Raw genomic sequence first — 72,089 nt, forward strand, 5'->3', positions numbered from 1 at the left:
GACAGATGCTGGCAAGGATGCGGAGAAAGGGGAACCCTCCTACACTGTTGGTGGGAATGCAAGCTGGTGCAGCCACTCTGGAAAACAGCATGGAGGTTCCTCAAAATGTTGAAAATAGAACTGCCCTATGACCCAGCAATTGCACTACTGGGTATTTACCCTCAAGATACAAACGTAGTGATCCGAAGGGTCACGTGCACCCGAATGTTTATAGCAGCAATGTCCACAATAGCTAAACTATGAAAAGAACCTAGATATCCATCAATAGATGAATGCATAAAGAAGATGTGGTATATATACACAATGGAATACTATGCAGCCATCAAAAGAAATGAAATCCTGCCATTTGCAACAACGTGGATGGAACTAGAGCGTATCATGCTTAGCGAAATAAGTCAATTGGAGAAAGACAACTATCATATGATCTCCCTGATATGAGGAAGTGGTGATGCAACATGGGGGCTTAAGTGGGTAGGAGAAGAATCAATGAAACAAGATGGGATTATGAGGGAGACAAACCATAAGTGACTCTTAATCTCACAAAACAAACTGAGGGTTGCTGGGGGGAGGGAAGTTGGGAGAAGGGGGTGGGGCTGTGGACATTGGGGAGGGTATGTGCTTTGGTGAGTGCTATGAAGTGTGTAAACCTGGCGATTCACAGACCTGTACCCCTGGGGATAAAAAGATATGTTTATAAAAAATAAAAATTAAAAAAAAAAGAAAATCTAGGAATCCGTATATAAAACATGGCCTGTATTTAATGCTGCTTGTCCTTAAAATTGTATTGACTTTGTCAAGATGCCCTAAATATCTGTGTTCAACTTTCTTCTTTTTTTTTTCACTAAATTATAAAAATATAAAAATAAAACTCTGATGAAACTTACCAGGAGAAAAGAAAATGCAAATTGGTAATTTCAGGAATGAAGGAAGAGATAGCACTACAGGATCAGTCTTACATTAAAGAGATAATAAGGATATACTATAAATAACTATATGGCGATAGATGTGGCCATCTGGTTGAAAAGGACAAACTTTTTCAAAGATGTAAATTACAAAAGCTAACTCAATAAATAATAGATCATCTGAATAGCCTTTTATCTTTTAAGGAAATTGAGTTTGCAGCTAAAAGAAATCCTTTTCCACAGTAAAATCTCCATACTCAGAATTTACTACTGAAGTCTACCAAATATTAAATGAAAAAATAATACTAATTCTACACCTATACTCCAAAATATAGAAAAGAGACATATCCCAACTCATCTTATGAGGTCAATATTTCTATGATCAAAAAACCAAAGACATTAGGGGTGCCTGGGTGGCTCAGTGGGTTAAGCCTCTGCCTTTGGCTTAGGTCATGATCCCAGGTTCCTGGGACTGGGCCCCGCATTGGGCTCTCTGCTCGGCAGGGAGCCTGCTTCTCCTTCTCCCTTTGCCTGCCTCTCTGCTTGTGATCTCTTTCTGTCAAATAAATAAATAAAATCTTAAAAAAAAAATCAAAGACATTAAAAAACAAAACAAAACTATAGGCCCATATCCTCCTATTATATATGTAAAAACCCTTAACAAAAATTATGAAAATTACATCTAGAAATATAGATATATAAAGCGTAAAATATTATGACCTATCTGGGTTTATCTAAGGAATGCAAAGTTGGTTTTACATCCCAAACTCAATGTAACTTATTATATTAGTATACTAAAACAAGACAAATCATATAGTCTTCTCAATATGTGCTTAGAAAGCATTTGAAAAAAAAATCAACAACCATTCACTATAAAAACTCACAGCAAAGCAGGTATAGAAAAGAGATTCCTCAAACTGACAAAGGTATTTATAAAAAAAACAAAAACAAAAAACCAACAACCTATTGCCAATCAACAAATTTAATGGTGAAAACCTGAAATATTTCCTAAGACTGAGAACAAGGCAAATGTTTATTTTTACCATCTCTATTAATCATTATCTTGGAAGTCCTAGACATGCAATAAAGAAAAATAAATAAATAAATGGCCTAGAGAGAGATAGGAAACAATACACATGTCTTTATGTGCATGTGACATGGCCATCTAAGCAGGAAATCCTAAAGATTCTACAAAAAAGCAAGTAGACTAATACGTGGATGAAGAATAACAATAATAAAGAATGTATTAGAGTTCTCCAGAGGAACATAAATAATAAAATATATAGAGAGATTTGTAGAAGTTACATAGATAAAGGTTAATGTATAAAAATCACCTCTTTCTATCTGCTAGCACAAACAACTAAAAATTAAAGTATAAATAAGAATATCATTTAAAGACAGCAAATACTCAGGGACAAATTTAACAAAGGATGTGCAAAAATTATACTGAAAACTACAAATTGGGGCTCTTGGGTGGCTCAGTGGATTAAAGCCTCTGCCTTCTGCTTGGGTCATGATCCCAGGCTCCTGGGATAGAGCCCCATATCAAGCTCTCTGCTCAGCAGGGAGCCTGCTTCCTCCTCTCTCTCTCTGCCTACCTCTCTACCTACTTGTGATCTCTGTCTGTCAAATAAATAAATACAATCTTAAAAAAAAAAAACCCACAAATCATTGCTGTGAAAAATTAAAGAATGGCTGAATAAATGTGCAAAAGTTGCAAATTCATGGATTGGAGAATTCTATGTTGTCAAAATATTCAAATTTACATTGTGAATACACAAAATCTAAATCAAAGTCCCAGCAGACTTTTGGAATAGAGGTTCATAAAGTGATTCTAATATTTGTTAAATCATGAAGTTTAGACTACTGAAGAAGCATTTTTGAAGAACAAAGTTTGATGACTTATACTACCTGACTCTAAGATTTATAATAAAGCTATTCTAATAAAGATAAGGAGGTGTTGGCAAAAGGAGAAGCATATGGATCAATGAAGTAGAATAAAGTCTAGACTTGGACCCATACATAACAAAATGACTTTTTACAATGTGCCAAGGTAATCCAAAGAGGATTAAATAATCATTTAAGTAGTGTTAGAACAATTTCATATGTACTCAGGAAAAAGTTAACCTTGACTCTTATTTAACATAAAATCTAGAAGTTAACTACAACAGATTATAAATCAAAATGAAAAAAAAAGGAAAAAATCTCTGTAACTTTGGAATAAAATCACAAAAACTCAAATAATTAAAATTGATGAATTTTCCCAAATTAAAAAATGTTTGCTCTTCAAATAAATATTAAAAAAATAAAAGGCAAGCCATAGACTGGAAGAAAATATTTGAAAACATATATCTGATAAGAAACTTGCAACCAGAATACAAAAAATATCTGAGAATATATATAAGGAATATTTGCAGACACGGATCAGTTGTTGAAGATGAGCAAAACAGTCGAGCAGATACTTCACTAAAAATGGTATATGAATAGCAAATAAGGACATAGCAAATATATGTAACATTCTTAGTAATTAGAGAAGTGCAAATTCAAGCCCATAATGAGATACTGCTGCATACTCATTATAACAGCTAAAATTTAAGATTGACAATACCAAGTATTGGAAAGGATGAGGAATATATCAGAGTTCTCCAGAGAAAAATAAAGAAGTTACATGTAGATACATAGGAAGAGACATTATTTGTCTTTGGTCCTCTAAATTATGCAGGATAAATTCCACAATCTGCTATCTGCAAGCTGGAGGCCCAGCAAAGCTGTGGTGTAGTTCTGGTCCAACTCTGAAGGCCTAAGAACCAAGAGCACTGATACATGAGGGCAGAAGAAAGTGGGTGTCCCAACTCAAATAGAGAGTAAATTTGCTCTTTCCTTCCTTTCTCTATTCAGGTCCTCAATGGATAATATTTATCAGCCTTGATGAGGGTGATTTTCTTTACTTAGTCTACTGATTCAAATGTTAATCTCTTCCAGAAACACTCTCATAGACTTATATGAATAATAGTTTACCAGCTATCTGGACATCCCTTAGCCCGGTCAAGTTAAGACATAAAATTAAATATCACATGGAACAACTAAAAGTCTCATATGTTGCTGGTGGAAATAAAAAATGCTATAGCTTCTTTAGAAATATGTTTGGCAATTTTTTAGAGTTAAACCTACACTTAGCATTTAACTCAGAAACTCCACTGCTAGAAATTTAAAGAAGAAAAATGAAAACATATGTCCACAAAAGGACTTGACAGTTGTCCATTACCTAGTGAATGCACTTGCAATTCTGGTAAATCCATACGATGGATTAGTCCCCAGCTATATAAATAATAAACAAAAAAGGAATTAGTGTTACATGTAACAATATAGATATTGGAAGCTTTATTACAAGTGGAAAATTCACACACAATAGACTACCAATTTTATGATACAACTCATACCATTCTGTAACAGTCACACTTGTCCCCCGAGCACCTTTCCAGTCTTCACTAGGAAATGCACCAGTTTTCCTCTTAACTTTCCAAATTCTGCTCCTTATTCATTGTACAAGCCCCCAACAGTGTATCAATCATTCATTTCTCAGGCAACTTTTTGAAGCTTCAGTTACAGGAATTACTTTGTTTCAGAGTGTTGTGTTCCTCTGTTCTCCCTAGTAAATGGGCATTCTTCAAGGACAAAGTCCCTACCGCCTTTGTATACTCAATATTTGACAATGACTGATACATGATAAGACCTCAGTACATGTTGAACAATACTTTCAGTTTTCTGTATCCCAGATATCCTTTTAGCTAGCATTTCTATCATGAAAAATAATTTAACTATAATGAACTTATTTCTATTTTAATTTATTGGTATTGTCTAATTATATAGAGTAATCAAAAGAACCAGAGAATATCTTGGTTTAAGATGTACACAGCCTTGTCTTCCTGTCTTTCCTTCTTTCCTTCCTTTTTTTTTTTTTTTAAACTTTGTCAGTGTTTCTAGCTAAGGAAATAAAATTAAATCACATTTAAATAGAGATGGAAGAGATATAGAAATTCACTTAGTGGACACTGAGAAGATTCCACTATGTGATGAGGCTGTTGATAATTACATTTTCACAGACACATTGCCACTGATATTTAAGCAAAATACACTGAGAGGCAATGCATATAGAAACATGGCATTTCATTCCCATTTTCAAGCAAATTCCAAATTCCAAAAACCTCTAGAATAAAACAATATGTACTCTCATTAATTTTTTATGTTTGATTGCTCCTGAGAAAACAGTTAAGGGTTGTTTTTTTTTTTTTTTTTTTAAGATACAAACATGTGTCTACCTATACAGACATAATTAAGAGAAGTGTGCATAATTAAAATGACTTTTATAGCTTAATAAAAGATACCTTTATTTAAGGGCCTTAAGGTAGGCGTACAATAAAATATAGAGCTAATGACAACATTTAAAATAACCAAGAGCAACAACAACAAAAAAGGAAAGAAAGACAAAGAAGATCAAATGAATATGCAAGCAATAAACACACACACACACACACACACACAAATTCACACACTTTCAGGGGCATCTATTTTAAAGGGGAATTTTAATACTAAATAGCAGACATTTAACAAAATAACATTTTCATGGTGGAAATAAGGAAGGAGATCCTAAAATATGGGCTCTCCATAAGGTTTGCCTTGCTTAAACTAGTCTCCAGGCAATCCATTGCAGAGAGTCTAGAGCGTCGATCTCCCAGGAAGAATGGCAAGAGGAAGAGAGACGGAGAATCCACCAACTCAAGTTCTTCAGTTCAGCATTGTTATCCTTCTGCCTGGACTCTCTCTGTTCTCAAGGACCTGCTTCAGATCACTCCCTTCTTCTTGCCCTATACATATCTAAAATATCTTGAATCTTCCATCTCTGCTCTGCAATGAGCTAGTTTTATGCATTTTTGTATAACTTAGCTCAAAATCTTGGAATGCTGGTGTGAGACAACCTTGAAGGGAAGGAAAGTCAGACAGAAAGCCTGTGATACTTGACTCAACATCAATCCAATGTATTTTGCTTAAATCAGTGGCAATGTGTCTGTGAAAATGTAATTATCAACAGCCTCATCATATAGTGGAATCTTCTCAGTGTCCACTAAGTGAATTTCTATATCTCTTCCATCTCTATTTAAATGTGATTTCATTTCATTTCCTTAGCTAGAATTTACAATCCTCTATGAAGTAGAAAGAACACATGCCCTACTTTATTCACCCAGCTTCCTCAGGGAAGAATCCTAAGAAACACCAAAAATCAACACATTGGTGTTCTATAAGAAGACTGAGGAGAGCAAAATAAATACTAAACATAACTGATAGAAAAAATCCAAAGAAGGTATAAATAGTGGCAGGGATAATCACAGATATCCCTGCATGTCTTAGAACATTCTGTTCCTCTTTACCAAAAAAAAAAAAAAAAAAAAAATTGTAGATGTGAAGAAATTTCAAAGTGGCCCAATTGGCCCTTGAGATGTTTGTGTTTTTGAAAGATTTGAACTCCCAAGGCTTATAGAAGGAATTTCTACTCCTGAGGTCTCTAAGTCTCCTGAGACCATTGTGTCAAGGGGAGGGGAGGTTTTTCTAAGTTTCAATGAATATAGTCCATACCCAAAAAGGAAAAGCTGGGACTAACTACTTAAGGAATACTTGATGAAAGGTACGGAAGATGTTTGAATTCCCTTTTTATGCTGTTCTCCTTATCAGGAAACAGAATTTCAAGGCAAATATCATGTCTATAAATTTAAATTAAGAAGATGATTTGGGGAGGAGTATTAACCACATTCTTCTAAAATTTAAATGAGATAATATAGTGCCTGGCACATAAAGGATGCTAAATAAATGGTTTTTGTTCTTCTATTAATGTCTACTCTCCATCATCCTGACTTCTCCTTACATGCAGCCTTAAGGCCCCACCCCTCAAATTCCTGTTACCATTGCAAGCCCATGTCAGAATGACCCAACACTGGGTCTTTAGAGATAGTGGTTTCTACATTGCCCTTAATGTTGTGGATGTGGGATGTAGATCAGCTGCAGTTACATTTTAATAGAAATGGAGATTCAGAACACAAATTTAATAGCAAGTCAAGGAATGTCTATAAGAGTAGCTCACTAATTACATGTACCAAACACTATAATAACATAGCATCTATCCATCCGGGAAACGTTTCTTTACTTGCTGTTTGAAAGCAATGATTTCCATAGTTAACTTGTGTACAATTATTCCTTCAGTGACTTGAATGTCTGCTTAAAGTAGTTCAAGAGCTCAAAAGATTTTCTCTGATGTGACTATAAGGCAGGCGTAATACTTAGAATATTCTAAAATTGCCTCCAGAATTAAGGTTAGCAAACATTTAGCAAGTGTCCTATACTGTAACAGGTACCTGGGTGCTAAGAAAGTAAAGACAAAAAAGACTCAACCCTGTGAGCTCAGTGAGACAGACAGATAGGCAGATGACTTCAGTACCATGAGAAATCAAGTGTTATGATAGAGAAAGTTTACCTGCTCCAGCCATCCTGGGAGCAAAAGGCTAGAGCAATGACTACCTGTAGGAGGTATCATATGAGGAGAGACTTAGACAGTGAGGACCGCAAGCCAAGTAGAACAGTCTGGAGTGGAATGCTGGGAATGAGAGTGGGGCAGAGAGTGGAAAGCAACAGGGTCAGGGAGTGAGCATCAGGGCATGGAGAACCTCGTTTTGAACTCACACCAGAATAGGCAGAGAGCTGCTGCTGAGAAGCTCATTCAGAGGAATGTCATAGTTTAAGTTGTCTTTTTGATAAATGACTGGTAATCAATCTAAACAAATTTGGCACTACAGTTAGGAAGTTACTGCAGTGGCCCACACAAAGGATAATGAAGACCAAATCTAGGATAGCAGCTGTAGGCTTGGAGGAGAAAAGTTGGGTTAAAAACATACAGGAAGTAAAATCTACAATACTGGGTTCTACATTATACCTGGAAGGTAAGGTAGAGAATGAATCAGGTTCTTCGCTTGAGTGAATAAGGACACCAACATACCTGATGGGAGTAGAAGATAATTCTCTTAACCAATAGCAGCCACATAGTGCTGAGGGGCCCTTCAGCACGTTGATGAGTAGCATGAGCTTTTGAGCTCTATTTCCATTTTTAAGAATTTAGATTAACTTGAGAAAGTGTCTGAATCTTTCTAGTTTTCTCACATATAGAAAAAGATGATAATGATAGTACCAATGTCATAAGAGTATTATGAGGATGATGTAAGTGATTATATTTAATTGCTTAGAATAGTTTCTGGGTTATGGCAAGAGATAACTATATACGTGTGTGCGTGTGTATATATATATATATATATATATATATATATATATATATATGTATGTATATGTGTACACAGAAACACACACACACATATATACTTATGGTGTATATACATAAAATGATGAGTAGTACAGAACACAAATGACAGGAACACTGACACTCAAGAAATAGAGCATAAGTGAAGCATGAGGGAGATCAAGAAGGAGAAAAGAAAGAGATATAGTGTGGCATCAGAAAGCCCAAACAAGGTGCACCTGGGTGGCTCAGTCAGTTGAGCATCTGCCTTTGGCTCAAGTCATGATCCCAGGGTCCTGGGATTAAGTCCCACACTGGGCTTCCTGCTCAGCGGAGAGCCTGCTTCTCTCTCTTCCTCTGCCTGCCTCTCCCCTCCTTGTGTGCACTCTCTCTCTCTCTCTCTGTCAAATAAATAAATTTTTAAAAAATCTTTAGAAAAATAGAAAGTCCAAACAAGAAGTGAGCAAGTATTAGATACAGTTGAGAGATTAAGCAAAATAAAGACAATAAAGAATTTTTAAGGTAGCATGTAGGTGTACAGTGAAATATCATTTCTCATACTCTTCTTCAGATGAAGCTTTACTGTGTTTGGAAGTGAGAATGAGGACTACTTCTCTCTCAGATGTTGTCAGTTCCATTTTGCCGAATCAATAAAAGGCATAAGAGCAAACACAATTCAACCAGATCCCTACATCACTCCTCAGATCAGAATAAATCCAGATGTGTCAAAGATAGATATGTAAAATATGAGGCCAAAATATACAAGAAACAAATTCATAAACATTATGTAATCTAGGGGTTAAAAAAAGTACTATATTTAGACATAACAAAATATTCAGAACTATAGAGAAAATAATTTACAACTTCTCTATAGCAAAAAAAAAAAAAATTTAAAAACTAAAAAACAAAACAAAAACAAACTAAGTATTTGTCAAGATTTGTTGGAGCAATTCAGGGCCCCTAGGTGGCTCAGTCAGTTAAGCAGCTGCCTTCTGCTCAGGTCATGACCCCAGCGTCCTAAGATCAATGGAATCCCCACATCCGGCTCCTTGCTTAGTGGAGAGTCTGCTTCTCCCTTTCCCTTTGCTGCATCTCTTTCTCTCTGTCAAAAACTAACTAGCTAAATAAATAAATCTTTTAAAAAATTTTTAGAAAAGATTTATTGCAACAATCATAGGGCCAAGATCTGTGCTATGTGAAAAATTCAACAAATTTATCAGAAAAGTCCAACATCTTAGTAGAAAAATGGACCACGGACATGAGCGATCAACTCCGAGAAATGAGAAACAAATAAAAAGTCTCCAAAAGTATTCTCCGTACACAAATCAGTTAAATCCATGAAACAATTCCATTTATCCTCAGCCAGGTAGACAAAGTTTAACAAGCACTAATGTCAAGGTTATTAGAAAAAATACTCACTAACATTCACTAGTATTATAGACTATTAAAACATTCTTTTTCTTTTTTTTTAAGACTTTATTTATTTATTTGACAGAAAGAGAGAGATCACAAGTAGGCAGAGAGGCAGGCAGAGAGAGGAAGGGAAGCAAGTTCTCTGCTGAGCAGGGAGCCTGATGCAAGGCTCGATCCCAGGATCCTGGGATCATGACCTGAACCGAAGGCAGAAGCTTAACCCACTGAGCCATCCAGGCGCCTCCTAGCCCCCTATTAAAACATTCTGGAAGTTAATCGGCAATAGCTATTAAATTTTAAGTGCTAATATCAATCAATCCGTCCTACAAAATACCTGTCCAGTACTCTTCAGAACTGCCAGGGTGATGGGAAACAAGTGAGGAGTGAAAATATTCACAGCCCTGAAGAAAGAAGAAACATGCTGACTGAGTGCGATTACTCTGGATTAGATTCTGGAACAATCCAATGAAATGCATTAGTGAAAATATCCTACTGAAATATGGAGTCCAGTGAATAGTAATGTACCAATATTGGTTTCTCAGTTTTCATACCTAAACACAGTTTATGATGTTATCATGATAATATAAGATATTAATTTTAGAGGAAACCGGGTGAGGGATATATTAACTTTTCAACTTGTCTGTAACTCTAAAATAACTTCAAAATAAAGGGTTTGTTTAAAAAATTCATTTATCCTGCTGGTTAATTCCATTTTTGAGAAATGTATCCTACAGAAATAGCTTAACAAGTGCAGGAAACAATGTTTATAAGTATATTCAGCACATATTAATTGTAATTAGAAAAAACAAAAATGCTGCACAAAAGGAGATTTAATAATTAAGTCAGGCTATAAGTACAAGCTGGAATGCCATCCGTCCATCAGAAAGGATGGATACTAGACTTATAAGTACTGTCCAGAAAGTTGTCTATAGCATATCATTTAAAAAAAAAAAAAAAGTCAAGTTGCTATACAAGGGTATAGATAGAGAGATAAGAATAATATATGTAGGAGAAATTGGGAAAAATATAAATGGTTTTTGAGAGATAGGAAAATGGAGGACTTTTGCTTTCCACAAAAATCAATGTCTATTTTTAAAAACTTCCCTTCAAATATTATTATCTTAGTTATATAGTTATATCTAAGTTAGTAGATATGTTTCTTTTTAAATATCACATTGTAATGAAAAGAATCATGGACAATTAACAATCAGAAAATAGAGGAAAGTTTAAGTTTTGCCATTGACTAGCTCTATGAGATTGTGCATATGGCTTAACTTATTTGACCTCTGTCTTTTCCCAGATAAACAGCAGAAAGTAGGATTTAATCACCTCCTAACATCTTTCCCTTTAGAACCTAAAATTCTAATAGTCTATGGTCTTGAAGATTGGGTAATCCTTCAAGACTAAGCTCTGTAGAAATGTGGGTATTTGGTCTCCCACCATCTCTTTTAGGAGGTAATACATATTATCTTTAAGCTGATGGAGGAGGACCTATGGGATTGAAAAAAAAAAGGGGGGGATATATTAACTAATTTACTCAAGGGAGTTAATGAAAGCAACGTGGAACTCTTGTGTTCAACTCACAATGAACACAGCTAGTTTGTTGGAAATACATTAGACTATTTGGTACATTCATCTTTTAGAAACTAGTTTTGACCAAAGTACTGGACAACATCAGCCGGAGAGACTATATATGCTCTCAGAGGTTAATGGACATTTCAAAGGCCCCATGGTTTCAAACTTTCTTTAAACTCTTTTATTCACTTTAATGAGTTGCTGCTAGTCAACCCTGGGCACACTCATTACTAGGAGAATTCAAACACAGTCTTTCCATTCCTTACAATTATATATTTTTCTAAAATCTATTCAGTTATTGTAGGCAGTGTAGGTTTATCAATTACCTCTCCAAGCTGTCCATTATCTATTTTGAGAGTATAATTTGTTTCCCGCATAGAGTATGTGTTAACAGCATGATGCGTTTTACATTTGTAATTAATTTTGAACTGACAAAGAAGGTAGGAAAAATTCTCCCACAAATAAAAGTAATGAATGCAAGTATTTAAACAAAACGTCCTAGTAATTTCCAGCAACTTAAAAAAAAAAAAGAAAGAAAGAAAGAAAAGAAAAGAAAAGCAATTTGCTATATCTTTTAAACTAAAATACCAAGATATCTTGTGTTCCTACTTCATGATACTCTAGAGATTTTGAAATTCTAATACTAAAAAAGATAATAAATAACAGGTAGGCACACTGCATTGAAACTGGGCCTGAGAAATAGTTTACTTCCCAATAGCATTAATAGCATCAGTTTTACCATACATGACTAATTGGCTAGTCCACACAAAGTTTTATCAAAAAATCGGTGTTGTAGACATAAATTCCTACCCATGATGAAACTAAATGTTTTGCTACTCATAGCACTTTTAAAATGATAGAGAGCTTGAAATTAAATTACACTAAATGCCTTTATATTTATTCGGCATTAAACCTTATTTTCCTTACTGTCATCCTGCCAGCGTGATATCATCGGAGTTGAAGAGGGATGCTAATGCTATTTATATTACACTGCACTGTCCTCTAATTGACCTTGTTTGTGCGATGGAATGGCTGCTTTTCTCAAGCTGCCAGCCCTTTATTGCAGCATTTTGACCATGCACTAGTGGCTCTTTGTGCTGCTGCTGAGTTCAAGAATCAATACTGCATTCCCCACAGCCAATAAAGGCAGCTGACAGCATGAATTAACTGAGTGTGGCCAGTTGCATGGAGGGCCATTGTCTTTAAGGAAAATCTGGATGTGATTACCAGCCTCCATCTCTGAGTGAAGGTTTTAATGCAAAGTGCGAGGTTGCTGTAATTTAATTTTGGCCTGCTGCTCTGACACACTCCCCTTTGCCACTGCTTCATGGAATCTAAGCTATTAATGGCCGCAAACCAAAACACATACGGAGACAAAGGCAAATACTCACAGTCATACGATAGCGGTTTCACCTGACTTGGCCCTTCTTTTCTGATAGTACTTGTACAACGGGTTTTATTTCTTTGAGCTGGGCCTTCTGCCATTGTCATAAGTCAAGTCAAAGTTAAAAATAAAACTTGTTAGGATCACTGTACCTAAATGAAGTTTTCATATGTGGCAGGGTTAAAATTCTTGCTTAAGGAATTCACTGCCTTTGCTTCAGCTGTCAAAATTATGAAAAATTTGTCTATGCTCCTCACCTTCTACCCAGTGCCAAGGTGATTTTCATCTTCCTACCCCCCAACCTCCCCGCTTGCACGAACCTATTTTCTCTCACAAAGAAATCAAATAGATTCCATTCCATCTTCATCTTCCCCATAGAATTTACTATCAACTACTTCCTCCTTCATAAAACATCCTCATCTCTGGGGTTCTGTTCTCCTTGATCCCGTCTTCTCAGTGCACTGTTCCTCTCATTTTATCCTGGGCCACCTTCTCGTCTCACTTTAATAGGGACCCTCCATGAAAGTCCTCACCTTCTTTATGCCCACAAATACTTGAGGTTTCCAAGTGCTTGATTCTATTCTATTCTATTATCTGCACCCCAAACATCTTAATAAATTTAGTTGTCTGTATTTTGAGGTCCACATTATCTCAACCTAAATGTGTCATCTCCTGTTAGGTTTTCCCAATAAATGACTATCTGTTACATATGCAAGAACATGTACCTTATCTTTGAATCTTATCCTTTCCTTCCCCCAATCAGTTAGCAAGTTCTACTCCAGTCCTTAATTTCTCAACCTGGCTACCCCTGCCCCCCACTTCTGACATTTCTCTTACTCCTTCTCCAGTCAGGCTCTCCAAGGTTTTCCTCGCCACTTCTCCAGACCCTAAGCTGGTCCCCACCCCTCCAGCTGAAATCTCTATTCTGCAACTAATCTTATCTTCCCCCAAATCACATCTGTTCACATCACTTCTCCACTTAAGACACGTCAAAGACTTCCCACTAAGACTTTATCTCTTCAGCTTCAAGTTTCACAGTGTTTTGTCTTTTGCTTCTCCCCAATGGTGGCTACTAAGTCGGTGATTTAAATACAAGACATGGACCACGGCAGAGACTTAGTTTGAAACCAGAACAAAGGAAAACATCTATTAGGCACTTGACTGCAATCATTATGCTCCATGGCTGTAGGTATTGCCTAAGCTTCTACAAGTGTGTTAGACAAAGAGAAAATCCACAGAATAACAAAGTGGGATTTATGTAAGCCTTTAAAAGAGGAAATGACTTGTCATTTCTTGCTTTATCAAAAGACCTATATTTCTGAGAGAATTTTGGTATTGAAAACATCAGTTCTGTTTATAACAGGCAATGTTCTTGGTTGAAATTAATTCAAGCAGAGTTATTCAAGGGACAGTGTATTATATACAAACCATTTAACTTGAGCTTTAAAACAATTTTTCATGTCTGAGAATTATCAAGAAGATACCAGTTTGGATCAACACTTTCCATAAACTCGAATAAAACCTGTGGTTTCAAAGGCTTTTATTTTCAATGCAAACATTTGTGAGACTCTTAAAGGCACAGTATCTGATCTATTCCTACTCGAAACTTTTGTTGTTATCATTAATTTTTTCAAGAAAGTTTTATTCTACCTGCATTGTCCCCAAACCTCCTAACTAAAAAAACACATACACATTAAAGTATATAATTCTCACCTTCCAGAAAGCCTGAAATGAAGAAGCCAATGTCATGGTCCTCCCTGAACAGGCAGCCATAAAGCAAGAAATAGGCATCTTGAGGGAAACCTGGGTGGCTCAGTTGGTTAAATGTTTGACTTGATTTCGGTTGGGATCATGATCTCAGGCTTGTGGGATCGAGCCTCATAGAGAGCTCCACACTGAGCGCAGAGTCTACTTGAGATTCTCTCTCCCTCTGCCCCTCTAAACAAACAAACAAACAAACAAACAAGAAATAGGTGTGCTGAACTTCAGATCAGCATGTGATGATCTGCCCAGGATAGCTGAAGGAAAGATGTTCCTTGTTTCCCTACCCTTCTTCTTATCAGCTTTCATCTTTCATATTACACACTTCCCTGGCCAGGGAATGGCCAAAGTTTTGTGGGTTGGCAGCTCAACACCATTTGATCATATGTGAGAGAACAAGAGGCAGATAATAGGAAAGCATAAAACACACTCTGCCCGAATCCTTGTCTCTCAAGGCTATAGCGTGGAAGGAGACACAGGTATCTCTGCAGAGATAAGGTTGCCGCTCTCTGTAATATATGATGAGCTCTTGGGCAGGAGTGGGAGGGATGTTTTGTGATACAAAGATACATTCACTTTGCCTTTAGGAGAAGAGGAAACTTGGTCCAAGGAGCCCAACGAGGAATGGACAAGTATACATCTCTCGCTCATCCTCCCTTATTATGTCAGGAGCTGCCTGGCACACAAGCATAGATACTAGCTTCCTTGAAAAGAAAGTGGACACGAAGAAGGACAGAATGTCTCGCGCCCTCTATACTCGGGAAGGTACACTGGTATAGCTACTCCCACGACTTCAAAGTGACTAATTAAACCCATTAAATATCTGTGCTCTTGATTTATTTTACCTAAAATGATTTTTCTGAGTAGCAAGATGATTTTTACCAAGTTTCCTTAATCAAAGGCATCATTCTCCAGATTAGATCTGTCTAAAAATATATTTCATCGGATTTAGCATACTTTACACCTTCCTGAAATAACCCTACATTTTTAATGATGCTTGTGGTTGCCTGGCCTCTCGACCTGAGAGAAGAACGATCGCAGCCCAGTTCTTCAACAGCGTGCAAGGGAGTGGGGGAGTGGAGTGCTATCCATCAAATCCCTCGCTATGGGCATGTCCACACAAATGGCTGTGTGGATGTCAAAGCCTGAAATATATAGGCTTTTGCTCTCTCTTTGGTAATGTTCAAGAGCTCTGTTTACTTGTTATGCTCTTTTCTATTCCTCATCCTCAACCAAAAAGTGATGTTTCCATGAATAAGAAAATGTGGCTGCTTTTTGTTTTTCCTTTCCCATCTCTGAGTGAATTATCTGGCCAAAGCAAAAGGCCAGGGGGCCTTCTGGATGCTCTTGATGATATATAGGAAGGCTATATGGCATCAGCTGGGAAAACCACAGCCAACATTGGAATAATCAAAAGTGACCTACATGCAATAATAACCCGTGTGACAGTCAAGAGGGGACACCGGGAGGCAGGTGGTCTATATGACAGAGGATCGATACTCCCGTAGCAGGGATAAAATAGATTCCAAATGGAAAATAAACTCGCGGAGCATACGTACAGGAAGACGAGAGAAGGGGAGGGAAAATAAGCCAAACCTGCAGGAAACAACACAACAAAGCGAAAGTGAGGGTGAGTGCGGGGGCCCACAGCTGATGTGATGATGAAAACTAAATGAAAAAGGGGGGAAGACAGTCAATATGAATTTGCTTCCACAGCAAAGAAGAAAGGACGCAATGCGAGCCCTCAGAAGCTCGAGCTATCCAAATTAGCCAGGATCTTCTCCATTCTAATTTAACATGCTTACAAAAAATGTCATCATTTGTAAGAAGTGTTGACAGCCTCAAAAACTTGGTTTTGTTTAGTGAGGCCTAGTTTTTACTAAGAAAACAAGGACAACCCGTATTTCATTTCTTTGAAAATATATTCCAATGAAAAGGGAGATGGATAGAGGTAAACCTAATTTGCATTATTTAGTTCAAAAGAAATGTTGCTTTGATGCCACTGTGTATATTTGCCGTGCTTCCTTGCTCTCTTGGGAGCTGGTGTGTATTAACATTCCATTCCTCTTTTTCATTACTGCTATCACATATATTAAAACATGCGCGCGCACACATACACATGCAGTATTAGCTGATAAAGCCGTAACGGCAACCTCCAATATGAGAACTTTCTCCAGAATTCAATCCCAAACATCAATAAAACTAAAGACTCTGACAAATGTTAATAAAATTTCATTACATTTAAAAAAAAAAAAAACAAACAAATAAAAAACCACACACTGGAATTTCACGACTGTGTTCCCATCGTGGGTTGTGTGAATCTGAGCTTTTAGGGAGTCACACTACTCTGTAGTTAGGCCCGAGGAATATTTCAAATCTCATTCAAATGGTAGAACATCGCATTATCTACGGCATCATCTTGATTTCTTCCTTTTATTTTTTATAACCCAAACTCGCAATGCATTATTGCTCCTATGCCGGGGAGGAGTGGGGCATCTCATTTCCTGGCTGCTTGCTGACGCATTGGGAGGATTTTGCTGCCAGCACTGCAAGCCTATGTGGAAATCAGAAGTCAAGGACTGTGATCTTCCTAAAGAAACAGCTTTAAAAAAATCTCAAGCTCTTCCTGCAATGCGGCAGATGTGCCCGTTGTAGCCAAGCTCCAGCCAGCTCTCAGAAATGCAGACAGCAAGCCTGGGACTCTGCAAGAGACCAAAATGATGTTTACACAGTGCTGTGAGGGTCTGTGAGACACCCTCCTTGGAGGACCCTTCAAGTATAGCTTCAAGTATAGCACCCCAGTGGGGCTTCCACTGGTCGTGCCCTCCCTGTGCCTCTGCTTACTCAGCTAGGGTTGGAAGCTCCATGAGGGGAGCTCAGTGTGGGCTCTCACCTCCATCACACAGTCTGGCCCAGCGCAGGCAGGGGCTTGACATTTCCATGCTGGGTGTGGACATACACATAGAGAATAACCTCGAAGGAGCCTTCTAAAAGCTGAGTCACTTCCTGAATCTGGCAGGTAGCTCTCATTCCTAAAGGAAACCATATCATGGAGGACAGCTGACTCCCTTCTACCTGGAAGGGAAGAAAAGCCCAGTGTGCCCCTGAGGTAGATAGCATGCCTCTTCCTTCCCCTTTTCTATGAAGTGGTTTCTCAGCTCAGCCCTCAGTGAGAGGCTGCCCTGTTGCTGGTCTTTGTTTCCGGGCTAGAATTCCTTTGCTCCTAAGGATGACTCTCAGTTCTGGTCTGAGTCACTTCCCTGCGTCTCAGCCAATCGGTGAGGGAGATGCTGCTTCCCAAGTCAAAATCAGGGTTGTGCTTTTTTCTCTCAACCCTAGTATTTGCATTTGGGGTGAGTAAGAAGAAGTAGAGACACCTGGATTAGGACAATTCCCCCTCAGCTCCAGCCCCAACGCCAAGCTCATTGTAGAACTAACCTCCATGCCTGACTTAAGGGGGGGAAAAAAGGAGGGGAAAAAAAAAAAAAAAGGCCTGGAGAGACTGGAAGGATGGTGAGCCTCTCCAGCTACTGCCTTCTTCCTGAGAGCCCACCCTGCTGGCCAGCCGGCGCGCTGCAATGACAGTGCATGATTCATGGCTGTCTGCTTCGAGAGAGCAGGGCCTTCGCTGGAGTCTGCACATCTGCTGGATCCTAAGAAGAGCCCACGTTTTATCAAGTCTTTCCCTTAGGAAGATCACAAACCACTTCACGCACAATCATCTCTTCATCCAGCCCTGTCTCTTGGGAAGTGAAGACTACAGGGAGCCGTAAGATAAAGAGGCTATAATAACTCTAACTAAAATTTGGCTGGGATGTTGAGGGTTACTCTGTCCTCCAACTGAACATGCCATATGTTCTTCCGTAAGCACAAGTGACTGAATCTTTGAATTTATTCTTTATCTGAAAGATAGTTAAAATGAGTTGTCAAACACTTCAGTTCAGGACCATATTTAAGACTCCTTTTTTTTTTTTTTAAACCCCCCAATTGGTTCTTTGGGTAATCAGGACATTCTTAATTTTATTTATTATATATAAATATATAAAAATAAAATTTAATATATATTATGTATTAAATAGATATATATATATTTTTTTTAAAAAGGTCTGTAGTCTATTTGCCTACTTAATAATTTTCATATTTGACTGTCAGAACCAATCCAGGGAGATATATAGTATAGAAATGGCTTCGATATTATTAAACCATGCATTTAACCTCCAGCACATTTAAATAGAGAAAAAGATCTTAGTCTGGTGTGAGTGGACAATGATAGCAGCCCTCACCACCACACACAGACACACGTGCATATATCTAGATGTGCACACACATATGAACACACACACACACACACATACTTTTATCTTTCTGAAAACTGCTACCATCTCTTTGTTTAGGCCACAGGATACACAAAAGTGAGAATTAAAGTCCTTTGTGGTTTAATAAGGAGTTAAATGAAAAGAATCAGAGTTTTCCTTTGGTTCGAACCCCAACCTCTATTTGTTCATCCTATATGAGTTTTAAATGACCCAACTTCCCTAAGACTTAATTATGTTATCTCATTCTCCGTGAACCCCCTGTGAGTACCTCACTGTGGGGACTCGAAGACTTTGTGGGAAGTGTCAAACGTGTTTTATAAGGAAAACTATTTTTTACTCTTTTGAGGCTAGCAAAGATAGGAGTGCTTCTCTGTATCATTTTAATGTATGAACCTAGGGATAATTCACTTAACCAAATAAGGGAGCTTTTCTGACTTGATTTCTCTGCAAGTTTGATGTGTACTTGAACCCACCCACCTGCTGCTGTGTACGAATGGATAACTAGGGAAATTTTTTCTGCATATTAATTTGTTGAACTCCAATATGATTCCTGAAAAAATAAATATTCTAAGGGAAAAATTTTAGATGATATTTGCTTATCTCTCCTTTTTAAATAGTGACCAATGAAAGACTTTGCATGAAGAGGGGACTCACAAAATAAAAATGTGGCTTTTTAACACGTTATCCACAGCCTGAATAAAAAATTTCAACCCAGGTGAAAGCTTTTCTTTGGAGAAGTGGGCTTCACTGATGCCCTGAACTCAAATTGAATGAAAACATTTGGGCTCCTTGTCTAGCCACGTGGGCTGCCTTTTGGATTCCACAAAAATAACTTTTTTTCTTACTCATAAAAATCATTTATTTTTTTCATTTAGATATTTAAAAGGGAAAAAGAAACAGATAAAAATAAAAATTACTGAAGAGGGAACCTAACAAATCATTCCCTCAACAGTGGTGGTTGGGGAAAGCAGCCTTTCACAATCACTAACTTTTCATTTTCTGAGTGAAAAACAAAAACAAATTGGAGACATTTTCCCCTGAAAGCTGCAAAATGATTTGTCTTCTTAGAATTATCAAAGTGATTTCATGTTCTCAGAAGTATCAAACCATACTTGGTAGGAAAAACCATAACTACTAACCTATTAGAAATGATATCTTAAAAAGTGAAGTAGAAACAACTAAGGAGAGACTTTTTCTGAAGATATAAGTGTAAGAAAAGCAGGAAACTCAAAATGACCTGTCAATCTTAGAGCAAGATTTTTTGAAATAATAACTTAGTAACCCTGATCTCTAGAGTTTTGCTTTTTTAACGCTGAATGCATTATATCTATTTTCACTTAATCTTCCTTTTTCATAAGGTTTAAAAGATAAATTTTCTGATATAAAATTGCTGAATTAGACAAATGCCATTTGTTTGATTAATGTCTCTCATAAGCAAGAACTGCATGACCTCTGCAAGTTTCCGTCAGGTGTCATTTGGGCTACATTTAAATTTAAGCAGGATCAAGAAAGGGCTGATTTCACTGTGATGATGTGCCTTTCTTGTTAGCAGATAATTAGCGTGAAAAATTTTTCATATATATGAAATGCCATGATAAAAGAAGAGAGAAGGAATAGTGTCAACTAGAGCAGGTTTTATTTCAAAACTAGAAAAAAATAAATTTAAAATAAATTCCCCAAGAATTGTAAGTAGCTTTCTCTCACCTATGTGGCATCTACTGACTTCTATTTAGTTATCGTATTTTTATTACTATGTGGCCCATATTAAACGAATTTAGGTTTGGGGATGGATGAGCTGATCATTTTGATTAGCACAAATATTATTTCCCTAATGGAATACTTTTAAACACTTGTTCATTTAAATGGCTGTAGTTGATATTATAGGTATAATCTCTCTTTTACCAGGTAGGAATATACTTAGCTGCAAGTAACAAAGAATTGAAATGTGGTATCTTAACAAAATAGTGTTGAGTTTTTCTCACAAACAAAACAAAATAACAACAACAACAAAAATCCAAAAGGCAAGCTGTTTCAATGTGTGTCCAACAGTTCCATGATGGCAGGCCGGACATTTCTGTCCTTTTGCAGTTAAGATGGTGGCACATCTGCATTCTAAACAGGAATAGAGGTGAAAAGTGGTGCCAACTCTGTCTGTTCTTTTTTGTAGGAAAAGGAAAACCTTCCCAGGAACAATCTGAACAGACTTCTTAGATTCCATTGGCAGAACTGACTCATGGATCCAACTGACATTGGCTGCCCCTTATGCCGTGGACACTGGGAAAGCAAGGAAGATGACGGTTGTGATTGGCTCTGACAAGTTTCAGTCTACATCAGATCCAGCAAGGCAAAATTCATCACCATTCTGAACAAATGCTGAGGAAAGGAAGAAAGGAAAATGGATGTTAACCAGGTGATAATATTGCCCTTTCCATATCCACAAAGACATATCCATCGTTCTCTTGCTTATTGCCAAAATATGCCACCTGCTATGTGAGCTTCAGTCTTCAAACTCCAAGTCCTTGACATATTGCAGCAGTCAGTCCCATCATCTTGTTGTGGAAAGAAGCATACTTCCTACTGATTTCCACAGGGTCCTTAACCTCTATCATTAGAACTGATGCTCTATGACAGTAGAACTTAATTGAAGTACAAATAAAACCTTTTATTTCTCTACCATCATTGGGAAAGGGGCTTTCATGGGCCCATGTATGTTTTCACATCCATTTTCTCCACATTTGCTCTCTCAGGCAGTAAGGATCAAGCGGTTTGGTTCATCGTATGGTTCCCAGACCCTCATCAATGGTTTTTTACATAGCTTAATGAAAAGCTCACAGACATTGGCCTAAGACAAACCTGAGTCTGCATGCAAGTTTTTCTCTTACTTGCCTCCTGAGCTTAAGTAAGTTATCTATTTTCTTTGGACCTCATTTTCCTCACCCATGCACGAACATACCCATTCCTGGGTCACCAGCAGCCACAAGGATGGGATGGGTTATGTAGACAAATGTAGAGGACACATCTTGATGTTCTTCTTTCTCTCTCTCTCCCTTAAAATGAAGTCTATTATGAGATCCAATCCAGTACTAAGGAAGAAGAAAAAAAAACAACTTAAGGTTCAGTATGGGTTTTCAATCTTGTTCTTAAGTGCACACAGAAAATCTTTCAGTCAGTCCTGGGTAATAGAAAACAGACTACAATTACAGGGGCTGGAGTGTGGAGGCTGATAAAGACAGATATCTAGGTTTCCAGGAATGAGAGAGAACTGAGCTGCTCTAGGACAGTGAGTAGGTTCTAAAGGAACAGCTGTCTGTCAAGGCTTGCTTGCAATCTCTTTCCCAACATCTTCAACCCTCATTAAAGAAGTTGTTCTTCCCCTGTCAAACTCCTTTCTTTTTCTTAGCTTATTTCATATTCAATCTAACTCATCAGTTTTATAATTATTTCATGTACATTATCTTCCCTCTCAACTATAAAAATAGGATAATAATAGTAATACTTTTTTCAATAAAATTATGTAGTGATTAAATAAGATACTGTAGGTGAAAGGGCCTAGTACAATGCCTGACTCATTTTCAGTCCTACAGACATAGTCATTGTGTGTATGTTTGCATGTGTGTCTGTGTGTGTATGTTTGTGTGGTGTGTACTTTCTAACTACTTACTCACCAGAGCTTTACAAAGTAATTTTCATCATTCTTGGAATTCTTTTGGGGTTTCCATAAATTTCCAACTTTCTCCACTTTATTCATTGTAGTCTTTCAGAAATCTTCCCGAGGGATAGAAGGTACTAACAGACGCTCTGCCTATATGGAATAAACATTTCCAAACCATTACATATATATGAAAAATCCTTTCTCATCTATCTGTAAAATTTTGTCTACAGCAAAGTGTGCTTACGTTCCATCAATGGTGAATGGACTTGATGGTGACTTTTGTCTGAAAATACTCCTTAAAATGGCAAAAGTTACTACTTTTCTAAAGGAAAGTTTTGATGATGAGGCTAACAGGGCCCACACCGACTCTCCTATTAAAAAACTAACACCCTGCATGCACCAGTAATTCCTTCCCCAAGATTCATTTCATGATGGGTAGACACAGCCTTAATGGAAGTTGAAACTGTATTTGAGGGATTGTTTGTGAAAATTGGAGGCACATTAGGCATGAATCTCATTTATGTAGAACTAGAGAGAGCAGCCATGCTACTTACAAAGCATTAGAACCAAATCCTTGTCATCAATAAAATAAAAAGTCAGACGTAGTGTTTTATAGCTAAATTGATTATGCTGATTTTGGTACCTTTCCTTTCCTGGTCCCCAAACTATTTAAGTAATAAAGTTTTAATTGCCATACGTACCAATTAAGAGTCCTTGGCAAACTGTTTGCAAGTGAATAATAAATGATTCAAACCTATAAATAAAAGGAAAATATGCTAAAATAGTAATGATAGACTGTACATACAAATGAGCACACTGGGGGCTTCCCTGCAGGAGAAAAGAAAAGCCTCCCTCTCGTCAGCATTGCCATTTTTTTTATGTAGCAAGGGAAAAGGCAACGTTAGCAAACAAAAATTGCCTTTCACTTTGCCAACAAGATAAATAGAATGAAATTTCAATGAAAATGACTGGAAAATGTACATGATTGATGCTAAATTTGCAAAAATTCCAAAGATATGGGTACAGTTTGTCATAAAAAATGATGTAGAAATCTTTTTGTTTTGTCAGAAAAATTATGCAAAGAAAAAATTGCCAATTTTCCTCCTCCAGCTCTTGTCCTTGCCTCCTCTAGAATCTGTTTGCTTTTTGAAGAAAAGCGACAGGAATATTTTTACTTTAAAATCTTTTATTTTGCTAATCACTAAGAATGTGTGGCAGACATGTTTCCGTGGGAGCTTTCATGAAGATAATGGGCCTGCATCTGTCCCTCACAGCGTCGGAGGAGGACCAAAGGAGGAGCCGTACATGAAAGCCCTTTGCAAACTTCAAAATGCCCCCAAAATGTTCATTTTCCTTATTAGCTAAATGCCAACTTAGATACATTTAAATACTGTTTGTGGAAAAGAAAATGAGATTCTAAACTCTAAATCAAAGGGAAATTAGATAGCCTTAAAAGTGGGGATGGAAGATAAGAAAAAACAAAACATGCTTTTACTAAGATTTAGAGATCAGGCCTATACTCAATCCTTATCTTTTATAACAACAACAACTCACTTTTCCTGCCTCCCCCCAACCCCCATAGATCAGGAGACCAGTCTCGTATATCGGAGTCTTTTCTGAATGTCCAGCCTTTAACACATATTCAATTAATGAATGAATGGTCACTAATGAACTAGGTACAGAGTTGAGTTCTTTTTTTTTTTTCTTACTTGCAATAGTTCATTTAATCTTTATGTTAAACATATGTGGGACACCTGGGTGGCTCAGTTGGTTAAGCAGCTGCCTTCGGCTCAGGTCATGATCCCAGCGTCCTGGGATCGAGTCCCACATCGGGCTCCTTGCTCCACAGGGAGCCTGCTTCTCCCTCTGACTCTGCCTGCCACTCTGCCTGTGCTCGCTCTTGCTCTCTCTCTCTCTCTCTGACAAATAAATAAATAAAATCTTTAAAAAAAAAAAAACAAGCATATGAAAGGAGCTTACCCCCAATTTTTGATAAGAAAACTGCAACTCAGAAAGGTACTTGTCATGTGCTATGTGTACTGTTATAAGCATTTCACATAATTATATTGTTTAAACTTTGTTGCAATCCTATGGGATGAGCTCTATTATCCCCATTTAAAGATAAGAAAACTGATACAGAGAGAAGTAAAATTACTTGACCAATAAAGGGGGTCCCACTAAGCTGGATTCTAACCCTAGAAGACTGACCCCAGAGATATACTTTTGCTTTTTGAAGATTTATTTATTTATTTCAGAGAGGGAGAAACAGAGTATGAGCAATGGGAGGGGCAGAGACAGAGGGAAGAGAGAATCTTAAGCAGACTCCTTGCTGAGTGCTGAGCCCCACATGGGGCTCCAGCTCAGGACACTGAGATTATGACCTGAACCAAAACCAAGAGTCTGCTGCTTAACCGACTCTGCCACCCAGGAGCCACCCCCCACCCAGACCCCAGAGAAACACTTTCAATGTGAATATTATTCTGCCTTGCCTGCTGAGGGCATGCAGTAAGAATGTGGTACAGCTCAGATTTTGTATCCAACTCTGCCTGACTCCCAAACTCCGAAATGATCTCTCTCCATTCCATATCCTGAAGAATATTTTCAAAGTTGCCAAAACAGAAGGCTGGAGCCAAAAAGAGTTGCAGAATTGGGAAGATCTTGGTAGGAAAAAACTGAAATTGATTTTGGCAGTTTGCTGAAGGTGCTCAGGAGCCAAGGAGAAAGGAAGCACTGACATGAAGGCAACTTACTCGACCCAGGAGAGAGTCTGAATTCCATCACTTCTAAGTGGGTGACATTGACCATCTTCATTCGATTGACCTAAGACTCCATTCCTCAAATGAGAAAACCAAGTAAAGCAGATGCTACACAACTCAGTTTTTTGCCAATGTAATGACACGTACAAACTTAGAAAGTATCACTGTTAGAGTAGCAGAATGGTTTCACTCTTTTTAATATATATATACATATATTTTGATTAATTTATTTGACTGAGAGAGAGAGATCACAAGCAGGCATAGAGGCAGGCAGAGAGAGAGAGGGAAGCAGGCTCCCCACTGAGCAGAGAACCCGATGCGGGCTTGATCCCAGGACCCTGAGATCATGACTGGAGCCTAAGGCAGAGGCTAAACCCACTGAGCCACCCCGCACCCTTAGTTTCACTCTTTTATAGGAACTATTGGCTGAATTTGTACAGAAATAAATCACGTCTGGTTTGGTGGGAAGGAGCACATGATATATTCAGTTTTATTTCATTTGAAGGCTCTTCTGAAAATCAATTCTACTCTTCAGTTAGACCATAGGGTCAGATTACTTTTTTTTTTTTTTTTAAATAAATACAGACTGCTTTAGAGTAAAGATCATTAAAAATTCAAACTTTGTTTCTAAATCAGATACAAGGAGTTATCTAAAGAAATCAGGGATTATAATAATCGCAGAGATTTCAGAAACATGTTTAATCCAACCCTGTGTCTTTTCTTTAAATGTATTTGAGCTGGTTCAACCATGAATCCTTTCGATCAACTAGAGTCGACTGAATACTCATCGTATAACTGTAACCACTTACCGAACAATGTTACAGGTCATGTACAGTGCTAAACTTCATTTGGATTATCTCATTAAGTCTAATAACCCTTAGGAAGGGTGCTTTTATTATTACCATTTCACCAATAAAAAAACTGTAGCATAAAGTAGGTTAAGGGACTATCCAAGAACACAGAAGTCATAAGTAGTCAGGCCAAGCTTAGAACCAGGTGTGCTTCTAAGCCTCCAGAACACATGAGGCTAATCCCAAGCCATAAAGAAACTGTACCTGGTGCTATGTTAATTTGTAAAAATTCAATATTTTGGCATAATGTTAAGCTTGCAGAAAACTCGAAAGAATATGAATAGTACAAAGAACACCATTATACCATATATATGCTTCATGTATTAAAATTTTACTCAATATTTTTTGTCATTCGCCCAACAGATAGAGAAAGGAAGAAAAAAGAAAGAAAGAAAGAAAGATGATAGATCAGTAGATGACATATCGATAGATCAGTAGATCCATTGATCCATAGAGTGACCAAGATAGATACAATAGGTAGAAAGAAGGGTAAGTAGGTAGATGGATAGATGGGCAGGTGGATGGATGGATATAAATTTATAGATACAGATATGTATCATTTTCTTTTTCCTGACTCTAGAGGATAAGTAGCATACATTAGGGCCCATTATCCCCGTATACTTCAGTGTCTAATTCTTAAGAAGAGGATATTTTCTCACATAACCTACAGGACAGTTATGAACCTCGGTAAAATTAACATTGATAGGATACTATTTTCTAATCTGCTGTCTGCACTCCAATTTTGTCAAGTGACCCAATAATGTCCTTCATAGCATTTTCTCCCTCCAGTGCCAGATTCACTCTAGAGTCAAGTAATGCATTTTATTATTATGTCTCTTTAGCCTACTTTAATCTAAAACATTTCTACAACCTTTCTTTGTCTTTTATGACATTGACAGGTTTGAAGGAAACTGTACTTTTTTTTTTTTTTTTTTTTTTTTACATTGAGATATTCTTCATTTGGAGTTTATGTGATGTTTACTTATGATTAAATTCAGCGAATGCATTCCAGGCTGGAATAATACATAAGTGATATTGGGTCCTCCTCAAGTTATCATATCTGGAGGCACATCATGTCCATCTGCCTGTCCCTGATGTTAATTTGGATCACCCAGTCAAGCTTTGTCTGATTACATCATTATATATTACTATTATGCAGTTACTTATATAGAAATTAAATTGTGATAAATATACATATATAAATAATACTCAGTATATAGCTATAATATAGTTAGTATTATGTTGGTACTGTTTTACTCCTTACAACTACAAGCAATCCTGCAGACACTTAATACCATACAAATATCTTGCTTCATCAAAATTTCCCTCTGGATCAATGACTCTTGCATGATCCAATTTTTAGCAAGACACAGGACGGTAGTATGATAGACTTTTTTGTTTAATCTTTAATCATTCCTTCAGGTAGAATTTCTAAAAATATTTTTTTAAACTCTTTGGCATCTTCCACTATGACTATGAACTCTTTCTCATGCATGTGGGATTTTCATCAGGTCTTGAAGGAGTCCAGGATGATAATGGAGAAAAGAAAGGAATGAAGAGCTTTCTCAGTTCTGTTCCTAAAATTTTCAAGTGGGAAATCCTCAACCCTGAACATCAAGAAATTACTTTTTAGAACTCTTAAGCTAAATATATTGTGAAGAAATTTCCAATTTTGTTCAGTGGAAACTAGTTTTACAAAATCCTCTTTGAAAACGGCACTGTGGTCAAGATTAGGCAATGAAGCTTACCAAGGTCCCCACCCCCACATAAATTCGCAGTACCTATTAGTAAGTTAAAGACTGTTAAGTCCTACATTAGAGACGATTGGTTAATGTTAACCCAGTTTTGCCACATTCACTTGAGCCCCCCAGTAACACCTGTTATCATCATTCAAAGCCTTATCTGAGAATGTTAATTTGCATATGTAAAGTGAATATTAAGTTGCCTTTAAGGTCTGTCCTCTGCTCCTCCATAGTCCTCTCTATAGCTCTTTGAAATCAAAATCACTTTGTAACCAGTTATTAGCTTATCAAACAGTTCCATTTGAGAAGCAGTTCCATTCTGTCCTAGAGGACAGAAATTTGTTGTTTACAGTATTTGCCATTTCTGTTACACTACCTGGTACTTAACAGGCATTCAAAAAGTGTTAAATTGAAGCATTGAATTGTGTGAGAGATATCGAATTTACTTGAAATTTTATCTTAGTTCGGAAGCTGCTCTTCCCTCACCTGGGTCCCCATTCAGTGAATTATTTTTAAATTAATTTTACCTGGGGACCATAACAATTACTCTCCTTCATCCTAGAATACATGCCCCGTTGAAAAACAAAGCAACACGTGTTCAGTTTTTGAGTAGCTTGGAGTGATGACATTTTAAGGGGTGTGGACCCCACCAGCTTCCTCACCCCCACTCCCTACCCCATACCCCTACCCAGTGACTAAATTGAGTTCAATTGCAAAACAATGTGTCTGTCTCTTCAGTCTTCCCACCCTCTTCCCCACGCTGGAAGTTTCCTGGTAAATGATACTGGCAAGCCCCCTTCTCTTCTGGAGCTAGTATTCTGTGGGTGAAGACAAATGAAAACAAAGTGCGCAAATAAACAAACAAGAGAACTCCTGGAGCCTTAAGCACTTTGAAGACAATAAAACAGCATAATAAGATAGAGGGTAAGCAAGTGGGGTTAAAACTTCAAGGAGAAGCCAACCTCATGAGAACCTGGGAGCTGAGACTCTTAGGAAGAGGGGGGCTCAGCGAGTGCAAAGGCCTTGAGGCAGAAAGTGGGTGTGGAGGGCTGAGCCCAGAAGTGGCCGGGTGACAATGAAGCATAGGCATCACGTGACATTCCCTGGCTGCGGCTAGAGACTCTTCTCAGCAGCATCTTGTGAACGAGGAGGGCGATGAGGGAGAAAACGATAAAGGTCTGAGAGCTGTGAACAGCAATAAAGGAGGCGAGGTTTTGACGTTAAGTGATGGATGATAATGTACAGAATCTAAGTGAGCAACACGATGGGAAGACAGTCCTGCTGCCTTAGCTGCTTCTCCCTCAAACCTCCTCGCTTCCTCTCCTTTGGCTTCTCCCTTTCTTTGTCTTCTGCTTTCAATGCCTTACCTTCTGTGTGTCTCCCCCAAGCCCCTGGCCGATCAGGTCCCTCTCTTCTATTTTTGCTCTCCCTCTTCTCCCTTCCCCTTTGCTTATCCCTCTTGTGGGTCCTAGCTTCCCCCTCAGCTCGTGTTTCTCATTCATACTAATTTATTTGACAAACCTTCACCAGATCGCTTCTATTGCCAGGCACTCTCCTTAGTACCTGAAGGAGATACTGAGATGAATTAGCTGTAGTGCTCCCTGCCCTCAAGGAACTTGTAGGCTTCTAGGGGAGGGAGATGAATGCATTATTCCAAAGCAGTGTGCGCAATATAAAGGAATAGACACAGAGATGGCCCTTCACAGCCATAGCCCTTCTCTGCCTTAAGCAATCATAATATAGCAAGAATCCCCTGACATTCCTCCTTTTAGCTCTCTGCCCTAAAATCTATTTCACACGCTGCCTTAAGATTAATCTCCCTGAAACACTGCTCTTGTGAATTCTATATTGAGACAGAAATGGTTTCAAAATACATCCCCCCACATAGAAACTAAGTGTATTGTGGGATCCTGGATAAAATCCTGGAACAGAAAAAGAAAATGGACATCAGTGAAGAAACAGATGAAAGTCAAAAAGGTCCACAGATTAGTTAATAGTAACTTACCCCTGTTAATTTCCTGGTTGATAGTTGTTGTATGGGAAAGTAAGATGCTAATGCCAGGAGAGGCAAGATGTGAGGTCTGTGAGAACTGTAGGATTTTTGCAACTCCCCTTTAAGCCTAACATTTATTAAAAATGTTACTTAAATATTAGTTAACATTAGCTAGCTAATACTAGTGTATGTTGGGTTTTTTGTTTTGTTTTGTTTTTAAGAAAGAATACACATCATTGAAGATGTTTGGAGTATTCCCAGTGACTCTGACTTAATGGCCACTAGACGATGACCAAAAAAGTCAGGGCATGCTGCCTCTGAAGAAGAAAGGGGAAACACGATCAGAGAGGGGCCTTGTCCTCTGCCTGATTATATACACACGTATGTTTGTTTCATGATAATTCTTTTTTTTTTAAGATTTTATTTATTTATTTGACAGACAGAGATCACAAGTAGGCAGAAAGGCAGGCAGAGAGAGAGGAGGAAGCAGGCTCCCTGCTGAGCAGAGAGCCCAATGCGGGGCTCAATCCCAGAACCCTGAGATCATGACCTGAGCTGAAGGCAGAGGCTTAACCCTCTGAGCCACCCAGGTGACCTGTTTCATGATAATTCTTAAATTGTGCATATGTATTCTATTACCCTTCTGAATGAGTATCGGACAGGATAGTGTTAAGTAAATACACAAATTATGTATCATTGAAAAATAAATATATGCTCCGACACTAGCAAGCTGTGTGACTCTGGGCATATTACTTTGTCATTCAATTGGTTGTCATAAGGATTCAATGAAATAATGTATAAAACACTTAACATGAGCTTGGCCAATAATAAATAATAAATGCTAGCTTGCATTGCATATAGAGATATATATTTTATTATATTGCACAATAGTAACAAAACTAACCATAAAGTGGGAAGAAATAATCATCTCAAACCAGAAATAAACCATTTTATTATCATCATTATTAGTGTTATTGTTATTATGGTGTTAAAGTAATAATAGCTGAGATTTATTGAACTAATACTATGCTTCAGAAGCTGAGCTAGTTCGAAGGGGTCCCAGGAATCTGGGAGTTTTATTTTGTAAGTGACTCTCCACATTATTAAGTGATCAGTGGATCACACTTGGAGAAAACAGAGCTCTGGCAGAACTATCCCATAGAAATAGTATGCAAGTGTTTTTACATGTAGGTTTTATTATTCAAGTATGGTAAGGCCAACAAATCTGACAATTACCGCCACTGAAAAGGTAGTTTGTTACATCACAGATCCCAAGAAGATAGGGCATGCTATTCCATGGGCAGGGGCCATATAGGGAAAGACCAAGGGTAGTCAGGAGGCCCAGAGAAGGGGGCAGAACATGGACAAGAGCCTTTATGGTGATTAGGGTAGGCAGAGTAGCAGGGTAGGCAGGTAGCAGGGTAGGCAATCTTAAACCATTTCCATGGGCTTTGGGACATAGGGTGTCTCCCTAGTTGTCTGGTACCTGGCCCTGGGGTGAATCGGGCAGCTGAATAGTGGTTTGGAGAATGCAAGCCTGATTAAAAAGGTGGCTGGGCGTATGGACTCTGAATTGGTTGTTTTACTGGTAGAAGGTGCTCTCATATGCAAGTCCTTTGCTATCTCTAGAAATTGCCTAGTCCTAGAAGAGGCGGTCTCCTTAGAGTCAGCAAGACACAGATACCAAGTATCAAATACAGAAACTAGAAAATGTGATTATTAAAAAGAGCCATTGATGTAATTTTAAATTTCCTAGTAGCCATTTTTTTTTAAGATTTTATTTATTTATTTCTCAGAGATGGAGAGAGCACAAGCAGGATGAGCAGCAGGCAGAGGGAGGAGCAGGGAGCCTGATGTGGGACTTGACCCCAGTACCCTGAGATCATGACCTGAGCCAAAGGCAGATGCTTACCTAACTGAGCCACCTATTTTAATTTTATTTTTTTTAAAGATTTTATTTATTTATTTGACAGACAGAGATCACAAGTAGGCAGAGAGGCAGGGAAGGGGAAGCAGGCTCCCTGCTGAGCAGAGAGCCCGATGCAGGGCTCCATCCCAGGACCCTGGGATCATGACCTGAGCCGAAGGCAGAGGCTTTAACCCACTGAGCCACCCAGGCACCCCATGAACTACCCGTTTTTTAAAGAGGAAAAAAAAAAGCCAAAAACATATCTTGAAAGTATCTTAAATACTATCGTTTCAACATGGAACTGATACACAATTTGTTAATATTTTATGTTTTTCATATTAAATCTTGAAATCCACATGTCAGCTATACTTGAGGCATGAGATTTTGACTGGGTGCATTTCAGGTGCTCCCCAGTCGCACGTGGTTAGTGGCTATTCTATTGGACAGTGCAGCCCTGGAAAGTCATAGAAGAATTCATTGAGGTTGATGGAGACTTAAGAGAATTTCTGAGCATCTGCTTGGTGGTAGTAGCCATGCGATTCATTAAAATGGTCTCTCCTCTGACCCCCAACCCCGCCTCAGCATATTATCAACACTGCTCTTGTCTTTTGCTAGCCCACTCCCCTGCCCTCCCCCTCATTACCATGTCCCCCATCTCCGCTGTCACCTCCTCTTTCCCTGTCTCTCCATATTAGTCTTCTGTCCTGGGTTAGACAAAGGAGAAATACTACTCTTGCTTTTTTCAGGTTGTTATCATAGACATCACTGCTCCTGGGGAAGGGGCTGGGAGAGATCTTGGTGGAGAGAGGATTGCTAGAAGAATGTCCTAAGCGGGGTTAAGGTGCCGAAAAATAAAAATAAAGGAAAGGTAACCATGGGCCCTGTATTAGCTGCTGTAAAGACAAACAATGCTTACCCTACAGTAAACATTCTTACTTGATGATTGGGATAGAAAGAAAATGGGGTGGGATGCTGGCTTTTTTATTTAAATCTATATGTCAGTTAAATGAGCACTGAAAGATAACAATTTATATTATTTTAAAGGGTAAAAAATTTTAAAAGCAAACAAACAAGTAGCTTGCTAGCCTAAAAAAAACCCATAAGTTTATCATCATGTCTGGTTTTTATTTTGTTGAGGTATTTTTGTTCATGATCATTTGAAAGTTTAATCAGCTCTCTTGGGAAAATCTAATACAATTCAGGCAATTTTAATGCCCAAATCAGCAAGGTCCACATAGCATTTCCCAACCTAGACACCATATGACAAACTAAGTTCTCCTAGACAATATTCCCTTGATTCCAAGCTCACTCATCCTTGATCTCTATTTTTAAGGTGTAAATCTGGCACCCAGGAAAGTGAGAAATATGTAGCTTTGTCCTGAGCCAGGAATCCTGTGAATATGTCTCAGGCAAGATAATCCACAGAGCTTAGCACACGCCCTGCGACCTGAGACATGCTCCTGTCTTCGCCATTTCCTATAAATAGTGGTTGCCTACCGAACTTCACAGAAAATGGCAGCTTCAGTAACATTTTACAGGACTGACAATTTAGGTCTACCTTAATTTCTTCTTGAAGTTTCATCAAAGATTACTTAAAATAAGATTGCGCCTGGTAATGGACCCTCTAACTTTGGCTAGCATGTGGCAACAGGAAAAAAAAAAATTCTTGTCAACATTGTTATTTTCAACCAAGTTACTCCTCATGGACACCTCTGGCAAAATTCCCTGGAAGGATAGAATGAACGTGTATTTTAAATGATCCTGAAAAACGCACCTTGCTGCTTCTTGTAAAGTATTAGCTGAAGTGCTCGTTGGTGATAGGACAATGGGAAACAAAAAAACTGGGGCTCAGTTCTCAGTCTCTGTTGCTCAATAATATAGAAGGACGGGATGTTTCCAAAGATTTCTCTGAAATGCTGCACATCCATGATTTCAAATAAAATTGCTAATTTGTCTTCAAAACACCAGTTTGCACTGATGGAATAGCTCTGTCTGATAAAGGCCACAAGCCAGTACAAGGTAATCATTAGGGAGACATTATTATTATTTTGCTAATTAGTCAAAAATCATTGGCTTTCCCGTGGCTTCTTCCTGCTGAGCAATCATTTGATCTTGCTTATGTTGACAAACACACACGTCACCAATTCTGCCTCATTTATCCTTTGACAGGGACGGTGTTTGCTTCTTCGTGTGTAAAGAGAGGAAAACTAAGTGTAAGCAAATAGGCAACAGGAACCACGCAGTGTAACTCAGACTCATTTTCTGGCATACAAACAAAGAAACAAACAAACAAACAGTGCAACACCTTGTTTTCTAACAAACTGGCTTTTGCATACTCCGGCAAGTGACAACATGGATTTTGTATCCCTTAAGAACAAACCAAATCAGGGAGTGAGGAAAATTGGTGTACCGAACACAAGAGAGGAAGCAATTGATAACCTAGCTAAAGACTGAAAAATCTTATTAAATAGAGATGTGGAATGATCTTTTCACTATTTGAATTAATAATATTGAACATACGTTTAGCTAGAAAAAGATAAAAAGGACTTTCTTGCCTCTATTTGGTTAAAATATAAGAAAAATGTTACATTCTGAGTAAGACAGACTTTCAAATTCAGTGTGACGATCATTTGAAATTCCAATCAGGCTGCTTAGATTCTGTTGCTAAAAAAAAAAAAAAAAAAAAAAGGCAGAATTTAAAATAAAGTATCTAATAAAATACTTGAGGAAAAATGTATTTGCTCCTACAGAAGAGTGCATCAGATAGAGCTTAGCAAAAATTGCATGGTTTGGGCAACCCTGGCCAGTTAATAGGATCAAATGCTTGGTTGACTGATTGATTATTTATGCAGAAATCATCATTATGATAAGAAAAAAGAAGTCAACTCAAAGTTTCCAAGTAAGAGGGGCATCTGTATGTGGCTAAGAGGGGAGGTCAAGACAAGAGTGGGGGAGTGGGGGTAACTGTGTATATTCGGGTTAAAATAAACTGGGGAGGTCAGCTGAATTTTTCAAGTGAAGAGCTACAGTAGGAGCCTAGTGTTCCCAAACAGCTTCTCAGTTCGATGTCATCTATAATCTCAGGGGGATTAAAAATGACTTTCTTTCCATGCAAAATGAAGTAACATTGCCATCCACCCAGATACTGTGACTTAGCTTTACGCAGACCCAAAACTTCTTAAAAATGCCAGGGCAGTGGCTCCTATGTGAACACTGAAAAAAATCCTAGACTGAGTAGCTGCTGAGATGCGAGAAACAGAAGCCAAGGAAAAGTCCTTCTGTGTCTTATGTTTGTTTTTAAAGTATAAGTTGACTGATAAGGATGCAATACCTTCATGAAATTCTCTGGTATTTTTAATTAGCACTGAAAACTCTACTTAGGAAAATTCTTTTTAATTTTTCCTGAATTTTGCTCGTGATTTTGATTTATGAATATCATCTGTATTAAGGAAACAGTACCAAATTGCATTTTTAAAACACTTTTCTCCTATTTAAAAATAGTATTTTACAACTCACTGTACTTGTTAAGTAAGAAACATTCAAAATTCAATAGCTTAGCCTCTTTTTTGACTAGCATCCCAACATATATTCGATTTTTCATCAAATAAGAAAAACATTATAAAAGAAAAAAATAATAAATAGCCCACAGATAAGTGGGTTGGCAACTTTCAAGAGGTTAAATATGCTGCTGTCTTTTTATACAGGAATTGTAAAAGGTGAGACCATTGTCTAATTCATATGATGTTGACATTCGTGAAATCAAGGTGGCCTGGATGTCATATTTTAAGTCAGAGAGCAGTTATTACCTAAAAAGAAGAAAAAAAATATGGTGCTATAGGAACTTTATCTCAAGGGCTTTTCTGAGCCATTTTCATAAACAAAAGCAAAGTAAGATAAGATTAAGCAAAAGACAAAAAAAAATTCCTCCTTTTGTTCACACAATTATATCTCCAGAAGATACTAAGGATAAGTTGTTTAGGTTTCATTTAAGTGTTACCTCGAATGTTCTTGATTTTTGTTAAGTAATCAAGGTTGGCTTACTATACAGTTTGTGTATATGTATTCATTTCCACCCCAAAATTTTGCCAGAAAAACGAGGTACCAGGGCCCTTATCTCTTTAACCGACTCTGTAAGAAACATCTTTTTTTTTTTTTTACCCATGCTTTTAGAGATAAAATTAACTCCTCAAAAATAAAACGCTTTCGTCAGAATGTTTGACAACTTTTCAAAGAGAAAAACCAGTATTTTATTCATTATTTGCAAATAAAATATTACAATAAAATGCCTGTCCTCATTTTAAATGGATGCACTATATTAACAAACAGAATATTCAAGGCTTAACTCAAATGATTAAAAACTGTAGCTGTCTCATTAATATAGGATTTTAAGGTAATGGCATACGGCTCATTGGTTCTTTGTGTGAATAATGCGATCAAATGAAGGGGGGAGGGGAGGAAGGCTAAAAGAGTATGGAATCGTAAAAGCTTATTTCCACTGCCCATGAGGAAAATATATAGAGTAGAATCCCCTCTACCATTTCCCCCCCAAAATGATTTTTAAATGTTGAAATATACCTTTTGGGGCTAGTGTTTTCAATACTGATGGCTAGAACATACCTGGAGAAAAACAAAAACAAAAACAAAAATGTGCTTATTGATTTGTATTATTAACAGCTGACTGCCTAAATTTCTCTTCTGCTCGAATTATAAAGGTTCTATTTTTATTTTGATTATAACTCTTGTATGAGTTTCCAGGTATGATGAGACAGGGAGTACACACACACACACACACACACACACACACACCCTCTGACCTACTATCTTTAGTCTGTTACCTATTATCAGCATATCACATGTTTGCCCATTTGAACAGCATTTCTGTTCCAGATCCATGAAATAATTTCATAGTAAGTCCTGTAAGTCATTATTTTATTAGGATACCATCCACTTTCCAGATCCAAATTTTAAACCACAACGAAAAATGAATATTCCAAGCAAGAATTAAAAGAGATTTAAAAAAATCTAACTCCTATCTCAAATTACATTTTTCTCAAGTGTTTAGACCATTTCTTATCTCTCTCAAGGGGGCTGAAAATCTACTAAACCATGTTACCTAAACACTGAATCTACTCTGAGAAAAAAAAAAATAGAAATCTCACAACACATTCATTTATAGTAATAATTTCATGCTTTGTCAGCATGTCATCTATTATCAAAGTTGTGGACAAATATCCAGATTAATTTGTTCAACAATAGGGCCCCACTGCATTACAATAGAAGTTTTTTCTTTTCTTTCTATGTCTTCCAAACCCTACAAGATAGGGCAAAAATTGACAAAAGAAATACACGATATATATATACACAGTGTGCAATCTATTTCAAGAGACAGGGTTTTCATCACATAAAGGTAGCCAGTGTTTTCCCAGAAAACTTGACTCAAAGAAAACCCAAATCAATGTTCAGTAGACAATGGAACAATTAAAAGGAGTCATTTCTGGACGAGTCTCTTGCATTGCAGCTTAAGATGTATTTTTAGGGTTAAGTGGGTAGCAGGGGAGCCTCCTCTAATCTCTGCATTCTGGAAGGCAGTTTGCTCCAGGGCCTCCACTGGGCTCTTCCCTACGCTTGTTCTCTGCCACTGCTTCGCCCTGCCTCCCTGTGTCCAACGTCAAAATCACACACATGCAATAGGAAGAAAGCCCTCTGCTTCTGCAGTCATCGTGAGTGCTGGCAACGCACCAGCACGATGGCGAGAAAGTGCCCGAGCCACAGGGCTGCCTCCAATCACTGGCAATTATCGGAGGCTCCCTGAATTCCTCCCTCTGTCCCAGGCCCTGGGAGGGAGCTGCGGTGGGAAACAGAGGCATCCTCAGGAAACCGTTTCATCTTCAGATTTCTATACCGTGCATTTTGAGCCTCTTTCTTCCCGAGGATTAGAAAAATACCACCTCACGTCTATTCCCAGTGAATGTCACAAATCTGTTCTCAGACTAAAGAATATCCTTTTCAAGAGAAGATGCCGAAAATCCCAAAGCTGACAGCTAATATTTTTGTTCCATTTTAATTAAATGCCTAAGACCCTAAAGGCATCCACAGTATTCATTCGAAGAGTTATTTATCTAGATAAACTGCGTATTAGTGTAGGTGAGAGATTATCATTTTATCACATTTTATAAATGACACGTGGCTACATGCCTGCATAGCTCAGTCTCTGCTTCCAGCAGGTACTGTATTTCCTCAAGAAACCACAAACAATGCTTGATTTTTTTTTTCTGCTACAGTTTTTAGACGTTTTATTTACAATATAGGTTAGGTAGATAATTCTGCCGCAGAGATGCATAGCCAGATAATCGGGCTCCGGCTAACCTACATAAACAGTCCTCAAATGGCAAAAAGATGGACTTAGGCTTAAAGTTCTCGATAAGAAACTAAATATATTTTCACAGCCTCCGCACATTCCTCAAGGCAGACCCTGCCGTGGCCCCCTCTCTAAGCAATGCAGCAGGTGTTTCCCTATCTGCATAAAACGCTGCGGTGCAGCGGAGAGTTGAATCCTTTCCAGAACGAGGGCACATTTATGATTGGTCGAATTGATCACTGCAGTCACTTGATATTACATAAAAGCTTGGTGTTGAAGCCTATGGATTGGATAATAATCAGAGTTGTTCTGACATGGTCTATTTAATAATTCAAAAAGGAAAATTTGAAAATGATTCTCCACAAAGCTGCAGTGCCGGATTGACACTTTATTTATCTCCAGTGCTCTTTGTGTAGCTTGTGAGCCGTGCAGATTGCCTGTTCGATGTAGTTCTTTCTCTAAAGCATCAATATTCCAAATCACCGTCAGCAAACAATCGTGCACGTCACCTGTCACTGTGGAAGGGCTGAGGTGTTCAGTTTCTCTGCACACTGAGGTAGCAGAAACCAGCCCCTAACGGGGGGGGAAACCCACCATTTGTGAATGTACCCAAAATGCAACCTAGGACAGGCTTAAAGACTCAGCGAACTTGATTAGACAGCCCGGAGAGAAAATACTCATTAGTAACCATTCACGAGTGGTCAGAGTGTTTTTATTTTATATATTCTTTCTATCAATTCGCTTGAGAAATGGAAAGGAGGAATGCAGCTAGATTAGTGACGTAACCTCCTCTCAGGTGAACATGGACTGGAGTGTTTCAGGAGGGTGGGAAAAAAGAGCCAGATGTTCATGGTTCCAGAGGCTAAGCTGAAACCTTTAAAAAGGCTCTGAGCACGATGGGGAATGGGCAGACAGATTTTCACACTCCGGAGGTGTGGCTTCCTCCACAATCTTTTAAGATTCCCATTGGCCAGTGCCCTTGCTGGTCACGCTTTTGGCCCCCAGGGCATATCTATCTGCTCTCTCATCATCTGTGGACATCATCTCCCACACCTGTGACATGGGAAGAGCCCTGTGACGTCTCACCTGCTTTCCTTCTGATGACTCTAACCAAAGAGATACTTCAGATAGCCCTGTGGAATTTTTAACAAATCTGCTTTGTAAATACTAAATGGTAACAATTTAAGTTATGAAAAGCAAAGCGCATCATTACTGAAGTTCAGGAAATATATTCCTGTCTTACACTATACTTACATTTTTGGTCTCCAAAGCTAATCACAGCATATAGCCCCTTTACATATATACAAGGTCATGGTACACAACAGCAACCCTGGCAAAGGTTTTGACACCATAAACAAGTACGGGTCACATGTTGCAATAATCGCATGCTATTTTAAATGCTAGACTTGCCTCTTAATGTTTTTTCTCATTAAAAAATTATCAGAAAGATTTTAATCTTGAAGAAAAGCTGCAGTCTTTAGTACATCTCCTAATCTTTTGTATTTCATCCTAGTAGGAATCGATGCATGAAATGCTGACATATATCCAGCCTCAGAATGAACTAATTTCAAAGCCACAGCTCCCACTTCTTAGCAGCAAATCGAAATGCACTCCTAAGACACCTGGCTGTCAAAGGTAATGTTTTCCGATGTATAAAATAATTTTACAAACATTTTCTCTTTTCGGTAAAGGAATCAAAAAAAGACAGATGACAATCAACACGTAAGAGATCTCTAAACTGAAAATAAAACAAATTAGCTGATATAAGAAAACAGCAAAGTGTGCTCACGCACACTCACAAAGTCCACATGTCCTTTATTTCAATCCCCAAACTTCTTATAACTCATCACCATGGCTGTCTGCTGCAGTTAATATCTAAGATAAGATAAGATGAAGTGGGATGCCATTTAACTTTCCCCAAAGTTATCATCATTGAAAATGAGTAAGTCTATCTGTAGCTTCAAGTCATCCTTCCAGGGAGAGGAGGGGAAATCTGTGCTTTTTTTTAAAGATTTTATTTATTTATTTAACAGAGAGAGATCACAAGTAGGCAGAGAGGCAGGCAGAGAGAGAGGAGGAAGCAGGCTTCCCGCCGAGCAGAGAGCCTGATGACGGGCTCGATTCCAGGACCCTGAGATCATGACCGGAACCAAAGGCAGAGGCTTAACCCACTGAGCCACCCAGTCGCCCCAAATCTGTGCTATTTAATAAAAAACTCCACTTTTTTTTGCAAGTATCTCTTACCACGATGAAACAGTTACATTGTGCTTACATGCAAAGCTGCATTCATGGACTCTGATTTTCTGAAGAACACTCTGGGTGAATTTAACGGACAAGAAGGTTAGGGACACATGGCAGTAAGATAAGTTAAGAAGGCCTCAGGCCTAAAACCTTATGTTCAACCTTTCATTTCTGATCAAAACTTTTAACTCCTGCTAAAGAGAATGTAATCAAGTGGCAGTGTGGAAGGTCACAGATGAAGAGACCAGGACATTCGTGTGCGTGTGACTGTTATCCTGGGATCTGAGTCCAAATATCTAGAAGATGACTGAAGGAACTGATAGCATTCTTCCTTGGTCTACCCTCATCCATATTTTTCCTTGGTCACTGATATCACCTCTGATCATCTCCCCTATAAATAAAACAAAGAAAAAAAAAACAAATCTGCATTACTTTATTTCATATTTGCAACCTAATATCATCCTGAAAAGTATTTTATTACATCACTAACCCCATTTTATTGATGATGAACCTGAAGCCTAGAAAGTTTAAGAAACTTATGTGGTGTCAGGCCCCTGATAAAGTGGTGAAGCTGGGTTTTTAACTTTGAGCTTAGAGTCCAAGTTCAGTGACCTGTGCCCTAACTAAACTACAAATAACCAATGACAATAAATGAGCAATGAACATGTCATAAACTTGGATAACCAGCATCCTCTACTTATATAAATGGCAGTCCTCCACTGGATTATTTGTTATCTAATAATTGATTTAAATAATGATTAATAAGTATAATCATATTGATTGTGATTCATAGAATTGAGCCCCTGTCATAAAATATTAATCACAGAAATATGACGGAAGAGACAGAGGATTAGTCTTGGGCTTTCTAAACCACCCTCCCCCAAGACAAGAGTCAACAACATGATTATTTAATGACACCATAGTATTTCTCTGTAGCAGCTTATCTCTGGGGCAGACTGTTGTCACTTTCCTCCATAATGCTGCTACTATTTTTAGCCTGGCTTCTAGAGGTGAAAATTTAGATTCCCGTGCCAATGAAGACCCATCCCATCACTTGCTGCTTCCTAGCCTATAAGAGGCATATGGGACAGCCCATCTGAAACTGGTTCCCATTCTCTAGCAGCCACAGGGACAGTCTCTAGAATTAAATTGTGACGTATGCAATATATACATTCTTAGAAATTTTTTTTAAAGGGTTGATTTCATTTTTAAAAAATTGAACACTTTTGTACATATTGGGATCAATGACAATTTAAAGAAAAACCTCTGTTGAATGCTTTTACAACTTCAAAGACTATATTACAAAATTAATGGAAAGAGCACAGAGTTTACAGAGATGTGGATTCGAGTTCCGCCTTTGCCACTTACTACTTTTGCTACTTAACTATACTTACTTAGTGAGTCACTGTCTGAATGTCAGTGGTCTCATCCCTCCTTTTCCACAGGATTGCTTTATAGGCTTATTGAAACACTTTAAACTATGAATTTGCTATGCAATCTAAATTCAGATATTTTGGCAATTATTTTCTCACACAGAGATCCAACTCTTTTTTTTTTTAAGATTTTATTTATTTATTCAACAGACAGAGATCACAAGTAGGCAGAGAGGCAGGCAGAGAGAGAGGAGGAAGCAGGCTCCCCGTTGAGCAGAGAGCCCAATGCAGGGCTCGATTCCAAGACCTTGAGATCATGACCTGAGCCAAAGGCAGAGGCTTAACCCACTGAGCCACCCAGGTGCCCCAATCCAACTCTTTCGAAATGAAATCAAGTGTCCCCAAGATCTGAAAAAACCAAGAGGTCTTATTTGGTCATCCCTCTCTGCTCCCATCTAAACTAAAACCCCCGTTGTACTCATTCATACTGTCCGAAATTTATCTTCACAGCACTTACTGAGGATGTTTTTTAAAAAGAAAGAAAATTATTGACTATTGGCTTGAACCTCCACATTCCTAGCATGTGGGAATGCAGAATGTCCCCATACTTGCTGCAAATCCCAGAACATTTAACAAGCCCCAGCCTTTCTTTCCTCCTGGGCCACTTTGATTTAATCTCTCACTGATCTGGGCACAAAGGGAAGCTCTTTTATCTTTTTGGCACAGATAACCCACTTTATCAAGTTTTTTTCGAGTTTAAAGGATCTCAGAACACTTCACAGCTTTCCTTCCCTTTTCTGGTTCTACCCCCACTAAGTGTCTTCTTCCTCCTCCTGTATAGGACAACTGGTCAGTCCCTCCCTTGGTGTCCAGGGAATGTTCCATCCATGCCTAGCGCCTTCAGTATCCTCACTCCTCCCTGCCAAGCTCCTTTCAGTATTTTTCCAAATAATTGGATCCCATTATTGAATAATTTCTAATGTCAGCTATTAACATAAACTGTTCCCTCCTTTTTATATTCAGCATTATTTGTATTATTTGTTGACTGTCTCCATTCGAACTGTCAGCTCCATGAGGCACCTTATCTGTTTTTCTCATCACTGAATTTCTAGCACCTATATGTAAGTTTTCAGTAAATATTTGTTGATCAAAATTAATACAGAAGAATAAATAGGAACTAAAGGAGAGATAGGAAAGCAGAACACACTGCAAGTAATTATAGATTTACATCAATTTCTAATGAAGTTTTCTTTAGGTGTCTATGCTTCAGAAGTAATTTCCTCCCCATTTGCCACCCTACTTGAAGGAGGGAGACAAAAAGGAGGAGAAAGGGGGGGGGAAAGGGGACAAGAAATAAAATAATGTAATGGTCAATATTTAAATTGCATTGGATTTTTTTTTTCTGCATTGGATTTTTTAATAAAATATCTATGATTTTCCTCAGAATATTATTAAATGACATTTCTATATCATATATTCAAGTAGATAGTCAATGAATAGGCTTCATTCTGGGTATATGTTAGTAATAAAACCCTGGGGAAAAAACAATAATTTTTTAAAGCACGGGAATTGCTGAAATAATATTCAGATACTTTCAGCATTTTTGTGTTAAACCTTAACAAATAGGAATGTTATTTATTGATCTGAATGTAGAAATCAATAAAATCCCTTTGATTCCTGTTATGATTTAAAGAATTTCTCTATTTCTGGTTGGAATTAAATCAAAATCTGGATTAGGTGATGTATTGCCCCTTTTCGGTATATGATTAAAAAAAAAAAAACTACCAAATGGCACAATAGACTTTAATATTAGGGGGAAACGCATCTGCCATTTGGGCTACTTTCACTCTGATGAAATGGTCTGGGGTCAGCTCACAGCCGCAGCCCCTAGATGCAAATCACTGCGTGATCCTAGCACATGGAATTACATCAGCGCTTTTGATGAGAGGACAGAATCAATACAGAGGTCAAAAGTGCACAATTGGAAGGAGAGTCGCAATCAGGCACTGGGATTCCCCAAGATTACAATTCCCCTGATGAGAGAGCGCAGTTGCAAGAGAATCCTTAATGTAAGGAGGCTATCTCCCGACCATGCAGAGGACTCACTCGTGGGGGTTTATCTCTGCCCGCATTCATCTCCGCACTCACTTGATTGGATTATGTTGCAAAGTTTGCCAACAAAATGCTGACATATAAGACCAAACTTTCAGAAAATCAATACCAAATAATTGCCCAGACCATGTTGAAGATAAACTTATCCTGCACGTTATGTACCTTCAGTTCTAGAGTGTGGTAAGCCACGGAGCCGAGGGAGCTAAGCTGTTCTTATTGTGCATAATATACCTTTATACATCAGCAGGAAGCACAAATCATTTCCTTCCCCGCTGCTCAATACCCAGTGATTCCATCTCTTCTATATTCATTTTTTGTACCAGACTGATGCCCTTAAATGCTATGCTGCTGTCAGTTCTTGGATAACCCTTACCTGGCAGCCAAAGGGAATGCTTAGGAATGAATCTCTTGTCCCCACCGTAAATGGCTTTCGGTAGGGGACTAGTTTGATAAGTTTAAGAAATAGACCACAATATCAACCATATTGTATTTTCCATAAATTCTGTCCTACAGAATACACTTCTCAATTTATTTCTATACTGAATGGATAAGGGATGAGGTGAAACAGATATGGAAGGCCTTTGTTACTGCAATGTGTCAGGGAAATGATTTCGGTCTCAAACAATATTAAAACTCAAGATATCAAACCAATTATAAATATAGCGTATATATTTGTTTATGCTTCAGTGGCCAGAGCCGCTCTGTTACATAGATTAGAGCAAGAACTATACGATCCCTCTCATTCCTAAACTGAATTTTCCTTTCCCCTGGTAAAAAGGAACAAAAAAAAAAGAAAAGAAAGAAAGAAAAGAAAGATTTATCTTTTGGGTTATAGCTATGAGTATCCCATATTATTGGTTCTAAAATGTGATTTCAAGCTTAGACAACAAAGCAGTGACCTGGGAAAAAGCAGCTCAGTTGCCAAAATGTATGAACTGATAATTCCTACTCCAGACACTGTCTTTTTTACTATTGTGTTAAGAAAAATAGATAGCTGAAAATATTTCAATAAAAATAACAGACATGCCTATTCAAAACTCCTTGGATGCTAAATTCCTGCCAACCTTGTTCATCTCAAAGATATCATATTCCCATTTATAGAAAAATCTACCACATAATATAATTTGGAGATACAGGCATAGAACAGGAAGAAAAGCCTGGAATAAAAAGAAACTATGTCAAGGTATTTTAGCATGAAATTGGCTTGAACAGGAGGGGGGAAAAAGAGAAGGGAGTTTATAATCACTGACACTGGGATTCCTAGTCACCTCCTTAGAAATATATTAATTTTACATGATTGTTCCTTTGCACTTTATGACAGAAAGAAAGACCCTGTTAACATTAGTCCAGCTTCATCTTTAATCACATTAATTCAGTAACATGTTATAATTGGAAGATGAAAGAGAGTGCTTTATTTACATAAATATAAACGATAAATGAGCAATTTCTGAATTGAAACAAATCAATACACACTGCATTGTCCTGTTGACCTCACCAGCATTGAGGTCAACAAATGTGTGAATCCTCAGAATAATATCCCATCAAAACCAGAGGCAAATCTCCAAGTCTCCAGGGATGTTTCCATCACTCCTTTATCCTCTAGTCTGAGGCTAGCTGATGAATACGTGACCATGTTTAGATGGATGGAATGCAATATTTGAAGTGGGGGGCGGGGAGACCAGGCTTGGTGATCCACTGGCTGATATTGAGCATATATTTTTGACTGCAGCTGAGAAGGGATTGTTATCACGCTCTTACTCACCGAATGAGTGAACCACAGATGGGAACTCTCACACTGACGTTTCAGCTGAGCGTCTTGACTTGAGGACCAACAAAGCAACTTACTGACAATGGGAAACCTGGCACAAAGAGGCCGTTATCTACAGCAACTCACTAGAACTGACTCTTTTGCCGCCATATTGTGCCTTTCCGCCAGGATATCACAACCCTGAGAAGAATAAGTGTTTTTTGTCCCTATTAACAACTCATAGCACAATCAATTGCTTAACATTATCTAGAACTGCTTTAAGAAATTGGACCAGCCTAAGGTTATAAAGAGAAAAAAAAATTTTAACATTCAAGCAGCTTGTTGGAAAAGGCAAGATTACTCTTCGACAACTAAATCAAAATTACTCTTATAGAGCAACTCATAAATGGCTATTGAAACCATGCTATCCACAATCGCCAGATATCAGAATAAAACAAAATCAACAAATATTTATTGACTATCTATAAATTCAGACTACTCATTAGAACAGAGTTTCAGGATCATTTACTCTTTGAAGGCAATTTATCATCTGATGGCAGATTAACAAAATGAGAAGATGGAGAAGGATAACAAGATTCATGAGAACCTCCCACCACCACCCCCAAATGATAATGCATAAGAAAAAACTGGCTATTTTATCTCTGAGGCAACTTGAAAAAAAGTTTACTTTTGAAAGCTAAAAAATTATCCAAGGAGGGGGGGAAAAAAGTAGTCTCTATTTCTGATTACATGGAACTTAAGAATTAAAGGTTAATTTTTTAAAAAACTGGGATGTGGGAGAGTGTTCAAGAACAAGTGTTTTCGATGAAAAAAATTTTTATATACATTTTTGAAAACAGATATTTAAAATGTGAAGGAATTATTATTATTGTTTAAGTATTTTATTTATTTATTTATTTGATACAGAGAGAGAGAGAGATCACGAGTAGGAAGGAGGCAGGCAGAGAGAGAGGGGGAAGCAGGCTCCCTGCTGAGCAGAGAGCCCAATGCAGTGTTTGATCCTAGGGCCCTGAGGCCATGACCTGAGCCAAAAGCAGAGGGAAGCTAACCCACTGAGCCACCCAGGCTCCCCAAAGGAATTATTGTTAATTTTTAGTGCAATAATGGAATTATGTTTTTTAAATTTTTTTAGAGTACTCATTGAAATTATAGAAAAAAATAATGTCTGGAATTTGCTTTAAAATGATCCAGACAGAGAGAAAAGTGAGAGGTTCTGTTTATGAAACAAGATTAATCATGAGTTCATAACTGTTAAAGGTAGTTGATTGACCCATGGAAGAGATTTATTACAGTCTTCTCTCTACTTTGAATAGGTTTGAAATTTTTATTTAATATGTATAATGTATATATGTATAAATATGTATAAATTATAAATGCATATGTATGTGTATACATTTATAAATTTATAAGTATGTATATGTAGTTATATAAACATTTATGTTTAGATAATGCATTTAAATTAGTAAGATCTTGAAGTTAAATCTTCTTCACTTAACACTGAATACTGGTCCTTCAGTTTTTTTGATCGAGGGCTTCATGTCTGTCATTCTTGCTGAAATGTTCATGAGTAATTCACTCTACATTCACTAAAGGTCAGGCCCTCTGCTAGGTTTTAAAGGTACAACAATCATGGACAAGTTTTCTGCCTTCGTGGAGCTTACATTCTAGGGAAGCAGTCAGGCATTTACCATGTGCACACATGAATAAGCAAGAAAACAAGGGACTGTGATCAGTGCTCTGAAGGAAATAAACAGAACCAAGAGAGGGAGGCACTGGGCAAAGATACTTGAAGGAGGGTGGTTAGAGAGTTTCTCTTTATGAATGTGACATTAGAGCCAAGTCTTGAAAGATGAGAAGAATCCAGCCATGGAGACGTTGGAAAACATTCAGGGCAGAGGATTTGATTGGAATGTAGGACTGACCACACCTGGTCTTAGATTGTATGTTGGGGTATGAAGGAAATAGAGGCTCTGTCTTTTTTGCATGTATATATCTTTATATGATTTTTATCCCCCCCACACACATATCCTTATATACATATAAATATTATATATATGTTAAATTTATATACCTTATATATATTTATAAAGCCCCCAATAGAAATATATATCTTTTCCATCTTAAATACAAAATACATATAATTTTAAATTTATATATATAAAACCTCACAATAGAAATATATCTTTTCTATCTTAAATACTATATATATATATATAAGTTATATATATATAAATATATATAATATATGTATATAAATATTCTATTTATTTATTTGACAGAGAGAGAGAAAGAGTGCAGCAGAGGCAGAGGGAGAAGCAGACCCCCCATTGAGCAGGTAGCTCCATGTGGCACTTGATCTTAGGACAATGGAATCATGACCTGAGCCAAAGGCAGACGCTTAACTGACTGAGCTACCCAGGCACCCAAAATATATATAATTTTAAATTTAAAACACATTTTTATTATGACAAAGACAACACAATTTCATGGAGAAAAAAATTAGAAAATAATCAAAAAAGGAGAAAATTAAAATAAAAGACCTATAATTTCCACATCCAGAGTGAGCCGCAATTACCATATTATTCTTTCAATCCTTTCCTTCCATATTTTTGGATGAAATAATGCAAAAAATAAAATGCACACAAATTTTAATCTGATTTATTTCACTTAACAACATAGTGTGAATAGCTTCCCATCTCAACTGTTCATTACACATTACATTGTGTGAATGATTTGTTTAACCCATTCTCCAACATTTGGCATGTTTTCTATTTTTTTTCATTGTTATCAGTAACACTGAGATGAGCACTTGCTGAAAACTCTGTAAATCTTTAATGATTTCCTTGTATTGCAATTCTAAAAGTATAATGGCCTACCCAAAAATCATGCACACTGTTTAAGATAAAATACTTACTTTTGCTGGAAGAAATGTGCATTTTAAAAAAAGACGATTGTCTTCACAGTCCTCCAAACTCCTTCCTGTTCTATTCCAATTCTAGATCTTCAAGCTTCCAGTGTCTGTTGGCTTTAATCTTCACATGGAAATGATTCCTTCAGGATAGCATTTAGGTACAAACTCATATAGACAGACCTTGATAGTTCTTTTAATAAGGTGTTATTGAATCCATCCTTCACACAAAGAGATATAGTGTGGTAGGGGGAAGAGGTCTTTGTTTTCTTCTCCTTTACTTAGGGACTATATTTAACATACATGATAAATCCTAAATTAACTTAGATTCCAACAGTTAGAATTGGAAGGAAATTTAGGTTTTCCTTATTCTTAGCCTTCTATTCGGTGGAATTTGTCAATGTCCCAGTTAAAAAATGGTGTTCAGAAATGAAAATGACTTTATTTCCCATGACCTGAATATTGTATTTCGATTAATGCTGCCGACAATTGGAATCTTTGTCTTCATTCTGCCCTCAAAAAATGAAAAATGATTTTCTTCTTCTTCTTCTTCTTTTTCTTTTTCTTTTTTTTTTTTTTTTTTTTTTTTTTTTGTGGTTAGTCTTCAGTTTTTGCCCTAACAATTTCATCTTCTTGTGATTTCTACCTCTGGGTCTATAGTGCACACACACTAAGCCTACTGCCTTTTAACTACTTTGAAACATTCTGGATATTTTTCTACAGTTAATCTTTTGTTCCTGTCTCCTTTTTCTCTCTTTCTTTATTTTTCCTTTTCTGCAGCTACTGTCTTGTTTTATTTGTGTCAGACAGACTGAGGGCCATGCTCTTCTGGAAAGGCAGCATTGACATAATACTGGGCTGGAGGAGAGGGAGCAATCCATTCCTAAGGTTTGTTCAGCACTCTTCTCTAGGACTTGTCCAGAGAAACTTGACCTTGTTCACCATGTGTGAAGTAGCCCTACTATCTACTTAAAAGCAGGGTACCCAGAGTTTCAACAAAACTTGGAAATGGATAGTTCACTGTCTTCCTACCCAATTTCATATTGCCTGCCCATGCCTTTCCAGAAGAGTGTAGCCTTGAATAGCCTTGAAAAGAGAGAGAGAGAGAGAAGCAAAGGATTAACTGTAGAAAGATTACAAAACGTTTCAAAAATAGTTAAATGGTGGGAAATTTAGGACCTCTAAAATAAAACGTAACATTTTGTTGGGACCAAATTATCCTAATGTTTGTCATTTGAAACAAATTTAATTGAACTCCTTGGGCATGAATGAAGAATTTAATTATGTATTTACATGTTCCCACTCTCAACAGACTGAGTTCCTCAAATCAGGAGCTGTATTTTGTTGATTGTTCTTTCCCTAGCACTCTGAAAAGTGCCTGGCACAAAGAGTTTACTAGAAATATTTGTTGAACAGATGATTAATAAGTAAATGGATGAGTACATTTTGTGGCACAAATTTTTTATGGTATTTATAGGGTATGAAGAATGATTTTCAAATTTGCAATTTCAGATTCAATTAATATATGTAAAAACTGTCTAACTCCACTGTCTCAGTGAGCACATGACTCAGTGGTACAAAGACAACTCCTCCCCATGAAATTACCTTTATTTTAAACAGCTTAAATGCACAAACCTTTGTTTATTGTTTTTACAATAAAAAAAAAAAGTATGAAATCTGATTTCTTTTTTCAAGTTGAAGTTTTTTGTAATGAATTAAGTAGAAGCATTCTCTCTTACTTTTTTTTTTTCCCTCAAAACTTTAGATCATACTCAAAATAGAAATGTAAACGGTCTACTTTTTTTTGCTTTTGCAACTATTTGTATATACTTTTAAGCACATCCTAATAATTCCATTTTTTTCTGAGGTAAAAATTTCCATTTTGTTCATCGGGATGCCCTCTGCCTTTTGAAAAAGTTTTGTTTTGGTAGGTCCTTCTGCCCACCTTCTCATTTTTCTTTCCTGTGCACAAGCTTAGTCTCTTATAAATTTACAGCAAACTATTAATCCCTTATGAGCTGAGAACAACATATCTGTCTAGAAGAACAAATCTGTCTACACGGTGATACTGCCTTCTCTGTTTCCCAACCGTGAAAGCTTACCTAGGTTTGCTCTTCCAAAATCAGTGCATTTCTCCATACTCACCCTCTTCCAAAATCATAAAGTCATCTCATTTTTAGTTCACACTGTCAACGTTTCACAACCCAGAGGTGAAGGATTCAAAAGGACATGTGGTATCCCACTTTTGTAGTTACAGGTATGATGATTAATTATCAATGTGGTTCATTATTTTATTATTATGTTTATACATATGGCTACAATTTGAAGTTTGGCCTTCTCTCTTTTCCATATTTAGCACAGGATGATACGTTGATAGTTCACTTGCACCACCCTCACCAAGAGTGTTCACAATTCTAAATACTGTTGTATGAGCTTAGTGAAATCCTGCTCAACCTCTGTTGTCCAGCTCACCATGAAGGTTCCTTTGACTTCTAAGGAAACACTGGTTACTGATTCCTTGTGCTATTCAAGTGCTCATCTTTGTATCACTGCTTCTTTCTTATAAGGTCAATATCTTGGGTGAACACCCTGGTCCCCCTGCTCCCAGTCCATGTGGTTCTGTTGAACTCATGTTCCTGTAGTGGTTTGTGACTCTGGTCCAGCTGGTCGGTGTGTTGTCTCCCTATAGCTTCAGACACTGTTTCAGAATGGGGCACAAGATCTAAACCAGGCCAGTGTGAATTATTTCAGGAAATTTTATTAGAACTGGTGGGAGGGATGTGCATTTTCCAATGCGATTGCTAAATTGAGGATGAGAATACCCTGGAGCTGCCCAGAACTATGTTATAAAGAGTGCCAGCTGGATAAAGAAGCCAAGACATGGGGAAGATGAGAGACAGAGACAGAGAGAAATAGTGACACGGGAGCAGAGACCGAGATTCGACTTGCTCAGCAGCCCTGTTACACTTACCTATTGCGTTGTTAACCTTATTGGTTAGCAGGTCCATATCACACGCAGCACTGGGAGCTCTTCAAGAGTATCACTGATGCTCATCGGGGCTCTGAATCTGGTTTTCCTTCCACACCCTTCTTAACTAGGGTTTTTTATATGAATCACAAAACCCACACACAAAATGAGTTGACTCTTTTTTCAGTTCACTGAAAGTTGGCGTGATGGTTAATTTTATACGTCAACTCGACTGGATTATGGGGTGCTCAGACATTTGGCTAAACGTCATTTCTGAGTGTTATCTGTGAGGAAGCTTTTGAATGAAATTAGCATTTGAATTGGTGGATGTAGTGAAGCAGTTTTCTCTTCCCAGTGTGGGTGGGTGTCATCCAACCCGTTGAGGGATGGAAAGGAACAACAAGGCAAAGAAAATTCATCCCTTCCTGTCTAGTTGCTTGCGTTGGGACATCAGTCTTCTCCTGAGAACACTTCTAGTTCTCAGGTCCTGGGACTCAGTTTAAGTTACATCACCGGCTTTCTTGGGTGTCCTCTGGCAGATGATCGATCAGGGACTTCTTTGACTCCATAATGATGTGAGCCAATTCCTTATAATAGATATCTTCCTGTAGATATATCCTATTGGTTCTGTTTCTCTGAAGAACCTGACTAATACAGGTTTTATATAACTAATACCATTCTAGATGCAGAGGAAAAAAATTAATTCATTACATACAGTGAATGCCTTGAGGGCATTCAGGCTTAATTACCTCACAGACCCTTCCCCCTTAAAAAGGTCTTAATTTTTTGCTATGGTTTCTAATGACTTCTATGTTTTCAGACATAAGAAAATGTTTGTTTTTCCCTATATTACCCAGATCTTGTTTCTATAATGCAGAACCCCTGTAAATATGTCCAGTTGGCTTTCAGATCCTATATGTGCAGTGGGAAGTCATCAGACCTTTCCCCGGAAGGGCTCCTCTCCCTGGATTTTCTCTTCAGTCAATGTTGTCAGAAAATGGGCAGTCATTCTTGACTACTTCTTCATACCACAAACCTCAACAATACTTTTCCTATAGATTTTGACTCTGCAAATTTTTTTTTTAAATATATACTTCCAATTCAATTTCTACTGTCATTGCCTGGATTGGGTTCCTTATTTCATATCCAGATCATTTCAAAAGTCTCCTTAAGTTTTCCTTGCTTCCAGACTTTATTCCTTTAAACCCATCCTTCATAACCCAAAAAGATCATCTTTCTAAAATATTACTCTGCATGTACGTTTCTTATCTCGCCTTACTCTCTCAGAGCCAGAGTTAGGATTCGAACCAAGTTTACCTGTTCTGAAGCTTATCTTCCTTATCAGTCATACTATACTTCTGAAGTTCATCAGAACAAGGGGTTCTTTGCTTGTTTGTTTGGTGTTTCAGCTGTTGTGCCTTTGTTTTAAAGAATAAATAACACAAAAAAAATTTTTTTAAAGATGAAATAAAAAATGTGTCACATGTAAGTCACAAATCGGAAAACACAAATTTATTCCAGTTAAAGCAGGGGAGTAAATACCAAGGAGCCATGCCACTCAGTCTCTTTATGACATCCCTACATTGCCAGAATGTTTTTTGCAAATCACTGACTCATTTTATAGATGAGGAAACTAAGTCCTTCTCTCTTCCCGCTCTATCAATCTGCCTCTTTCAAAGATAACATATAAACTGTTATTTTGAAGAACTCATATCATATGTTCATAAGCAGGGGGCACTAATTTTTCTGTTGAAACTACTGAAAGCTCTTTAATAAAGTGCATCATTCTTTAGTAATGCCAAATAGTCAGTCATCCTTTTGATTCATCTGTTTGAGAAGTTTGGTTGGCACTTATCAAATTTTCCCATGTCCTAGATTTCATTAGCACTTGATCTACCTAGAGCTTGCTGATATATTACATCCCTCTGTGAAAGCCTGCTTATTTGCAATGAGCTTATTTGGCCTCCATCTATATTATTTCTTATGGATAAGTACCTCTGAAAAAGCTGTTTGTTGTTGGCCTTTACCTCTAAGTCTCCTCTGAATAATTGTGATATTTTTGTTGTTGTTGAGGAGGAACTGACATATAACATCACATTAGTTTCAGGTGTACAACATAATGACACAATACTCGTATATATTACAAAATAATCACTCTGCTAAATCTATAATTATGATTATTCTCAGAGCTTTCCAGACCCTTAAGTAAAATGAACTAATTCTGCCTGATAGGTTGTATTCCATTGTATATGTCCTTTTGACCAAAAGTCTGATTCAAATATGGTTGTTGGTAAGACTTGAGTGGATTATGTTTGTGTAGAAAGATAGATGTATTTCCTCCCTTGTTCCTTCTGTCCCCAAATCCATTTAATATGCAGAGCTCTTTTTTTTTTTCTAAGATTTTATTTATTTGTTAGAGAGAGAGCACACAAGCAGGACAGCATCACACAGAGGGAGAAGAAGACTTCCCCACCAAGCAGGGAGCTGGATGTTGTACTTGATCCCAGACCCTGGGACTATGACCTGAGCCAAAGGCAGATGCTTAACTGGCTGAGCCACCGAAGTGTCCCATATACAGAGTTCTTCTATGTTTAAGATGATTCTTGCACTGTAAAGATATAGAACACAAATGCCAGATAATCATGGTTTATTTGGAGGACTGAAGAATGGAAAACTAGCTCCCAGAAACACAGGACTCAGGGGTAAGGCCATAAGGTTAGGAGCAGACTGCCTGGGAGGCAGGGAAGGTACCCAGGAAACTTCAATCCAAGAGCAGAGAGGAAGACTACAAAGTGTGGTGCCAGATTAGGTTAATGATGGGGAGAAGGACCTTGGCAATGAGGATGTGATTGCCAGCTATCTCCGCCATGTCGTAGTATTCCCTGGGTCAACTGCGCAGGTTTTGCTCAGTATGAATGGCTAAGCATTTGTGTCCTCATCTCCCTTACTTCTCCTAGGCCATCCTGAAGAAGCTCTGGGCCGAGTCAGGTAGGACGATTGCCGCAGACTTGGCTACAATTATGGTCACAATATTCTGAGGTGAAATGATTACATTTCTAGATATTACACTAAAGCAGCCTCTCTTTAAAATGATGCTTCATTCCCATCCTGGGTACTAAAGATATTTTGCAAGCCTCTTTTCCTGATCCAAAAAGAACAATTTGGGAAATATTTTTGTTCCCGTCAAAAAAGTTATATGACATTATTATTTTTTCCTTCCAAAAATCACCCGTGGTGAACAATACCCATCTTCTTTTCATACCGTGAGGTAGATGACAATTATTATAACAGATTTTCCTCCATTACCCATATTAGTGGTAATACCCCTAAAGTTAAACAATAAAGAGGTGCTGAGATAAACAATTCAGAAAACAAAACAAAACAAAACAAAATAAATTAAAAGTGCGAAAAAAAAAAACCCACAAAAAAACCAATTCACAATTTTTTTAGTTCTGTGCCTTCAGTGTTAGTAACTACCCAGCAATAATCCCAGGGAAATAACCTGTCATCTCCAGGGGGTGGGAAAGGAGTCAATAGAGAATGGGGGGAGAGGGGGTTCACAATAACCCTTGATAATATACTGTCCCATATTTCCTATTCAAAGCTCTCACCCAGAATTAAACTAAAAACCCACTGAAGGAAAGATAAGTCTAACAGTGTTTGCATAGCACAGGAAATCAATACATACTTTTCATACCAAAATTTAAATTAATTCACCTCTTTTTAAAGGCCTACCAAAATCAAATAAGAGAGAAACCCAAGCTATAATTTAATCCAAGTGGAAGTATTCGACTTTTTTAAACCAACAAAAAGAGCATTTCAGAAGGAGGCTTGTTACTAATTATATTTTGCTGACATATGCCAATTATATTCAGCAATATTGTTCTCCCAGCCTGTTGGGTCACGTAACAGCCTGAGAGAACAATGATGCTGAATTAACAATTGCAGTGAAAGCTTTCAAGAATCTCTTACTCAATTAGATGCTGACAAATTTACCTGTAAGTCATAAAAATTTTATGAAATTTAAGTAGTTTCATAAAGTGCATGTACTTCACACAGTTAACACAATAGCTCTGAGATATGGAGTCCATTTTTATATATTTATAATGTTCCTTTCTTGCATTTAAGTGACTGAGTAATTATGTATTTTTTAGCCATTCTATCACATAATGTATATATTAAGTTGTCTCTGCAAGTCATTTGAAACTAATATAGAAAATGTATTTAGATGATTCAATGGTCTTCCAGTGATGTCCAACTGTTTTATGGTTACGAACAAGTCACTTAACCTTTAACAGTCCAGTGCTAATAGATACCGAAGCAAAGATTAATCACAAATGCCAAAATTAGGCCAAAAGATAGATGCTTTTAAACATTCACAACTCATGGAAATAAAATAGTCTTATTGCGATATTAGAAATAAACACTACCATATGCATTACAGTCTCATTAAGAACACAGTTTGCCTAAATGTATGACAGAATTGTTTTTCATTAAATTTATTATTTCAGGAAAAAAGGAGAAAGTTTCCAAAGCCATTGTACAGACAGAAAAATAGAGGCACAGAGCTAGGATAGCATGATGGAAATATCACACTGAAAGTCTCACACAGACTGAAATGGGCCCCAAGAATTTCTTTAGACTCTGTATTGATCACACCCTTTCAGTGAGAAGGTTAAAGATTACTCAAACTTTGAGAAACACATAGTGACAAAAATCTTGAAGAATATACTACTGGGATTTTATTAGCTTTTACAACCTATTCTTTTGATTGATTTGAATAATCCAAGTATATATGTGTGCACATACACACACAAACACACACACACAAACATATAAATGACAAACTCCTTGAAAAGAAGAACTGTATTTATCTTCCTTTAAGTTACAAATAGCAAAAAATATATCATCTCTAATTGAGCAAGCTTTACTAACTCTATGTGAAAATGATGCTGGAAAACTTACAGGTACTCAGCCTATAGGCTGACTTTACTTAACATGAAAACTATGTTGAGCAAAAAAGAGTCTGACCTTCCTTAAATTTTATCTTGTAATTATTTTTATTTAATTTATTTTGTCTTATTATCAAAATTGGCCCCCTTTCCAATAATTTTCACATAGTTTAAGAGATTATGTTTCTGGAACTCCTGGGTGGCTCAGTGGGTTAAGCCTCTGCCATCAGCGCAGGTCATGATCTCAGGGTCCTGGGATGGAGCCCCACATTGGGCTCTCTGCTCAGTGGGGAGCCTGTTTCCCCCTCTCTCTGCCTGCCTATCTGCCTACCTGTGATCTCTTTCCCTCTGTCAAATAAATTTTAAAAATCTTTTAAAAAAAGATATTATGTTCCCAACAAGAATTTTTTTTTTTTTAAGATTTTATTTATTTATTTGACAGACAGAGATCACAAGTAGGCAGAGAGGCAGGCAGAGAGAGAGAGAGAGAGAGAGAGGGAAGCAGGCTTCCTGCGGAGCAGGGAGCCCAATGCGGGGCTCGATCCCAGGACCCTGAGATCATGACCCGAGCCAAAGGCAGCAGCCCAAACCACTGAGCCACCCAGGCGTCCCCCAACAAGAATTATTAGAATAATATTATATATAAAGTCTTCAGAGTAGCATGGGCTTCCTTTTTAAAGTGTTCTTGGGCTGTACCAGAAGGAACTGAATAATTTAAGAGGAAGTTTGGGTAAATCGAAGATAGCGATATTGTTTCCCTTTAAAATAAGCATATCTGTATACCCACCCCCCAGCCAGTCTTATAAGCCCTTGTAAGTTTTACTTTCAGTTTAAAAAAATATATATGTATATATATATACATATATGTGTGTGTGTGTGTATATATATATATGTGTGTGTGTGTGTGTGAGTGTGTGTGTGTATAAATATATGTGAGTCAAGATGAACAGATTTTCTTTCTATAACTTTTTCTCAAAACACAGATTCTGGTTCCTGGTTCAGAAGTCAATTAGAACATTTATGTGGGTTGTGGGTACCCTACACTTAGTCTCATTTACATGATCTCTTTGCACTCTGTGAGGTGGGAATGGCTTAGGAAGCCTTTACTTGATTTTGCATATTGACCTTGACCACTGAGGTTTTAGAAAAATGCTTTTTGTTTGTGCAAGGCAGCCATTGTTCCAGCAGTTCTTCCTTTCAGCCTGAAAAGGCTTAAGGTCATGAGATATGGCCCCTTCTTTGACCCAATATCTTTGTTTGGTTTTTTCTCTTGAAATGATCTTGTGCTGACGTCCATATTTGCACTATCATTCATTCTTTTTTTTTTCTTTTTCTTCTTTCATTCCCTCCCTCTTCCCCTAACTCGCACATACACGCGCATGCATACGCACACAGAGGAAAATCTATATGTGTCAGACATTCAGCAAGGGAAAGACAAAGGCACTGAGTTAATTACCCATCATTTACTGCTGCTGAGAAGAGCAGATGGCAGCAGACGATATGTAAATGGCAAGGGGCAGTGAATTATTCGATTTTTTTAGATTAATCGTCGATGACAAAGGAAGTGATTACAGGCTGTGACATTTATACAAATGTATAAAGTACATCACACTAAAAAATAGAGCTTAATATTATTATGAGGATGTCAGGCATATGAACACTATTGTCACAATACAAAGCAACAAATTTTACAATAACCCAAGAATATGTTCTCCTTTTACCTTAAAACTTTAGGGAGTCCTAGACTTTGAAAAAAAAAAAAGGAACTCAAGTCTGAGAATTATGAAATATTCAAACCCCCGCCCCCCGCCTACCCAAACTAAACAAGTACAAAATGCAAGGAATGCACTACACAGTAGAATAATATTTATTGGAACATGAAACAAAACCGTATTGTTTGCTCACAACAGATCTGGTGCCATATCAGTGAGTAGACTGTAAAACAGAAAAGGTGCTAATAAAATACAAGCTAGAAATAGAAATTAAAATTAAAGGTGATGTTTGGCTGTGGCCCATTTATGTGATGTGGAGGAAGAACAAATTAAAAAAGAAAAAAAAAAAAAAAGACTGTGTCCTGTTATATCAAAATACTACCCTATCAGACGCACAGAGAGAAAAATCTCCCAATAATTTTCAAGGTCAAAAATGCAGAAATTTCTGGCCAAGTTTCTCTTCTAAGTAATATATACATATGTATAAACATGAGCCTAAGAAGGCGCGCGTGCGCCCGCGTGCGCGCACACACACACACGCTACTGCCTCTTTGCAAGAAGGAAGCATATATAGTAGCCCGTACTTTCTGTTGCTTCAATAATTAATTGGTACACGAACAAATCAGATGCTCTCCTCTGCAGATCAGAGAAACTGCCCCATCATCGAAATGTTTTCAATCACCCTGTTATTAAATCTATACGGCGGTAATATCATTGAAAACGGAGGAAACCATCGAGCCACCCATTTGTTCCCTGAAAGCATTCGGGCCAATGTGGTTCTGAGGCTGCCCCTTTGGATGAGTGCTTAGTTCCAGATCTCGACATGAGAAAGGGGGAGAGTTTGGGGCACATTTATTTATACTCTTCAGAAATACTTTCAAAACAGGCAAGGCAAAACATCACCAAAATTACCGCTGAGTACTTCACCATTATGCATTCTTTGTTGACAATAGGGCCACTGGTGCCTGTGAGTGTGTGTGTGTGTGTGTGTGTGTGTGTGCGTGTGTGTGAGAGAGAGAGAGAGAGAGAGAGAGAGGGGAAGAGAGAGAGGGAGAGAGAGTGGGGGATGGGGGAGAGAGAGGGGGAGCGAGGGAAAATGAGGGGAAGGGAGAGAGAATCATCCGAGGATGATGGGGTGGGAGCCGGGTTGGGGGAGTGCGATTATTAGTCAGCAGCAGCCGCACTAGATAGACCATTTAAGTCTGCCAATCCATTCTGAATGAACGTGGGTTCAGGAATAAAGTGCAGGCAGAACCAATCTGCCCTGAAGAAAAGAAAAGCATAAAATATTGCACAAAGAAAGGAGAATTTCCAGGGTGGCTTTCATAGCAACCCAAACCGGCAGGTGCGCAAAGCAAACCATTAGTTGTGCGTTCAGGTTTTAGAAAATATTATTGTTTTTTGTTTTTTGTTTTTTTTCATGTAACCATACAAAGCCATACTCGCAGATGCAGATAATGCAGATTTATGCCTTGCTGTAAACACAATAGGGTACACGGCTTTACTACTTCCTTATTTAGTTTTACCTGTATGTACATGTTACTGACATTATATAAAGTATGCTTAAATATAGGTGGTTGTTACCTTTAGTTGAAACTGAACTTAAAATGTGGCCACCATACCCTTCCTCAGCATTTCAAAAGTATTTTGAGATGATCATCTTTTAAATAAAGAGACTGAAATTGTAGTGAAAGTTATGCACCACCTGGAAAAGTTATGTAAATACCTAGACCCCATGACAAAAAAGGACAATTATTTTAGCAAAAATTCTAGATGTGCTCACTCCATGCTCACTCTGTCCTCTCCACTTTCAGGACAGAGTGCCTACTATGTTAAGTTGATTCTTGACAAGTAAAAATAAACCAAAACAAATAATTCTCCTTACATGTGAACAGGAAAATATTCTGGAAGAATTTATATGTTAGAAAGAAATCTGAAAATACAGGTAAAATCTTACAATATTAAAATAGCACCCCTATGGAGCCAAACTTGTTTGCTGCTATTGAATCTTTATTAGGAAATCTCTTGAAAGTCGTCACTTATGCTCCTGACATTCTCATTTTAAGCAAAACAAAGCAAAAATTAGAAAACATATTTATCCATAGTGAAAACTGTATCAAAAATAATCATTACTTTTAAAATGCTTGAAATAACAATAAGTAATTGGGGTTGAGTCTTCTTTGGATTTTATTAGAAGTCTCTCTTCCCCAATTCATAGGGGGAAAAAAATGGAAATATAATTGCTAACCAAACTCTTCTATATGAACAATTAGGTTGCAATTGTATTTATTCTGTTTTAATGAAATGTTTTATAAATAAAAAACATAAGAAATGTTTTTATAGACAATCAAACCAAATTTTATTTGCTTGATAACAGACTGTTATTCAAAATAAATAAGGTTTTTTTTAAATTAATGTTATCCGATCAAAGTATCATACATAACAAAATCTTAGCAGGTCAAAGCCATTATAGTAAAAATAACTATATGCCTTTTGAAGAAATGTAGCTTATATACAAAAAATGTATTAATAGAGTATTATATAAGAACATATATATAAAATAATTCATTATACATAGTTAATATACTAATGGTTTACCCAGAATATTAAATTATAATCTGCATGTATATTCAACTCTTAGAAAAAAATATTTTGGTAGTAAATATAGGCATTTCTTAAGATTCTAGTATTTCTAAATGACATTTAGAGAATATTTTAAAACAGCAATTTGGGATTTGAGGTAAATATATTTTTTTAAGTGTATCCAAACTTCAAAATTATTTACTTAAATTGAATATTAGTTCACCATCAAAGCACCCCTACACCGAATGAAATAAACATTATCAAAGACACGTAATAGGATGAGTTAAAATTTTTAAAAACTGTCTGCTCATAGAACATAATAAGCCTATGAGTTCTGAAGAACACTGGAGATCAGACAAAAATAAAAATTCTGTAAAATCAGAAGACAAAGATCTGCAGTCCAAAAGTAATTTGTTTTAGTTTATTCTTTGCTTTACTTTAACACATATCTTGTAAGCTTCTCCAGCCTGGAAATAGAATAAAAAGCTAGGCCTAACATGTAAAAGTAGACTGCATAGTATGCCTAAGTAAAGAAATATATTTCCCGAGAGCTTTGTTTTATGCCTTTGTTCTTCACCTTTCCAAACAGTATCACTTGTTTTTATAAAACATTTTAGTAACATTTTGCATTTTGTGCGCATACAAACACATATTTTGTGTATTAAATATTTACAATGCATTTTATGTACATAATACATCTCCTTACACCAACACTAAATTATTTGACAACAGCAAAGATAAAATGTCTCCAAAGAGAGAATGAATGCAATAACTCCTTTTTTCTTTTAAAATGTAACCGAATGAGGTAATATTAATAGTATTTCAAGCATGGAATATCTCTAATTTGCCTACTTTCTTATTTAGAGATGGTAAAACGTATTTTGCCTTTTGAAAAGAACATCGATTCGAAGAATTATGAAATTCTGCCTTGTAAGAGTAGACCTTACATTTAATCTTTGGATGATTCTTCCAGTTCAACTCAACTGACTCCATTTTTATCAGTTCTATTTTTAAGGATAATACAGAATTTACTATAGCAACCTAAACCTAAGTAGTTTTCTCTTACTTTCTTTTTTGCTCTAAATCAAACCCATAGAGCCCTCTATTGGAAGGATTTCAGATTGCGTGGTGTTGCTTTGCTTTGGAGCCCAGGAAATGTTTCGAATGCTAACCTTTTTTTATTTTATGCTAACAATTTTTTATTTTAGGAGACATAGGACACGAGTTTACGTGGGGTTTCCCATCACAACAAAAGCGATTTTCTGCCAAAATAGTAAAATACATAAACACAAGATACCTTTACTCCGGAAACTCCAATCTGGGCTGCATTAGTTCGGGGAACGATGTTAAACTAGTGGATTCTACAGCACTGCAGTCATCACCCAGTAAAACACTTGGATGCTGTTTGCATCAAAAGGAATACAGGCATCCTTTGGTTTAGCCTGTAGGAACGATCTAGAGACAAAAGATACACCCATTTGACAAGTAATCATTTAAATAGGTTCTAGGAGCTTTTAAAGTATTGAAATATTTATGCATTCATTTTTAACAATATTTTCCTATATTTAAAAAGGATGCAATCTAGAGAGAAGATTCCTGAACTTTTAGGGATTATTATTATTTTGTTTAAATAGGAAGCTTTTTGTTCAGCACATTTTGATTATCAAATTGAGGAAGGGTGTTGGTATACCAGGCACCGCCTGTCCTGGACAGCCCTGGGCTCCTCTGTGTGGCAAACCTCCCTCTAGGTCTCTTGTAGGTTTCTTCAACTTATCCGGACTTCCGTCTGGTTTCAATAGTGGCCAGTCTCTTATCACTTCCCACCATCCTTCTGATTGTTACCCTGAACTTCATCCTCATCTCCTGAGAACTATCCTTGCTAATCCAACAGAGCTCTGCTTCCTCTATCGGGAGCATGACACATTTAACTTCATCTCTTATAAAAATCAGTGTTGCTTTACATGCTAATGGAATGACTTTCATGGATAACGTGGCTGACTTCTTGTCTGGGTCAAGAAGCATCCCAGTTGGTATCGAGTAACTAATTTTTTAATGCATTGTCTTCGTGATATTTCCCTCAATGCATGTGGCAGATGGCCAGAGTTGAAGAACCTAAGAACCTAAAAGGTTACCCAACAATTTATAGAATTCTCAATATCATGAAAATGCATATGTTAATCATATTTTTGGCAAATTTGGGTGAGTCATCCGTCTTAAGGGGAAAAAAAAAATTATGTGCACAGCAGCCTGTCTTCTCCCAAAGACCCTTAGCTTATATAATATGGATTAAAAAAAAAAAAAAAAGGCAAACTACTTCATCTCCAAAAAAGGCTTTTTGCTAGCTCCAGGCAAAGGGCACTAGGTCTATTTTTTAAAAGACTCAATTATCCCAAATTATTTAAGAAGGTACCAGAAAGTAGGCTTTAGAAACCTTCTCTACATGAAAGGAAATGCTGATCTTCTTACCCCTAAGCCAAACGGAAGCTTTTCTCTAATACTTATCCGAGCATACCTAGTCTGCAATAAAGCTAACTTAAAAGTTTATATAATACATATCTGTTTTATATATATATATTTTAGGGTGTGAAAAAAGAAACACAAGCCAGGGGCACAAAACCTAGGTGGTCATGAAAGTAAGCAATGGCCCGTAAGTTGAAATTTGGGAAGAATTCGGGAATGAGCTAGGAAAAAATCAAGACCACTATTCTGCTTATCCTTCTTGCTTTAGTTTTCATGGGAATCTACATGGAGTAACTCTCGTGAACATTTGCTACAGGTACTTACGTACATTATCTCATTCTGTAGAGGGAAAGAGAATAAGAGGATTCAACATCAGTAAATACGGGTAAAACCAATCCACGGTTTTGAGACAATTAAATTGGGGTGAAGAAGGTCAAAAGTGTTGAACAGTATTTCAAAAATACCTCCAAAAGTAATCTACAGAATTAGAAATGGGATTTGGAGGGGAAGGCCAGTTTTCCAAACTCGAATTCATTTGCATGGTTCTCGAGAACTGTCTTTAGTGACTGCAAGATAAGGATTCGAGCTAGGCAGAGAACGGTACTCACAATTTCTAACCAAATGAAGGAGCAAAATCTTCAACCATAATGAAACTCAAAGATTTGTTTACATCCGTCAGATGCTTCTGGCCACCTGGTCTCAAATTCCTGAGCTCCAAGCACAGCAACTGGGAAAGGTGTGTTTCCCTGGTGAGCAGATTCACCCCTGCTGTCTCCCGGGTGATGAGAAGCGCATGTCCATGGCCAGCATTCCGCACAGGCCAGCCCCTTTGGCAATGAGACCGGCATCAGCATCTTCCCACACGTGGCTATCACCGTGATCTAGAGCTCATATTCTGAACTGATGGACCTAGATTATTCCTGTAGGATGAGTCTCTACAAGATCTGCATGCATTTTTGACTGATTAGGTTTCCTTGGTTGACTTTTAGCTTAGGAATCAAATAGAAACGCACTTCTATCACTTGCATCTTTGCACCTGAACATCCTCCTTTCAAGAAACAACACTGCCTTTGGAAGATCAAGTAAGCAGTTAAAGAATAACGTCTCGTCTCTTCCGGGACACACATTAAATGTTTCTATGTGAGAAAGCATCACATGCTAAAAACAATTTGCCTAAGGCCACCCCAAACTTCTGATACTGAGGAGCAAAGACTGCTTATTGATGGCTAAAATAAGAGTCACCAGGACTTCTTAAAAAAAAAAAAAAAAAAAGTGATTGCCAAGCCTGCGTACCTAGTGTCCTTGCTAAAATGTTTTGAGAATAAAATCTCCATTGGCCCTAGGGTAAGAACATCTGATGTTAATATTTACCTGTCTTTGCACCAGGGGATAAAGGTGAGCACTTGGATGATTATATAATTAATAGGATTCTGCAAATACATATTTTAATTTCTTACTTAATCAATGGAAAAAGAAAGACTTTCGTCCACATATGTATTTTCAGAATCTTCTAAAATCAATTTCAGGATTAGAAGAGTTCCCTGAGTCCCTTCTCTTTCAGTGAAAATATTTAGTAAAATTGCTTGAGCACATAACCAAACCATCAACAAGATGTATAATACTATTATTTTCAGCAGGCTAAATTTTAGCAAATTAGATCAAATTTTATAAATTTGATAAAAAGCAAAAAACCAATTTTGAAAACTGTCTTAAAATCATGACTTTAGGAGCGCCTGCATGGCTCAGTGGGTTAAGCCTCTGCCTTCGGCTCAGGTCATGGTCTCAGGGTCCTGGGACCCAGCCCCACATGGGGCTCTCTGCTCAGCAGGGAGCCTGCTTCCCTTCCTCTCTCTCTCTCTGCCTGCCTCTCTGCCTACTTGTGATCTCTGTCTGTCAAATAAATAAATAAAATCTTTAAAAAAAAATCATAACTTTAGAATTTTCTTTATCCAAAAACAAAAATAAAGCAAAACAAACAAACAAAAAACACCTAAAAATTTGTTTTTTTCTACTGAGAGAGTGAAAAGGCATTCAATATGGAAACCTAATTTTACATGGCAACCAGATAAATCTCTAAAAATGAATAAAAAATATGTGCTAGTATTTTCTAAGTTGGTCTATAGAAATATCCAAGAGAGTATTACAATTTAAACGACCTCCTTGTCTTCATGGACTCTAAAACAAAACAAAACAGTAATGTTCCAGGAAACATTCTCATCACTAACAGTCACAGAGAATTCTAGAAAGAGCTGGGGATGATCCCCTTCACCAATGATATATGAGGGGCTCTTGATGCCAGCTCTCTGTGGGTTGTATTTAATAGTCCTTGGAGCCTGGATTGATGTTAATTAGAAATATCTCCATGTTAAGCACTAAACTTTGATCCAGCATCCTCCCATTCCATCATTTTCTAAATTTCAGGAAAAAAAACAAATACACCTTTGACTGTTAAGCTATTAGGAGAACTAAATGTATGTACAAGAAAGCAAGGGTTTAAGGTGGGGAAGAATACACAAAGTTCAATCTTCCTGCCTCTCTCCCCAAGCCATTCTGGCATTTTATCAGCTTTATCTCTGTTAAAATGCTTTATGTATCCATTCACTTCTCTCTTTAAAACCTTCAGTGATGTGAGGTCAAGGGCAGGATCCTTGGCTTGGCGTTTAACACTGGATTGCCAGATAAAATGTGGGATGCCTAGATAAATTTGAATTTCAGATAAATCACAAATATTTTTTTAAGTGTGTGTTTTTTAAGTATTTGGGACATAGACTAAAAAAATATATATTTGTTGTCTATCTGAAATTCACATTTAACTGGGCATCCTAAATTTGTATTTGCTAAATCTGGCACAGACCACGATCCCAACACTTCTTGTCAGCTGATTTTCCCACCGTTGCAGAACGAACTCTAAGCTCCAGCCAAAATAGGAACGCTCTGTTCCACACACACCTGCACTTCCCCGTGCTGTTTGTTCAGTGTTGTTTCTGCCCATCATGCCCTCCTCCGTCCTATTAAAACTCAACTCATCTTGAAGGCCCAGTTCAGACTGAATCATTCCCACAAAATCTGACTTGATTATTCAAGAGTGAATTCTTACAATGCAGCAGTTCTCTCTACCTTGTGGTTTTTCTCCCATTGTTACATTTCAAACTTCACTTAAACCCTGGATTAGGTCTTAACTTGTCTCACACTTAGGCTCACACACCCAAATAGTTCAGAAGCTCCATGAAACGGGGCAGCTGTTTCTCTTGTATATTTGCATACTGACCCCAGAACTTTACCTTGAGCAGAGTATGATTTGAGGAAGGGAAACAGGGGTGAATACTGAGGCTGGGAGGGGTTTATTATGGACTAGAAGTTGCACATGTTATCATAATTCATCCTTACGACAGACTGGTATCACCTTCACTTTGAAGAAACCAAGGCTAGTGCAAAGGTTAAGCATCCTGCCTCAGGCAACGGTAAGAGGTAGCATTTGAACCCAGGTCTGCCTCCTGAGTCAACGCCACACCATTGTTTCCGTTGATGCTGTTGTCATTTGCTGCTGCTGCTCCGGCTGCCAGCACTAAGTTTGCAGCGCTGGTTTGGAAGGCTCAGGAAATGAAAAATCTAAGCGGGGAAGCTGAGGTCAAGGAGGCGACTAAGGAACATTGTAGGAAGCACAGATTGCAGCTGGGGCGGACTCTGCCATCCTGGGAAAAGCCGGAACAGCTGGGGCAGCAGAAGAGAAAAGCCCACTGCATGGGGTGAAGAAAATTAAATGGAACAGAAGCAGAGCTGACTCCACATTTGCTGGTAACTGAATGTTTGCAAGCAAACAGCAGTGCGGAGCCAGCCTGGGCAGAGAGGCTAGTCCCATGCTCTCTCCCTGTCGGCTGAAACCCTTGGGGTCTTGCTGCAGAACAGGGTTGCTTGCAGAAAGCAGGAAAGGAAAGCAGCAGCAGGCGAAAGCCCAAAGTTGAATTCCCAGCAGAAGTTAGGCATTTATGTGCAGTAATTGCCTGTAGGTCAGTAGATTCTTAAAAAGCATGAAAGCTCCCTAAAGGTCAGTGCACATTTTTTAAAAATTTCAGTGCACATTTGTGCACCATTGCATGCTTTGCTATTTTTTCAGCTCCAAGCTCAGCAAGGGAGAAATGTGGTGATTCTAGGGTCTGGGAGCCTCACCCTGCCCTCTGGAAAATACCATCTATGAGATATACCATCACCCTTATCTCAGAAGGCTTATCTAGTGATAAATTTCATTTCTGCCTCCCCACTGCTCAGAGGCCTCTTCAGTCGGCCTGAGTGAGATAAGAACAGAGGAGCTGGTTTCTCTCCCTCTTGCTTTTGTGAATTTCTGACAGGGAGCGCTAGCATTTTAACATATTTTGTGTAGTTAAATGTGAATCACTTGGAAGAAGAACATTCCAGAGAACATTCACCTGCCCACTTAATAACCTCAGTAGCTAAAACTGAAAGCAAACTGTGGTTGTCAGGATAAGCAACGATTCCCCCACAATGCCAAAGACATTATTATAAACTCGGGATCAATAGACATTACAAAGCGGTGTTGCTTTTATTTTCAGCCTTAACCTTTGAGAAAATCAAGGCTTCAGAATATCGAGTTGGATCAGTGCATTGGTGATTGCAGACACAGATACAATTAAGGCATACAATTAGAGTGCAGCCAAACAATTATAAATCTTCTTTGTAAGGTGCCTTAGTTTCCTATCCTGTGTGGATTCTCTTCACAAATAAAGCATCTCGTCGTACAGACCTAATTTTTCTTAACGTTCACCAAAGGGCATTTGCAGTTCCCAGTTACAGGATGCTCCATGTAACATATGGAAAAACTAAAGTCAGATAGTTTATAAACCCTAGATGTTGATGAACCTATCGGTGGGCTAGCCAAGATGAGTGGCCAAAATGGAGTTAAATGTATGGGGTATAATAGATGTCGAAAGATGTAAAATCAGTGAAATATCAACTGAGTGGACAGCCCTCTGCAACTAACAGAAGCTTGAGGAGATAGAGACCCCTGTTTCACTGTGATGTTGTAATATCCCCACCGAGGACCCCTGGATTTCTGAAACACCGAAGATCTGGAGCACTTTCCTTCTAAGGCTGTGTTTCTGCCCACTTGTCCCTATTCTGATGGCCCAAAGGTTCAGACCGGGGGGAGGAGGGGAGAGGTAGGGGGGATGGACACAGGGTGTTTTGGAAGTAGGACAAACGGAATAGTAGTTACAGGAAGCTCAGCTCCTCCAATAAAGCTCCGGTTTGTTATCTGTTTTAGAAGCAAGACAAATCCCTCAGACATCTCAAGGGCATTCAGGTCTACTGAAATACGAAATCTTGCTAATAAGTGACAGCAACCAGCGGACCACACTGGCTGGCGAGCAGCCCCCAGAAGTGAAGTGATTCTCTTTGAGCTGAACTGTGAGTCAGGTGTTCTCTTGCTTTCTCATCCTCTCTCTCTCTCTCTCCTTTTCTTTCTCCGCCCCCTTCCTCCCTCTCTCTTCACTGCTAGCACACACACCCCTACACACACACACATACACACACAGACACACATACTCTCTCTCTCTTTCTCTCTCTCTCTCGGGTGTACACACTGCTATGGTCAGGTCTATGATAGAATCTAAGATCCAGAGAAATTCATTCTTTTGCTTCTTCGAGGTCAACGTATGCCCGTGGATGATAAACATCAAATATATATATATATATATATATATATATATATAGACAAGGAGGCAAGAAGGCCTAGAGAAACCCCTAGTGACTTCATATGCTATCTTCATAGACATGAAGAGGGTAAAAGTAGGGCCTTTAAGTAAAGATGAAAGGCAGCAGCTCTGCTCATCTTAAAGAAGAGCAGGTTAAGAGGTGACCTGATTACTCATCCCAAGGACACAAAGGGCATTCTTATGAAAGCGATGGTGATTGATTGCTCTCCATATTGGCAGAGGACCTGGCAGGGCGAAATACACCTAAAGATAGAGCCCAGTTAAACGTAAAGAAAAAAACGTGTTCAACTGCACGTTGATCAAATGCAGAAATGGCTGGCAGCGGGTGAAGAGAGTGGGTTCCTGGAGCTCTTCAGAAAAAAAGAAGCCATTATCTTCCCAGTGTCTAAAATTACACCTGCCTGAAAGAACCTGCCCAGTGACTCCCAATCACTAATTCTAGAGGAATGGTTAGGAGATGAGAATGGGCTGTGGAAATTAAATACTAGGAGAAATTATATCGGAAGGCCTGTGGCATTTAGCATATATGTGGTACTCATTTCACGAGAGCAAAACCAATCCTGGGAGTGAGCTCCACTCTGTCACCCACCTGCCTTATCTGCTGCATTGGACACAGCTTTTCACTCCCTCCTTGAAGTCTGTCCCTTTCTTGGCCCCAGAATACCGCCATCTTGGTCCTTCTTCCTACTGGTTCCTCCTTTTCAGCCCAGCCTCTTAGGCGGATAGACACAGACTCAGTTCTTGGACACATTCTCCTCTCTGACTGTACCCACCCCATAGCTGCTCTCATCCACCTCTGTATCTTTAAATACCACTTCCATTTTGAAGACTGCCAAATTTATATCTCCAGCTAAACTTCTCCTGAACTCCTAACTCCTATAATCCAACTGCCTACTCTACTCTCTACTTCCCCTTGGACCTATAATAGAGATCTAATAAAATCAAGCTCCTAGTTTCCATACCTATCACTAAATCTTACCCTCCCGGTTCTTGGCCATCCTTATGGTTGTTGGTTTTGTTTCTTTGTTTCTTTCTTTTTCAAGTTTTTATTTAAATTCTAGTTGTGAACATAGAGTGCAATATTGGTTTCAGGAGTAAAATTCAGTGATTCATCACTTACATACAATACCCAGTGCTCATCACAACAAATGCCCTCTTTAATCTCCATCACCCATCGAGGGCACCCTCTACCCACCTGCCTCCATCTCAGTTTGTTTTCTTCCCTCTCCTTTTTTTTTTTTTTTCCTCTTCCTTCCTATAGGTTCATATGGTTTTTTTTTTTTCCTTAAATTCATATGACTGAAATCATGTGTTATTTGTCTTTCCCTGACTGACTTATTTTGTTAGCGTCGTACACTCTAGCTCCATCCAGATTGTTGCAAATGGCAAGATTTCATTCTTTTTGATGGCTGGGTAATATTCCACATCTTCTTTATCCATTCATCAGCAGATGGAGGTTTGGGCTCTCTCCATAGTTTGGCTGTGGTTGATAATGCTGCTATAAACATCTGGGTGCGTGTATCCCTTTGAAGCAGTATTTTTGTTGCCTTTCTTCCATCTCTTTAAATGGCAACTCCCCAGTCTTCCAGATGCTCAGGCCCAAGATCATGGAGTCTTTTTTATGTCTTCTCCCTTCTCCACCTACAACCAACCCACAGCAAATTCTGCCAGGTATATTCTCAAAAAATGTGCATATTTAACCCTTTCCACTGCTACCATCATGCTTCCAACAACCATCATCTCTTCCCTTGGGTATCACCACATTGTCCCAATTCAGGTTTCTGCTTCCACTTTTGCCATCATATGCAGCACAGGTGACCCTTGAATGATGTGTTAGGTCATGTCATTCTTCTGGTCAAATTTTGCATCGGCTTTCAATTCATTCAGGTGAAAGCCAAAGTCTTTATTATATTTGCTGTGACTTCAAAGGACATAGTAGGTTGGGCCTCAATGACCTCACTCACCTTCAGCCTTGTCAGCCTCCTTACTAGTCCTCAATCCTGCCAAGCATGCTTTCATCTCAGAGTCTTTGTGCCTTCCTGGAAATTTCATATGCAGCCCTTTGCACATGCGGCACTTCTTCCCTTTGTATCCCTGATCAAAGAATACCATAATTGTGAGACCCTCTCTGACCAACCATTAAAAAATGGTAACCAACCCCCCAGACCTGTACCAGCATTTCCTCTTCCCCTTGTTCTACTTAGTTATTTATTCTGTCTGGAATGACCGTATCATTTACCAGCCAAAGAGATATTTATGCTGCTGAAAGGAGGTACTATTTAAAATCTTTTTAAAATTGAAGTATAATTAACATATAACATTCAGGGTGTAGGATTCAGTGTATTATATACTGCAAAATGATTACCACAGTAAATCCAGTTACCACCCATCACTTACAGAGTTATAAGACATTTTTTTTCTTAGGAGGAGAACTTTCAAGATCTACTCTCTTAGCAACTTTCCAGTAGGCAATACCGTATTATTGACTATAGTTATCATGTTGTACTTTACATCCTCATGACTTATTTATTTTATAAATGGGAGTTTGTACCTCTTGATCATTTATACCCACTTACACATACCCCTCACCCATCCTTTTGGCAACCACCAATCTGTATTCAGTGTCTATGAGTTTCATTTTGTTTTGTTTTGTTTGAAAGGAGGCACCGTTAACGACTACTGCAGGTGACACACAAACCAGGAGTTGTCCAGGCAAACCAGAATATACGGTCCGTAGTATTTATGCATTCACCTGTTTGTTGTTTGACTCTCTGCTGTGGAACATACCCTCTGAGAAGTCAGAAAATTTTTGTTCATGATTATATCTAAAGTAGGTGCTGAATAATTTACTGATTGAATAGATGGCTATATGAATAAGTATTTCCAATACTGAATTGAGCCTATCAAAACTGGTAGGTATACCAATAATAACAACAATTTTAGCTAAAATTTTGGAATGCTTACCAAGTATGTGCCACCCACCATAATGACTACTGTCTGTGCATTCTCACTGAATACTCACAGCCATTCTTTGAGCCCCACATCACACACTGAAGGAGGACACACTCCGAGAGGTTAAGGGTCAGCCCCTGTTCACACAGCGAGGAAGTGCTAGGGTGCACTTGACACTCAGCTCTCTCCTTCTCTTGCATGACCTGGTGACCAATCTCTCTCCTTCTCTTGCATGACCTGGTGACCAATCTCTCTGCCTATAGTCTGTCTCAAATCCATACTTCCTTCTGTCCTCAGACATGTCTTCCCAACACACACACCCCTTCTGTATCTTTCCATTGCATTCCAAAAGAAGCCCAACCTCTTCCACCTGGCACTCAAAG

General features: G+C 37.9%; 1 long non-coding RNA gene across 1 annotated transcript; it reads right to left on the bottom strand.

Annotated features, from left to right (window-relative positions):
* Positions 1-20,330: 20,330 nt before the first annotated feature.
* Positions 20,331-51,415, bottom strand: LOC131828054 (uncharacterized). The gene is made up of 4 exons (XR_009352207.1): positions 51,322-51,415; positions 22,353-22,489; positions 21,641-21,770; positions 20,331-21,060 (listed from the first exon to the last, which is right to left on the bottom strand). It is a non-coding gene; the product is annotated as an uncharacterized LOC131828054 (long non-coding RNA).
* Positions 51,416-72,089: the final 20,674 nt, after the last annotated feature.

The sequence above is a fragment of the Mustela lutreola genome, chromosome 3 (genome assembly GCF_030435805.1).
Source record: "Mustela lutreola isolate mMusLut2 chromosome 3, mMusLut2.pri, whole genome shotgun sequence".
NCBI classification, from domain to species: domain Eukaryota; kingdom Metazoa; phylum Chordata; class Mammalia; order Carnivora; family Mustelidae; genus Mustela; species Mustela lutreola.